The 72,089-nt window shown below is 39.1% G+C and overlaps 2 protein-coding genes and 1 pseudogene across 2 annotated transcripts; 2 read left to right on the top strand and 1 right to left on the bottom strand.

Annotated features, from left to right (window-relative positions):
- The first annotated feature begins 26,409 nt into the window (after positions 1 to 26,409).
- LOC132351062 (large ribosomal subunit protein eL28-like) lies at positions 26,410 to 30,028 on the top strand (annotated as a pseudogene).
- A 4,523-nt stretch (positions 30,029 to 34,551) lies between these two features.
- On the top strand, positions 34,552 to 68,711 carry SMC3 (structural maintenance of chromosomes 3). The gene is made up of 29 exons (XM_059900649.1): positions 34,552 to 34,693; positions 35,682 to 35,757; positions 40,918 to 40,956; positions 42,474 to 42,541; positions 44,415 to 44,486; positions 44,864 to 44,943; positions 45,218 to 45,296; positions 46,706 to 46,823; positions 47,801 to 47,976; positions 48,530 to 48,610; positions 48,845 to 49,009; positions 49,336 to 49,457; positions 51,239 to 51,452; positions 53,759 to 53,862; positions 54,040 to 54,139; positions 54,752 to 54,912; positions 55,243 to 55,384; positions 57,159 to 57,309; positions 58,781 to 58,933; positions 62,138 to 62,289; positions 63,052 to 63,210; positions 63,826 to 63,933; positions 64,437 to 64,545; positions 65,203 to 65,450; positions 65,537 to 65,749; positions 66,072 to 66,263; positions 66,397 to 66,574; positions 67,631 to 67,737; positions 68,345 to 68,711. Exons 1-29 carry the CDS (start codon positions 34,679 to 34,681, stop codon positions 68,414 to 68,416), a joined length of 3,654 nt encoding a protein of 1,217 aa, XP_059756632.1. The 5' UTR covers positions 34,552 to 34,678; the 3' UTR covers positions 68,417 to 68,711.
- LOC132350983 (THAP domain-containing protein 11-like) lies at positions 60,271 to 61,171 on the bottom strand. Its single transcript, XM_059900654.1, has one exon. The coding sequence runs from the start codon at positions 61,147 to 61,149 to the stop codon at positions 60,271 to 60,273; it is 879 nt and encodes a 292-aa protein (XP_059756637.1). The 5' UTR covers positions 61,150 to 61,171.
- Positions 68,712 to 72,089: the final 3,378 nt, after the last annotated feature.

Raw genomic sequence — 72,089 nt, 5'->3', positions numbered from 1 at the left:
TTCATGCCAGAGCATTAATAATCATGATGGCTCACTTTTTTTTTTTTTTTGCTTTTTTTTTAGTTTTAATTTTTTATTTATTTATTTATTTTTAATCAGTCATCAATTTTATACACATCACTTTATACATGTCAATCCCAATCACCCAATTCATGATGGCTCACATTTATTGAGCTCTTTCTATGTGCCGAACACCTTGCTAAGCCTTTTGTGTCCATTGTCTCTTAATTCTTACTGCAATCTGATGAGGTATATACTACTACCAGTTTTACAGATGAAGAAATGGAAGCAAGAAGGTTTAAGTAAATTGCCCAAAGTCATACAGCAAGCTCAATAAGGGAAACACGATTTGGTTCTCAGTGGCCTGATATCAGAGCCAAACACTCTCAGTTACTGTGCTCTACATCTCCCCAGTGACCTGCCTGGGGACACTTTGCTGCCCTCTTAACACACACACACACACACACACACACACACACACCCCTCCATTGGTGTTATACACCTGGAGAACCACTGGGTTTGGGACCTCATCTCCCCTGTCCCATTCTGCACGTCAGTGTCTGTGATTAAGAGCATGCACACTGTTGACCTGTGTGGTTTAATGGCCAGAGCACTGGACTGGGGGTCAGGGCACTCTGTCCTCACTCCTGCTCTGTCGCTCACCAGTCACATCTCTTTAGGCACATTAGTTAATGTCCCAGGGCTTGGAGTTTCTCAATACCTAAGGGAAGGGGGTTGAATTAGATCAACTCAAAGGCTCCTTCAAGTACCAACATCCTATGAGTCTATGACTTAGTGGCCTTGCTGATAGAGAGCTAATAATTTACTTAACCTGGCAAGACATCTAAGATTTATTTACTTTAATAATATTTATCAAAACCCAGAGCTTAACTGCTCACTTCATGCACTTATATCTTCTCTGGCTTCCTGTTTATCCCAAAGGTTATCTTTTCAAACTGCCCTTTGGGCTTATAAAATCTCTTTTGTGTTCACTACATATTATTAAGTGAACAAAAATCAGGTTACACAACTGTATGTATCCTATTTTCTTTTTTTAAAAGTGTGTGTATACTTGTATGTATAAAATATATATACAATATATATAATAAAATATATAAGTATATATAATAGATTTATATAAATGTAATATATATACTTATATTGATATTGGTATTTACATTTATATAGTCTGAACAGATGTGTGTCAAAATTTAGGATGACTTTTTTCTGGATGGTGAAATAACTGGTGATTTTCAGTTTATTTTTTCTTTATATATTTTTGTCCTTTGCAATTTTTGTCCAATGGAATTGCTTATATTTTTAATACTTATTACTTACAAACACAGTAGCTCACAAACCAATAAGTTATATCTCCTTTGGACTCAGAATCCCCTGCTCCTTTAACTTCTTCTCTGGTGTCTTCTCCCAGGTTGGCTACATGTCTTTCCGTTTTAAAAAACAAGACAATGGAGGAGGGGGTTCTTGACACATGGGACCAAGTCATCTAACCTCTGGGGAGTCAGCTCTTTCCAGCTCCAGCTTTTGGCTATCCCCCTTATCCCCAACCCCCAGTCACTCTTTCTCCTTTCATGTCAGTATGTTGGGGACCAACATTTTCCTCAACAAGTCTTCCCAATTTTAGTTTCTCCCTCTACAACTGATCTTGAGCACTTCCAACTTTCATTCACTCATTTGTTCATTCATTCATTCACTCATCATAAATTATGCATAAATCAGAATAACTGAATAAGTGTGTGGTTTAGAGTTGAGGGCTGAGGTTTGAGTCTGAACCTGCCCGAGGTATACCAGGATCATGTGAAAAGCCCTTGGAAAACTGTAAAGACTGGACCAGTGGGAACTGTCATTGCCCAGGCCCTGTGCTTACCCCCATGAAGGAAATGAGGGGGAGGAGCCTCTGTCCTCAAGAAGCTTAGGGTTGTCTGAGAGGGTCCAGGCGTAAATGCAAAGGAGGAGGGGGAGGGCAGGGAGGGATGCAGAGATAATATTCACAGACATGGGAATGGATGACTGGATTCTGCAGAGGATGAAGAAGGGTGAGTCAAGAATCACCATGGGGTGTGGGGATGGGGTGACTGAGAAAATAGTGTGCCATTAATGCATTTATCAATCCATCTACTCATTCATTCCACAAATACACATTGAGCAACTGACACCAGCCTGGTACTGTCATAGTTGATAGAAATGAAGCAGCAAACAAAACAGATAACAATCCCCCATCTACCCCATTTTGTACATTCCATGAACAACAGAGAAAAAGGAAGTAAACAAGTATATAAACAAGATCATTTCCAAAGGTGATAAGTGCTATGAAGAAAATAACACTGGGTAGTGTGTCAGAGAGCAACCAGGGGAGGTGACATTTGTGCTTGTGTGTCATTAGCTGGAATAGAATTCAGGAGCTGGACTGAGGAGAGAGAGATGGTGAATTTCATGGTAGGGCTGCTGACTCAGAGATGCTAAGACTCCCCTCCTGGTGAAAATGTTTAACCTTTTATTAAACTCTGCCTTGTATCATTCTCTGGCTCAGAAACATTCAGTGGGTTCCCACTGCCCTCTGAACAGAATCCTAATTCTTTAGCTTGACATTCAAGGGCCTTCACAATCTCCCCCAGCCTGCCCATCTGCCTGCCCACATCCTCACATGAACCTTCCATTCTGGCCTCAATGGGCTCTTCATTGTCTCCACTTAGGCTGTGTCCCTTTGCACCTCCATACTTGGGTCCTGGGAAAGTCTCCTGAGTTCTCTTGTCCACAACTATCCTGCTCTTCTCAGGGCTCAGGCCTTTTCTCTACCTGCCTGCTCTCTTAGATTGTTTAAATGTCTCATAAGCAAAGGACTGACTCTCCTATAAGAATGTTGTCTCCTTGAGGGAGGGGCTGGCCCCTTCATGATCCTCTCTCCATTGGATTTGCTCTGTACACCTGCCCAGAAACACATTAAGTAGCTTTACAGATCAATTATCTTCTTGTATAAAATAAAGAAGGAAAGACAGAATGAGAAGAGTCCAGAAAACCAAAGAGTTTCCCACCCAAATTCACGGAGCCAGAAGATGACAGGATTAAGCTGTGGTCAAGGGTTCAGAAGCAATCAACAAAGAAGTGAATCACTTTACTAGAGGAATTAGAAGTTGGAATAAACTCCATCTACTTTGTGCATCTAGGGATGAACCTGCTTGGCGTGGCATGCTCTGAGCCAGAGAATTCTGGGATTCCTCCCATTCCTCAATCCACAAGAGGGGCAGAATCCTGGCCTCTGGTCCAGAGGAATCCATAGCCCCTCTCTCCAAGGCTTCCTTCCTCAGTTTCATAGGCTTCATCATAATTTCTTCCTTTTAACCTGTGGGGAAATGGAGCACCTCAGTTTACCCATCTGAAATGCAGGATCATGGGGGATCAGCTGCCCCTGCCCTTCCCTCCTCCCCTTCAGCATCATTTGATACTGATGCTCGACTTCTGTGCTTTGAGGCTATGATGTCAGGGCAGTGGGAGGTTAGGAGAGAGACACATGACTGTCATGATGGATGTTTGGGATGAAAGTCAATACCGTAAATACATATTCATCGTGACACTCCTTCTGCTGCGTCTTTCATCTGGGGAATCTAAAAGCCCTGGACAAATAGTAATTAATATTCACAGGAGCTTCCACAGGAGGATGCAGTCCGCCTGCCAAAGGCCAGAGGACCATAGTCCGAGCACCCCTCCCTCAACCCTCCCTGCTCGCTCCCAGCTGCTGCCTACCCCAAGGTGGCAATTGTGAGGTGGATAGGATGCCTAGGTCGTAGACGTCTTTGGGGGATTTCTCTGCCTAGAAGGCTCCCAGAGCAGATGGAGACTCCCAACTAACCTCCTGCTCCCACCCCTACCCTGCTTTCCCAGAGGATGACTAAGTGTAAACCAGGGCGGGAGTGGGAGGATTTCCTGCCTCCACCGGCAAGCTGGGGCCAAACAACTAGTTAGCCGACTCAGCAGGAACCACGTGGCTCCAAAAATGCAACTACCTCTGCCCAGATACACCTCACGCTCCCTTGGCCCTTTGGACACAGTCACCTGCTCGTCCTCCCTCTTCCCCCTACCCCAGGGGAGCTACTCCAATTGATGTTTGCCTTAACTCTGATTATAGAGGAACTATATGCTCATCAAAGAACACTTGGAAAATATAGAAAAATATAAAAGGGAGAATTATTTTAGTAATCCCATAATTCCACAACTCCCCAAATAACCACTGTTGAAATCTTGTTACACTTCCTTTCTATTCTTCCTAGGTTTTTTGGATTTTATCTAAAAATTAATATATAATCATGGCAAATATATATACATAAAATTATATATTGTATATATATTATTTTATATATATAAAATAGGATAGAAGGTTATAAAGTGAAAAGTTGAAGTCTATCCTAACTTTCTATTCCTACCCAAGAGGAAACTACTGTTAAGAGTTTCTTGTGTATCCTTCCAGAAATTGCCTATTGCACGTCCCAGCGTGTATATGCACACTCATTTTACATGGCTGAGGTCATACGGTATTGAATAATTTAGCCTTATCTTCACTTCACATGAATACATGAGCATTTTTTATTCCGTTAAAAATTATTGGTTAAACAACTTTTTTATCGACTGCCTAACATTTTATATTTTTGGTACGCCATGGTTTATTTAACCTTTTTCCTATCGTTGGGCATTTACTCAAGTGAGGGGCAGGGAGAAGGAAGCAAGTCAGAATGAAGTGTTGGGAGGAGGAAGCGAGCTAGCTGAGACTGAGGACCTAATGTGTGCCAACCACTTTTCCTATCTGCCCAATCATTCAATGTGAGAATTTAGGCACTGTTCCCATCCTGCAGATGAGGCAACTGAGGTCCAGAAAGGCTAAGGAAGAATCTACTTATAGGCAAGAGAGTCAGGTTTTAAAACAAGATTTGTCAACTCCAAAGCCCATGGCTGTTCTATTTCATCAAGATGACTTGGAAAAGTCCCAGGGTTTAAGATTTCCCATTGCTTAGCATAGGGGTGGGGAGAGCCCTTCATTCACTTATTCTCTCATTCATTCCAATAACATTGATGTGCCAGGCAAGAGGAATTCAGGGTGGGAAAGACCCTGTCCTTGTTCTCTAGAAGGTCACAGTTGCATGGGGGTAGACATGTAAACAAGTCATCAACCTGGTGTGGGAGAGGAAGATGCAAGGTGCCATAAGGGTCAAACTAGGGGTTCCTCTCCCATTCTCCAAAGGTCAAAGAAGGCCTCCAGGATGAGGACACTGTACGCTGAGTCAGTCCTCTGGCACCAGCCAGGAAGTGCCAGTGAGGCCTGAGACGCCTCTGCTTCCTCTCCTCCCCAATCCCATGCGCCCCAGTCACTGGAGGCAGGAGTTGGCTCCACCCTGACCTGGCTTTTGTTTCTGGCTTCCTGCCCTTCACAGATTGGCTTGCCAGGCTCCCACGGCAGTCGAGTGGGTGGTGGGCCGCCAATTTCTGAGAAAAATTTCAAGCTGATGTTTCCGGTTTGTTTTCTAGGAGTTCAGGAAATGTTTATCATACTCTGGGGAAGAGCGGGCAACACAAAAGGATTAGTTAAATGCTTGGGCTCTGGATGGACAGATCTGGATTACGGTCCTGTTTCCACCATTTGCTCTGAGACTGCTGGAAAATCACCAGTATCAGTCAGAACTCTTAGTAACAAGCCACAGAGATGGACCTGGACGATCTTAAAAAAAAAAGGGAATCCAATGCAGTAGAACCGGCAGGGATTCAACAGGGGTAGTCTTGGGAAAGGAATAGAAATTCAGGCAGTGCTCAAGGCCCAGAGCAGCAGAAGGCACAAAACCACCCTTTGGCCGGGAAGCATCTACTGAAGACGCTGATGCCACTGCAGCCAGATATCACAGCAAACAGAGTTCTAACTCTCCAGCACTCCGGGGTTCAGGGCCCAAGCCTCAGGTCATGTGCCCACACACATTGCCAAGAAGCTGGAAGGGGGAGGATTTGCCCTTGGACCTCAGTGGTAGGAGGCAGGGTGCTTCCTTCCTCCAAGCCGACACACAAGGGCAAGTCCTGCATATGTCAGGGGGCTTTGGAGCCTAGATAGCCAAAAACTCAATGTCCCGGACATGCCTAACATCTCAGAGCTTTTGTAAAATACAGACATTAAGGGAATTCCCTAGTGGTCCAGTGGTTGGGACTCGACGTTTCCATTGTGGATGAGGCACGGATTCAATCACTGGTCGGGGAGCTAGGGTCCCACAAGTCACGTGGCCAAAAAAATAAAAATAAAAAATAAGATAGAGACATTTATAATGTCCACCTCACAGGATTGCCATGAGGATTTTTTTTCTTTTAAAGAAGCAAAGTGCTTAGCACAGTGCCAGATACCCAGTAAATGCTCAGTAGATGTTAGTTTACTATTATTGTTGTTGTTGTTGCAATTATTAGTATTATTATTATTACTATTATAATCCACTTTCTCTCTTTTAAAGTAAAACATGGATAGTTTTCACTATAAAGTAATATATGCCATAGATAGAAAAGTTAAAAAATACTGAAAAGTTGAAAGAAGAAAATGAAATCTCCTACCACCCACAGAAAACCACTGTCAACATTTTGGTGTTTCCTGCCAACCTGTTTTCTATATATTGGTTTGGGTTCTTTCGTTCTTTTTTTCTTTCAAACAGCTGTGATCATCCTGTGTGTACAGTTGTGTATCCTACCTTACAGCCTCTGCATTTCCTCATGTTATTAAAGACTCTTTGTAATCATCATTCTTAGGAGCTGCAAAATATCCTGTGGAGTGGATAGACTCATTCCCCGAGTATTGTTTCCACTGTTTGGAGGAATGGCGGCAAAGAGGGGTGGTATGCATTTACAAATTATGAGTGTTTCTGATTCTGGAATGCTTCTTTGGAATACCAGCTGATGCTTAATTGACATCAATTAAGCAGTTTGTTCCAAGAAACTTTCAAGAGACTGTTTCCTAAAATTCCCACAAATCTGATGCAGGTCAAGGGACAGGACCCTACTGGATGCGTACCACATCACTGAATTTTTTTTTTTTTTCTTTTTGGCTGTGTTGGGTCTTCATTGCTGTGCACGGGCTTTCTCTAGTTGCGGTGAGGGGGCGCTACTCTTCGTTGTGGTGCGTGGGCTTCTCATTGCGGTGGCTTCTCTTGTTGCGGAGCACGGGCTCTAGGCGCACGGGCTTCACTAGTTGTGGCACGTGGGCTCAGTAGTTGTGGCTCACAGGCTCCATAGTTGTGGCTCACAAGCTTAATTGCTCCATGGCATGTGGGATCTTCCTGGACCAGGGCTCGAACCCTTGTCCCCTGCATTGGTAGGCGGACTCCCAACCACTGTGCCACCAGGGAAGTCCCCTTCATTGAATTTTGACAGGGCATTTTCACTGCCACCAAGAGTATGAGTCCCACAGCCCCACAGTCACCTGGACAGGGCAGGCCTGCCCACTGCTTTCTCACGTTCCCAATATGCTCAACCACTGATTAGACTGGGGTGGTTTATCCTGCCTGTGAAATTACCTGCCTTTAGTGTAGTAGGAAGTGCCCTGGCTCTCCCTTTTGGCAGCTTGAGACTTGGGGCGATTTTCTTAACATCTCTCAACCTCTTCTGGAAAATGAAGAGAATCGTGTATAAATTCACTTAGTGTTTCTTCCTTCTTCCTGGAGAGTTTCATATTCTTCCCTTCTTCACCTTACATTCCCCACGAACACACACCCCGACTCGGCCCCAGCCCCTTCCATCCTCCCGGCACCTGCCGGTCCCAGGCTGAGCTCCAGGAAGTGGCTCCCGCCTACGGAGCACCCAGGGATCACGTGACCCGGCTCCCCACCAGGGGTGACTAAAATGCCATAGGTGCTGATTATTTGGACTTCCTGGGCAGGGCCTGGCAACGGCCAGCCGTGGGGCTCTGGAAGCAACAATAATTAATATTTTGCAGAGTGTGATTCTGATTGCCCGGCCGAGGACAGGGTCCCACCCTGAGCTGGGAGCTCCGTGGGAACTGCCCCGGCCACATTCTCCGGCAGTGCTTGCGCAATGGGCACCCGCGCCCAGCCGGCAGGGAATCCAAGGGTGCCGCGGGCGGGCAGAGGATGCGCCCCAGCCTACCTGGGCGCAAATACGCCCTGGCAATGTCCTGGTCACCGGTGTGGGAATGAAGTGACCGGAAAGGGTAACTGAGGAGGGCAAAGGGAAATGAAATCGTCCTTCCCCCTCCCAACCACACCTCCCGGCCTTCCGAAACACCATTAAAACCTAAAAGAAGCAGGGGGCTCAGAGGTGTCCTTGCCCAACTCTCTCCTTTCATGCAGTTGGAAACTGAGGCCCAAGCAGAAGTGAATTGGTCTACTTGAAGTTTCGATAAGAAATGACCAAATGAGAGTGACAGGAGCTTTCGGAAGCGCTGTCCACGACATTGTTTATTGCATGTGATTTCAGTGACTCAGAAAGGCTTTCCGACCCCCCAAACTCTCCTCCTACTCCCCAACACCTGAAATTCCACTTCACTTCTGTAAGGCTTTGATGCCCAATAAAAGTTAAGCTTCCCCTGGCGGGGATCACTTCCCATGTCAGTAAGCAGTAGTTTCTGTTCCTTTTCTGAGAGCGGGTGTGATGGGGGAGGGACGGACATAAAACTTCATTGTGCCAGGAGGAGTCCTCTGATGACTTCCCAAATATGGTGTTTTCAGTTTTCAATACACTTGCAATGGCAATTTCCAGTCACCTTCGCAACAATGCTGTGAGGTGGGAGAACACTTAACTGTCATTCCCATTCATTAGATGAGCAAATGGAGGCCCTGAGGAGTTCAGTAACTTGCCCAAGGACACACAGTAAGTACCCAGACAAAGTTGAAATCCTGGCACTCAGCTGCTCCCCATAGCCAGTACAAGGGTGTGATGTTAGTATTTTTGTTGATTGGTTTATAGAAAAGCATGAAACAAGTCCTGGGGCTCAAGATTTGAGAGGGCTCGGAGTAATACAGTGCAGAATGCCTGCCTTCTCTCATCTGAGCCTCACCAACAGCCCTAGGCAAACATCATCCCATTTTCCAGAGGAAAAACCTAAGGCTCAGAGATTTACTAAATTCATTCAACTGTGAGGACCTCCAGGGCAACGAACTGGGTCATGTCCCTCTTTTTATGTCTGAGCCATAACTTTATCTATGAATGTTTGTTGAGTGTTTGCAGAAAGAATCCTAACACAGTCTGTGCATTTTACAGATGAGAAAACTGAGGTCTGCAGCATTAACAAATATGCCTGGGTCACATAATTAGTGGCAGAGCCTGGACCTCAGAGTTCTCAATCCCCACTCTGGTGTCCTTTCCTCTTCATTCATCCATTCATCCATTCATTCATCCAACTGTGAGAACTGAGCTGACACACCTCCAGATACTGTGCTGGGCTGAGGATACAAACAGGCCGGGGAATAGTGTGAGAAGAGTTGAGTACTTGCTTTGAGTACAAAAATCTAAGGGAGGGGTGGAGTGCCAAAAAATAATATTTTAATGCAATATTAAAAACGAAAATCACATGGCAAACTAAGGCCCATAGGTCTTCAGCCTATTTTTGTAAATAAAGTTTTGTTAAGATTAAATCCCAGTCCCTGTTTTGAGGAGCCCACCAGTTTCATCAGGGGAGAGAAGCCCAAACGGAGTATTTATTTACTTCTCCATGAATGTCCTCAGGAAGCAAGCAAGAGGTGAGGGGGAGTGCTGGGGCAGGGAAGGAAATGTGCAAAAGTCTAGCTGTATTACAGCTGGGGTTATTAGGGGAAATGACAGCAAAGTTCTTTGGTGTAGGAGAGACAAGGTCAGGAGGCAGGGGAAGGAGTGGTAGGCGAGCAGGTCTCAGAGATTAAGGAGAGGACAGAGCAACGCAGGGCCCACCAGGCTGAGAACGTCCTCTAAGGATTTTGGACTTTATATCACAGGCTGGCAAACAACGCTCAGGCTGACACTGAAACAGGAGAACAAGACACAAACCAGAGGGGGCAGATCTTCCCTCAGAAATACGTTCACACCACAGTGAATATGTTTGGCTGGCTGTCCCTAGATGTACCTGGGGTATTTGCCCCCCCTCTAGTCCTTGTCTGCCATCCTGGGGCTCTGTGGCCTCATCTGTGCCTGGACCTCTCCTAAGGGCAGAAGATGCCCACAAGCTGCTACTGCCTCGAGTGAGCTGCTAGAATCCAGGGAACACCTTGGAAGAATGGGAGCTGCCATGGAATTCTCCTCACTTGCTGAGAATATTAGAAATGCATATTTAAAGATATTCCATGTGAATCGGAAGAGAGCCTGGCATAAAATAAATACTCAAAAAATGATGGTTGTTACTTTATGTTTATTATAAAAGTATTTTAAACAATTTTTAAAGTTATGATTTGAAAGACCCATGTTTGAAAGATGTTGTCCTTCATATGTTTGTCCTTCCTCATGTTTATGTTGATTGTTAATGGTTGCAAGATGTATCTGCTAGATCAGGCTGTCGGCTAATAGCTGAGAGGGCAGGGTGTTTGGGAGGGACTAGAATCCTGGGGAAGGTTTAACCAAGAGGACTTCCTGGAGGGGGTCGCTGGGCAGAGAGTTTTAAAGGAATTGATGAGAAGATGGCTGGAAGCATGCTGAATGACATGGCATCTGAAAGATGGAACAATTTTGCCTACCTTCTCTGAGAATTAACTGATATCATATACATTAAATGGTTGGCATGTAACAAGAACCCAGTTAGTGGTGGATGATGAACGGGGGTGGGGAGAGAATGAGGGAAAGGGGCTGAGAAGCAGGAGACCTCGGTTCTAGGCACACCTGTGCCTCTGGTTAGCAGTGTGAGACTTTGGGTACATCACTGGCCCTCTTGACACCTCAGATTTCTTTTCTTTAAAATGGATTATTCAGGTTAAGATTTCTACCTCTGAGAGTCCCTGATTATAATAAATACAAAATAATAACAGCTATTGTTTATTACCACCTACCATATACCAATCACTTTTCTAAGTAATAAACATAACACCTCATTTGATTTTCACAAAAAAGCTGTTAGTGGACTCCATTATTATTCCCATTATATTGATAAGGAAATAGAGGCTGAGAGAAGTAAAGTAACCTGTACAAATGGTAGCTTTAGTAAATAGGGTCTCTGACTCCAGGAAAGCAGAGAGATGCTGCCTCCTGGGAGCTGTCCCCTCTACGGAGAAGCATTTTTCCCACATGGCTGGGACTGGTGCTGGCTGTGACTCCCTGGAGACACCGATGCTACAGGAAGGAGTCTGCCCTCCTTCCCGGTCTCACTGCCCAGTTTCTGCGGCAGCACCGGACCATAACTTGAACATCCCACCATCCACCCACACCCCCACCTCAGCACTGACTTTCCCCAAAAGCTGTGCCACTCCCAACAGATGACATTCAGGAAAAGGCTCTGTGGTTGAATCACAGTGACCACTTCCTGTTTCATTCAGGGTCCCCTGTGCTCCAGAGCCCTCACTCTGCCATGCCCTGTTTAGTAATAAGAGCCATGATACGTATGACCCCCAGCTGCCAGGGAGGCTTAGTCACCCCTTCCTGTGCCCTTATCCTACCAGGTTGAGAGGCACCAGCTCTCGACTTCAGCCCTATTCCACAACCCTGCTATGGAAAGCCTGGCGGGAGACCCTGGGTGTCCTGGGGCTGGGTAAGGAGGGAAAAGAACGAGGACCCCATCCCTCCAGACCTGTGATGTAAGGCTGATGGGGACAGGTAGGCGGATGTTCAAGCCTCAGCCATGAAGTAAGGAGTAGTCACTGACCCTGTGGGCGCCTCCTGGGCACCCACTCAGGGGATATTGTTGTCTCCAAGCACAGGGGTCAGGACTCTGAGTGGAAAGACAAACACAAACAGGGTTGTGTGCCCTGGGGGAAACCCCAATCCTCTCCCAGTTGCTCAGAAAGGGCTTCCTCGAGGTTGACAAACTGCAAGGAACGTTGAGTGTGAGAGCGGAAGAAGTCATCAGATATTTGAAAGGCTGTCTGGTGGGGGACACTTCCTCTGGGTAAATGCAGAGAGCAGAATCCAGGAATATTGTTTAAGATCTTTCGAAGTCTTAAGCCTCTAAAGATCATATTTCTTGCCCATCCTCCTCCCAGAGGTAATATAAAATTAAGCAATCTAATTCCTAAAGACAAGTATAAGGAAGTCCAATAAGGTTCTGATTTTTCTCATAATAACCACTTTAGTGCTTTCGTTTCTTTTGTTTTCTTTTTTAAAATAGTATCAAATATCAATGTCCCTTGAAAATATGTTTGTGCTTTCGGATGCCTCCACTTTGCTGATCCTGTCAGCCCGGTTTGGTCTGCCTGTTGGATGGGTGTCACTGGGCCACATGTGTTGTCTAATATAGGGAAGATCTTTCTCACCATTTGTGTTGTGTGACCACTGAGTGGGCTGCCCCGGGAAGGAGTGCAAGATCCTTGGTGTGTTCCCACCCCCACGAGGTCAGAAGTCCCCAGGATGGGGATGTGTTGTGTGGGAACGGGAGTCAGGAAAGGGGGTGGCTCATCCTCTCAAGTCCCTTCCAGTCCGGTGATGCAGGGGTGGGAATTCCAAGCACTTTGGAAGGAAAGCGTTCCTCAGGCCCGCTCCAGGCTAGGGGTCACCAGCTGTGGGGACGGCCTCTGGGGTCCTGTTGGGGATTTTGGGGAGAAGAATTTCCCTTCCCCCAGGGAAGGCAAGCTTAGCCCCACCTTGGAGGCTTTGGGACCAGCCCTGCAGGTACATCTGGAAAACCAGCCACTGCCACAAGATGGTGCCAGTGGTGGATGGGTCAGGATCAAATGGGCGGGACTAAGGGGCATCTGGGCCACTAACCCAAGCAGTGTGTGTTTAGTCCTGTTTACACAAATGCTGCCCCCAGCTCCTCTGCTTGATAAGAGCTCCTTGAAAGTCACAACTGCCTTATTGGTCCTTGTATATCTGGTACCAGCTCCCAGTTAAATTAATTGAACAAATAGAGTCAGGAGAAGTGGGGTGGCATATTTCTTTGAGGCAGTACATAAATGCACATTCTATAGACAATAAATAGAATGCTTTCTGATTGTTTAGTGACTTTCCAAAAGGATACACAGAAAACTGGCCATGGCATTTGCCCCTGGAAGGGGAGAGAGACCAAGGGACGAGGTCTGGAGGTAGGAGGGAGACTCTCGGTCACTTAGTGTCATTTTTATCATGTGCATTTATTACTTACACAAACTAACATAAAAACACTGGCTTAAAAATTTTCCAAAGTGCTTTCAGCAACGACAGCAGGTGATTTAAGAGGTGGAACGGAAGTACTGGATTTTGCAAGTGCGTGACACTCCCTAGAAGGGGCTCTCGACTTTTACTCAACTTTATTGACTTTCAGTTTACAGTTTTCACCACACTGAAGTGTTTATTGTCCAGGATAGAGCTCATTAAACACATCGGGTTAAAGGCGGGCTTGTGGTGAGGGCAGCAAGCACACTTTCCCCAAGAGAGGAGTCAGAATAAGGTACCTCAAATGACAGTCACCAAGATGACCAAGAGTTACTGGCAAAAGATTACCTTGCAGTCATGTTGTTTTTAAAGAAAGTGAGTCAAAATACTTCTTTGTTAATTCAGTTATTCCAGACAAGCTACAGAGTAGATTTCATTGACACCAAGAAGTTTGCAACCATCCATGAAAAAGAGGGGATTTCCGCTTCAAGGACCAATGCTGGGCCACAGAGCCCTTCCTTGACCTCCTGCTGACTCCAAGGTGAAACCCGCATTTCCTTCCGTCATCTGTGTAAACACTGGACACCTTGACCTTGGAGAATTGCTCAAACTCTCTGGGACTCAATTCCACAACAGCCAATTGGAAATTAAAATTCCTTTACTCTGTTCTGTGTTCTGATTGTGATGCTAACAGCATGAATCTATACATGTTTAAAATGCATAGAACTGGACTTCCCTGGTGGCGCAGTGGTTAAGAATCCGCCTGCCAATGCAGAGGACCCGGGTTCGAGCCCTGGTTCAGGAAGATCCCACGTGCTGTGGAGCAACTAAGCCCGTGCGCCACAACTACTGAGCCTGTGCTCTAGAGCCGTCAAGCCACAACTACTGAGCCCACGTGCCACAACTACTGAAGCCTGTGCGCCTAGAGCCTGTGCTCCGCAACAAGAGAAGCCACCGCAATGAGAAGCCTGCACACCGCAACAAAGAGGAGCCCCAGCTCACTGCAACTAGAGAAAGCCCGCACGCAGCAACGAAGACCCAACACAGCCATAAATCAATCAATAAATAAATTTATAAAAAATAAAAGAAATAAAATGCATAGAACTGTATATCAGCAGAATCAACTTTACTGAACAATAATTTTAAAACAAAAAAAATTTTTTAATCCTATGCTTTAAGTTAGACGCTCCTTACATGGCATCCTTTTTACCTGTTTATTCTCTCTGGCATCCAGTGCAAGGTCTAGCTCACGGTACACATTCAACAAGTTGTATATTTGTCGAATGAATGAATATTGGAAAGAGCAGAATGCTGATGGCAGGCAGGCGCTCAATTGTTGTTTGTTCCTGTCACCTTCCCTTTAGTCATTTCAGATAATAGGACACAGTGCAGGTTTCCAGAAAATACTAACTGCTTGACCAGTTCTCGGCCACTTGGGCAATGTTTGACCCAAGGGGAGAGGAAAGGCAGCTGCTGGCATGGAGAGTGACCTCGGTTGTTTCCTGTGGCCATGGATACATTCTATATCGACCAAGTGACTTCTTCCTGCCAAGCACGTGGTGAGGCACAATCAATTTAGGCACAACCCTCTCCTTGGTCAACTCGCATGATGGAAACTGAGCATTTATCTCAATGCCCTTGGGTTAACGTATGCTGGGGGATCACCCAGCTTCTAGTCTCTACAGAAGTCACAGCTTATTTCAAATGACCCCCTGGGAATTAGACTGAAGGCGGCTGGGCAGGAAACCAGCCAGAGTAGCCAGAGCCTACCAGCGTGGACCCTGGGACTTGACCCACATGTTCCCCCAGCCCTAATCAGCTCTGGAGGGACCAATTTATTCTAAGTAATAACAAGAGTGGGAATAATGAAACAGGAAACTAATGTATTAGTTTATCAGGCCATTCCTGAGTCCAGCAGCAGTATTGTTCTTTGCTATGGGATAAGGCAAGCCGAGGCTACTATATAAGCAGAAGCTTTCTCAGAACATAGAAAGAGCACAGAGGGATCTGGTAACTCTTTACAAGGAAGCAAGTGATGTCGTTGAAAGAGGGTGGCCTTAGAGTCTGAAGCAATTGGTTTGAAATCATAGGTCCAACACTTATGAACTGTATGATCTTGAGCAAGTTACTTAAAGTCTCTGTGTCAGTTTCTCTGTAAGTAAAATGGGCACAATAACACCTAACTCATACTGCTTTAAAGTGTAAATGAGATAACATACAGGAAGATCCAGGTACAAACTAGATATCACCCAGTGGTCACTTTCTTTTAATTATTTTTTAGAGATAACTTTCATTTGCAAAGGTAACACATGCTAATTATTGAATATGGAAAATATTCAACAAGCCAAAAGGAAAAAATCAAAACCTCTCCATCATCGAGAGGGAACTGTTGGTAGTATTTTAGTATTTGTCCTTCCAGGCTTTTTGTGTATTATAATTTGTTTAAAACAAAGATGAGATCCTATGCCCATGCCATCTTCCAACCTGCTCTTTTCACTTATGAGTGTGTATTAACATCATCTCATGTCTTTAACTGGTCTTCTACAGCATCATTTAAAAAAAAATGTCTGGCATAGTGTCCTACCAGATAGCCATATCGTCATTTATTCAACCAATCCCATATTGTTGAGTATTTTCACAATTATAAACAATGCTGAAATGAACATCTTAGCAGTTGAACATCTTTATTACTCCCCTATGATGAATTTCCTAAAGGAGAATTGTTGGTCCATACTGACAAACAGCCTTCCAAAAACTTCATGTCAGTTTATGTTCCCACCTACCAAGTCCAGCAGTGTCCCCTATCTTGATTGTCAACAACCCTTCTTTTCTCTCCAGCAGCGGTAGCCTGATCACTTTCTCTTCTCCGTTCTAAGGATTTTTCTGTCCAAATACATAAATTTGGTCTCCCAGCCTCACAAGGCTTCTTCTACCCTGTCTAGTTCTGGAGACACAAGCTCTGACTATTCTCTCCTGCCAGTTTTCCATCCCAGCCACCAAGTCTTGCTTCACAAAGGACCCCTGATAATTAGTTAGATGACTGCTTACCTGCTATTGACTACATTTCCCAAATCTCATCAGCCTTGTTCACAAATCTCATCTAGGGTGAGTTCTTTCCTTAAGTTTTCCACAGATAGCTAATATCACTCATTTTCTGTGGACACTTCTGAGAGTGAGGCTCTGGCTTTCTCTCTAAAGCCAAGAGTTGGGGAGGCAGGCATTTTATCAAAGCTGAAAGTAGCAAATTTGGTTCCTGGGACAAATAACAGGAAGTGAAGGCTCAGATCAATGGAAGGGCCTCCGTGCGGGAGGGGTGTGGGGGAAGCAGAGGTCCCGGTTCACACACTGTCCTTGGCTTGTTGGCCCACATCAATCCAACCGCTTCTTCTGATGCCACGTCTGCCCCTCTGACTCTGCCTCCTTCTTTCCCTTAGGGACTCTTGTGATTACCCTGGACCTACCCACCGGGATAATCTCCCAACTCAAAATCCTTAATTTAATCACGTCAGCAAAGTTCCTTTTGCCATGTAAGGCTATATAATCATAGGTTCTGGGATCAGGACTTGGATGTATTTGGGGGTCATTATTCTGTCTACCTCACCTGGGCAAGCCATTTTCTCTCTCTGGCCTGAGTTTTCTCATCTGCAAACTGTGAGTCTTTGACGAAAAGCTCTCCAGATTCCTTCCAGGTTTGGCTGCTGGGAATATTTTGAAATGTGAAATGTAGGGTGGCTGAGGTATAGAAACTGCACTGAATTTCTCCTGGGTTTCCCTATTTCTTCCTCTAGGACTCCACCCTCTCCCCTAAATGCTACTGATGTCATTTTTGCTTATGCTCCTATTGATTGAAAAAGCCCACATAGTGTGTTTACTATGTTCCAGCCTCTGTTCTAAGCACTTTGCAGCTATGAAACCATTTAACCTTCATAACAACACCATGAACGAAGTGGAGTGGTAATCCCTATTTTATAGAGGCACAGAGAAGTTAAGTAACTTGCACAAGATCACAGAGTGGCAGGCTGAGGTCAAACCTCGGCTGTCTGACTGTAGATTCTGTACTCTTAACCGCTGATGACCCAGCCTCTCAAAGCCCTTTGACCCACAGTCATGTAGCCATTGTTTAAGTCTTCTACACTGTGAGCAACTCGAGAGGAGGAGCCTTGTCTAATTCTGTGACTCCCAGCTCTGATAACAACTGGCACACAAATGAACAACAACAACAACAAAAACAATTGATTGAATGAATGAATACGGCTGTGACTACTTATCTACCTGAGAGTCTCCTACAGATCAGAGCCATGTTTGAAGGACATGAAAATAAACATTTATGGGACACTTCAAAAGAGAGCATGATCCTCACACCAGCTTTGGGTGGTAGGTAGTGTTATTAACGTCATTTTACAGACAAGTTAAATGCAACAGAAAGAGGATAAGTCACTTGCCCAAGGTCAGCAACTGGATTTGACTTGAGACCAGCTTGACTTCCACATTTGCATCATGAAGGTCAGCATGAACTCCCTGAGGCCTACATTTTTAAAGTTAGGACCTAGTATGACTCTGGACAACGGAAGAGAAGGAAGGAAGCAAAGGAACATTTTATTGGGCAACTATTATGTGCCAGGCCCTTGTGCCAGGTGCTTTACATAATATATACCATTTAGTCCTCAGAGCAACCTTATTGTCCCATTTCACAGATAAGGAAACTGAAGCTTAGAGAAATTAAGTGACCTTCCTCAAGTCCACTGGTAGAGCCAGAATTCAAAACCAGGTCTGTCTAACTCCAAAATTCATGATCTTTCCACTGTCACTGGGTTGCTGGGCCTCAGTTCTCTCATCTGTAGAATGGAGTTGGATAAGATGATCTCTGAGCTCCAGCTCAGCTTATTTTTTAAAGCCAGCATTCACTGTGTACTTATCCTATGCCAGGCAGTGTGCTACAAACTTCACTTATGTGATTTCATCCTCACAACACCTTCTGAGGTGCTACTATTATTATTATTTCCACTTTCAAGTGGGGAAGCCAGGGCTCAGACATAATGCCTGAAGTTACACAGCTACCACGAGGTCCAGCCTGAGTTCTAACTGAAGCTTGTCTGATTCATAAGTCAAACTCTTACCCATCCACTATACTGCCTCCAGCAGCCCCAGACAGTCTTTAAAGTGAGAGCATCGTGTGTTCCTACAGAATCGGAACGAGGCTGGAGTAGGCATGGGATGAGTTCCTCAATGCGTGGGCCCCTCTTCCTTTGGATTTCAAAGACTCACTTCAGTGAAGTTCTGTTAAAGTCAAAAGGTGACATGCTTCCATGGACAGTTGGCCAAGGCTGAATCCAGCCCTGGCACCTCAAAGGCTTGGCTGTTTAATCTTGTTATCCAGGCAACTCTGGATCACTCTATGGTCCTATAGTTATTCTCTCTTTTTCTTTCTTGTCTTCCCACCTTTGCAAGAGAACACTTGAGAGACAGCAGCTCCAAGTGGCCCACTTGTCACTGATTGAAAGAGTTGCTGACTTGAAATAAAAACAGTTCCCAGGACCTTCAAGGCCCCAAACAGAAAAAGCTATATTCTCTAAACACCTTGAGAGTAGAAGCTCATTCACAGCTGTACCCGGAGCCTTACAAGGTGCTGGGAACAAGGTGGTACTCAGCAAATGTTGAATGAACTAATTACTGAAAGCAGTTCCCTAAAGAAGACAGCTAGAAAACTGGAATAGAGAGATGGGCTAAGATTTGTAGTGACAGTCAGAATAAAAGTAAGTGTATGTATGTGTGTATGCCCCAGAGCAACAGCTCAGTAACGCCTGTGATGTGCAGCCTGTGTCCCTCTACTTCTCTTCCACATCTTATGAACTGGAGCTGTCAATATAGATGGTTTCAGCCCACCCAGGCTTCAGGCCTGAGGAATGAATCAACCTCTCTCTCTCTCTCTTGCACGTGCATGCAGTCTAAAATACACATAATATAAAACAACATCTTGCAAAACTCTCTCTTTAGCCTTGTGTTGTCTCATTTTTACCTGCTATCTTGGATTTTAGCTATAAATACATAGACACTGGGTTTCGAGCTCTTCATCGAGTCTTAGTGTATTACAGTACAGTATTGGTACCAATAAACGTTCGCTGGGTAATTGATCTTGCTCTGTTTTATTTTTTCTCCGTACTTCAATCTCTTAGTTAAAGAGCAATTTTGGCTTTATGATACGCCCAACAATTATAAGTACTTCCTGACTGCCCTCTAGCGGGAAAGATGAAAAAGTGAAACTCAGAACAATGTTCATCTTTCCTACTGGAATAAAACTGGCCCTTTTTTCCTAACTTACTGGACTTCACATCAGTCAAAATTGTAATCAATCCTACACACCACCATATATAAAAAATAGACAAACAACAAGGATTTACTGTATGGCACAGGGCACTATATTCAATATCTTGTAATAATCTATAATGGAAAAGAATCTGAAATATGTTTATTTATTTATTTATAACTGAATCACTTTGCTGTACACCTGAAACTAACACAATACTGTAAATCAACAATACTTTAATAAAAAAATAATAATGGGATAAATGATTCAGACCTGGCCAAAGTCCAGCATCCTGATGGCACCAGTAATCAAATCAAAGATGAACTCAGGGGCTTCCCTGGTGGCACAGTGGTTGAGAATCTGCCTGCCAATGCAGGGGACACGGGTTCGAGCCCTGGTCTGGGAAGATCCCACATGCCGCGGAGCAGCTGGGCCCGTTAGCCACAATTACTGAGCTTGCGCATCTGGAGCCTGTGCTCCGCAACAAGAGAGGCCGCGATAGTGAGAGGCCCGCGCACCGCGATGAAGAGTGGCCCCTGCTTGCCACAACTAGAAAAAGCCCTCGCACAGAAACGAAGACCCAACACAGCCATAATTAATTAATTAATTAATTAATTAATTAATTAAAATTAAAAAAAAAAAGATGAACTCATGGACTGACCTAGTCCAATCAGAATGAACCTCAGAACGTTTCCTGGAAATACTAGGATAAAGACACTCACTATTTTTCACTGAATTTCAACATGGAAGCTTGCAGCTCTCATGCTCTGTCCGAAGGGAGCCACGAAGAATGGAGACAACACCAAGGCAACACAGCTGAGAAATGTATAGAGAAAAACTGAATTTTGGAGACATGATTTCAGCCCTGGGTTAAGTCATATCTGAAGCTGGTATGTCTTTGAATTGCTTGACTTACAAGAGCCAATAAATTCTTCTCCATGCTTAAGCCAAAAGGAAAAGCAAAGTGTGATCTATCCAAAGTTAGTAGTTTAGGGACTTCCCTGGTGGTCCAGTGGGTAAGACTCCACCTCCCAGTGCAGGGAGTCTGGATTTGATCCCTGGTCGGGGAACTAGATCCTGCATGCATGCCTCAACTAAAGATCCCGCATGCCACAACGAAGATCCCGCATGCTGCAACTAAGACCCGGCACAGCCAAACATAAATAAATAAAATAATAATTAAAAAAAAAAACAAAGTTAGCAGTTTATCCTCATGTTACAGATGAAGCTGACGCGTAGAATGGGGCTCCTCAAACTAAATGTGGTGAAGGACCAGTTTTTATATTTTTTTTTAATCTGTTGCAAATTATTCCATTTGTAAAATTCAATAAAAAATAAAAAACTAGATAAATTACATTTAAAAACAAAGACATACAAAATAAAAACCTAATTGTTATTATCAGATTCAACAGACAATATTACATTTCAATAAACATAATCAGAACAAACATAACAAAGGAAAAAGTAAAACAATTGCAAAATCTGTATGTGTTGTTCATTGACTGTGCATGTTATAACCGATCAATATAGACAATTGCTATTATGCTAATAACTTTTTTGTCATACTTCAGTCATAACTAAACAAAAATTATAAGTAAAATATATTTCCCTACTTCGAATGAACACTATTTATATCAATATTGTGTTTTTAATGGACAAATACACATGCTTATGGCTTGTTAGTCTATCTAATGCAGGCAGAATGGAATATAATGCTACTCACAAGGTACAATGTCTGTTGAAACTGTTTCTAAATTTTGTTTTAATAAGAGCTCTAGTGGAGAAACCAGTATTACAGAGGTTTGTTAATGGGAATGGAAGAAGAAATTTTAAAGCCATTCCAGGAAGCTCAAGATTTTCATCTTTCACTTTTACCCAAAGTGAAGCAAATGATTCTGATTTTCAAAATCCATCTTCAATTCTCAATCCATTGCCATTTCCACCAATTTATCCTGCAAGGTTATAAAGTTGAATCAAATTATCTTTCAATTAAAGCAAAGGTTTCTGGATCTGTAAATTTCCCATCATGGATCTTCTTTTGATGGAAATAAAATTTAAACAATTCTGTCAAATTTGTAAGGCATTTGGCCATAACACTTCCCAGATGTGCAATATCAAGATCATCACCTACTTTACTGATAATTGTTGTTAAATTATGGAGCATGTTATAACAGTCTATGGAAACTCTGTTCTTCCAAGCTTCTCAATTTTATTTTTGCTCTTCAATCCTATCTGCCATTGAAAATCATATTGCAGTCTTTCGTTGCTTAGAAGTAGTAAGATCATCACAAATGCCAAAAATATTACACAAATAAACTAGTCTGTCGTCCAAACCACATATTTAAAAGGTGGGGACCTTATGTAGGTGTGTTTTTCACTTGCTAGGAACACTGAAAGTTTGTTTCATATTCAGACATTGTTAATAGAACTTTCCTCTTCAGTAAGCATGGAATCTCCTGCCTCACATCGTATGCAATAATAGGTGTTTCCATGTTATCAGCTTCCTTGTTATCACATAATCAAGAGAAAAAAATCTCAAACTTAATACATCAGCTTTTGCATAATTCACTTTTTTTACTACGTAACTAGACACTGTTTAGATAAGCTAAATTTTTTTCATTGCAAAGCTTTCTTGATGAGGGAAGCTGTGTGTTGATTTACATACTCATGCAAGCTCTTTAACTTGGGTAATAACTTCAGAATGTTTTTCTGTCAATGCAGCTGCACCATTAGAGCATATTCCTACACAAATTTAAACTCAAACCACATTCCTTAACAGTGTAATCCTTCACAGTTTTATGTAGTTCAGAACTAGTTGTGTTGTCATCAATGAGGCTGAAAAAAAATTCTTCCTCAGATCTCTACCATGTTCAAATTGCATATACATATTTCAAATTAATTGTCCTGTTAGCAGTATGTGTGCATTCAACAATTTGCAATGAAAAGAAGGAAAAATACTTTGCTACCTGTATTTGTTTTGTGAGTTAATCTGCCATGTCATTAGCTAGTTGCTGAGTTTGTCCACCTATGAAGAATGATATTTGACCTACTTTCTTTGCCACAAATTCACCCATAATTTGCAAGATTTTTGATACAGTTTTGCACTATTTTTTTAAATTTTAGCATCCCAAAGTCCTACTTTATTAAACACAATTAACAATGTTTATATGGGAAATTTTGAACCTCTGCTTCTATCAATTTTTAAAAATTCAATAGTCTTGCAAAGTGTTCTTTAAGTTTTAAACTTATTCTTTTGTTTTCTTTGTAAATGCTACCTAAATGTGATGACTTTTTACTTATTTATTTATACAACTTTTAAAGGTTACACTCTATTTATATTATTACAAAATATTGGCTATAGTCCCCCTGTTGTACGATACACCCTTGTAGCCTATCTTACACCCAATACCTCCCACCACCCCACCCCTATATTGCCCCTTCCCCATTTCCCCAATGGTAATCACTAGTTTGTTCTCTATATCTATGTCTTCTTCTTTTTTGTTATATTCACTAGTTTGTTGTATTTTTTAGATTCCACACATAAGTTATATCATGCATTATTTGTCTTTGTCTGTCTGACATTTCACTTAGCATAATGTCCTCCAAGTCCATGCACATGGCTGCAAATGGTAAAATTTCATTCTTTTTTATGGCTGAGTAGTACTCCATTTTACATACATTCATATATGTATAAAATACATCTTTAGCCATTCATCTGTTTATGCACACTTAGGTTGCTTCTCTGTCTTGGCTATTGTAAATAATGCTGCTATGAATGTTGGGGTGCATGAATCTTTTTGAATTAGTGTTTTAGGTGGGTTTTTTTGTTTGTTTGTTTTGGCTATATAGCCAGGAGTGGAATTGCTGGGTCATATGGTAGTTCTATTTTTAGTTTTCTGAGAAACCTCCATACTGTTTTCCACAGTGGCTGCAGCAATTTACATTCCCACCAACACTGTTGGAGGGTACCCTTTTCTCTGCATCCTTGCCAACATTGGTTATTTGTGTCCTTTTTGATGATAGCCATTCTGACAGGTGTGATGTGATATCTTTTTGTGGTTTTGATTTGCATTTCCCTGATTAGTGATGTTGAGCATCTTTTCATGTGCCTGTTGGCCATCTGCATTTCTTCTTTGGAAAAATGTCTATTCAGTTCTTCTGCTCAGTTTTTAATCAGGTTGTTTGTATTTTGATATTGTGTTGTATGAGCTGTTTATATATGTTGGATATTAATCCCTTATTGGTCATACAATTTGCAAATATTTTCTCCCATTCAGTAGGTTGTCTTTTCATTTTGTCGATGGTTTCCTTTGCTGTGCAAAAGCTTTTAAGTTAAATTAGGTCCTACTTATTTCTGCTTTTTTTCCCCTTACTTTAGGAGATGGATCAAAAAAAGAATATTGCTGTGATTTATGTCAAAGAGTGTCCTGCCTATGTTTTCCTCTAGGAGTTTTATAGTACCTGGTCTTACATTTAGGTCTTTAATCCATTTTGAGTTTATTATTGTATACAGTGTTGGAGAATTTCTAATTTCATTTTTTTACATGTAGCTGTCCAGTTTTCCTGGCACTACTTATTGAAGAGACTGTCTTTTCTCCATCGTAAATTCTTGCTTCCTTTGTTGTAGATTAATTGACCATAAGTGCGTGAGTTTACTTCTGGGCTCTCTATCCTGTTCCACTGATCTATATGGATGACTTTCTTTATTAGCTTCATTTGCTAGTACATCTCTGCAGCTAACATACCACAGTTTTAGTGGTTTAGTATCAGTTATGTCCACAAAAGTGAGCTTAATACATGAAGACTTATACTTTCAAGTAAAACTAATACAAATTCTTTTGGTTTTAATTTCTTCAGAATCACTTTCACAGTTATCATTTGTTTTATTACTGCTGCTGTTGCATGCTAGGAAAAGTATGTTTTTTCTTGATTAAAAGAAGTCAAGTGAAGAGTGTTTTGACAACTGTAAGTTATAGTTAAATATTATTTTGAAAATTTGCCTTCCTAATTTAGCTAATATCTACAAATTTTAGACACACTTTTACAAAAACTTTTACAAAAAAGTTATATTTAATAAGTAAAAAATAACAAATTATAAAAAGACCTAAATGCTTTTATTTTCTCAGATTTTTATATACATTTGGTTTACAGTTGACCAACTAACCCTTAAAATATCACACATGGTGACATTGTCCTACTATACATACAGCTCTCAATACACATAACTCATGGACAGCACCTTTTCTATCCCTTGTTCAATGAAACAAGTTCCCTGATCGTGCACTGGATGTCAAATTGCATGAAAGTTTCTAAACACCTACTCTTCATCCTGTACTGCTCTCCTCGTGCGCTGCAACAAGCAGTTCGTGGGCTGCAGGGAACTGAGTATTGACCAGAAGACTTAAGTGAGTTGCCCGAAGTCCACTGGTGACTAAGTAGTGAACCACCTTTCTCCTAGTCTAATGCCCTCTTCATTTCCTTCTCTAAGGAAATGAACAATTTCTTCATCCATTAAATGGTTTTTGAGAGGATTGGATGAGATTTATCCATGAAGTGTCTGCACAGAGTCTGCAGGAGAGTAGATGCTATGACTATGATTATCAACTCACTGTGTGAGAGAGACTGGTATCTCACCAACCAGATTCCTAACCCTAACTTTCTTCCTCAGGATAAAATCATGCGGGGAGGGGTCAGTTCATTGGCACCATTCAATCAGCACAGATACCCACCAATGCTCTCTTTCCCAGTCCTTTCCTGTTTGAGAAGGAGCTTCCATTTGAGATCTTTATCTTCAGTTCTCCATATGACACAAGCCTAGGAATGGTGTCCCCAGGAGCTGTGCAGTGCGGTATACATGGTCGTACTTGGTGGCATTGTCTAGAACAGCCAGGACCAAGCCTTGGCACTGGGACACAGTCTTCTTCCAGGTAATAGATTCACCAGCTTTCCTCCCAGGGAAGTCATTGTGGTGACTATAAAACCAGCTTAGATAATAAAATCAGGATCCCAATGACCGTCCTTTACTCCTTTCACAAATCAACAGAAGGTAACTGTGACTTCAGACATGATCTGCAAAGAGCAGAGATTTTATTTTGTGACTTCCGATTCTTTAGCCCAATACATACCTGTAGTTGATGTTTACTTGGATATCTGGTCCAGGACTGGTAGCACTTGATTAGTTTCCTTCTCTGGGATGCATAAAAATACGGGATGAAGGCAAACCCAGTGCCCTGGGCAACAAGAGGCAAGGTCAGCTAGGTATAAACTTCAAAGTGCTTAAGCATATCTTCCTTACTTTTTTGCAGAACCATGATTGTCACATTTTGTAGTTAATGAATGAATGAGTGAAAAACAATAAACACCTGAATGTATAAGTCACAATGTAATTCCAAGTGACTGCATGATACACCTTGAAGCAGCCAATAGTCTGACCTTTAAGGAGTGTGAAATGCAGGTGGGCCAAAAGCATGGGGAAACATTCAAAGGCAACAGAAGAGTGGTGATCGTTTTGAAATGCATAGAAATATCGGATCACTATGTTGTACAGCTGGAACTAACATAGTGTTGTAGGTCAATTATACTTCAACTGAAAAAAAAAGAAGGCCAGTTGCAGAGAAACACACACACACACAATGGAGAAGAAAATTCTGCAACATGCTCCAACATGGATGAACCTTGGAGTCTTTATTCTAAGTGAAATAAGCCAGTGACAAAAAGACAAACACTGTATGATTCCACTTGTATGAGATGTCTAGAGTGGTGAAATTCATAGAGAAAGAAAGTAGAGTTGTTGCCAGGGGCTGGGGGAGAGGGAAATGGAGAGTTATTGTTTAATGGGTAAAGTTTCAGTTTTGCAAGAGCAAAGAGTTCCGGAGATGGATGGTGGTGATGGTTGCACAACAAGGTGAGTGTACTTAATATCACTGAACTGTACACTTAAATATGGTCAAGATATGTAAAATTTATGTTATGTGTATTTTGCCACAGCTAAATGTGTCTTCTCCATATTTTAGCCTACAGGATACCCTTCAATTATGAGGACCCCTTTTAAACATCAAAAAGTTTCATGGGGCCTGTCTTCACCTTCTAGCTGTTCATTCTTCATGCATTCAACAAAAGGCATTATTTCAAATTAGATAGAGAATAGAATGACCAAAAACTACTATAACATTTATAATCCTTTTGAAGGGATGTGTATATTTCATTTATTACAATAGCATCTATTGAAAACAATGATGCTAACAGAGAAAGAAATATTTTTTTTAATGTATGAGAAGGTGCTAAACCTTACTCACAGAAATGAAAATGCAAATAAAAAGACATTAAAATATCATTTTACATATTTCAGATTGGCAAAGATGAAAAAGTTCGATAACAGTTGGATTGGGGGAATCATTAACTTATCAAATTATTATTGATCACCTATTATGAGTCTATGTTGGACACTGAGTAATCAGCAGTTAACAAAGTAAACAAAAATTCCTTCTTTCCAGGAGCATACATTCCAATATGGGCACAGGGGTATACATACAGTAAATGAAAATGGAAAAGAGAAGAAAAGAGAAACAGAGAGGGACAGAGAAAGAGTGTGTGTCATATAAGGAGTCCTCTAAAGAAAAATAAAGCAGTGTAAAGTATGGTAAGTGACCAAAGGGTACTGTAACTTTAGATAACGTGATCAAAGAAGACTTTCCTGATAAGGTGACAATTGTGTAAAGGCCTAAATGAAGTGGGGGGTAAGTCTTGGGGATGTCTGGTAGAAGTGTTTTCCAGGTAGTGTGAAGTGGTCAGGTGACTCCTTTCACAGATATCAATTATAAAAATTGGACTAGGGAATTCCCTGGCCATCCAGTGGTTAGGACTATGTGTTTTCACTGCTGAGGGCTCAAGTTTGATCCCTGGTTGGGGAATTAAGATCCCACAAGCCATGCAGCATGGCCAAAAACAAAAACAAACAAACTAACAAACCCCAAAAAACTGGACTAAAAGTTAGGCAATAGTTTCCTAGATATGGCAACAAAACCACAAGCAACCAAAGAAAAAATAGATATATCAGGTGACATTAAAGTTTAAAACTTCCGTACTTCAAAGGACATTATCAAGAAAGTAAAAAGACAATGCACAGGGGCTTCCCTGGTGGCGCAGTGGTTGAGAGTCTGCCTGCCAATGCAGGGGACACGGGTTCGAGCCCTGGTCTGGGAGGATCCCACATGCCGCGGAGCGACTAAGCCCGTGAGCCACAACTGCTGAGCCTGCGCGTCTGGAGCCTGTGCTCCACAACAAGAGAGGCCGCGATAGTGAGAGGCCCGCGCACCGCGATGAAGAGTGGCCCCCGCTTGCTGCAACTAGAGAAAGCCCTCGCACAGAAACGAAGACCCAACACAGCCAAAAATTATAAATAAATAAATAAATAAATAAAATATTTCCTTAAAAAAAAAAAAAAAAAGACAATGCACAGAAACGGGAGAAAGTACTTGTAAATCATGTATTTGATAAGGGTCTAGTATCCAGGATATATAAAGAACTCTTACAATGCAACTGGGTCCTCTCTTTGGGTCTCATCATGCTGAAATCAAGGTGTCAGCCAGGTTCCAATTTCATCTCAACCTCAGGGGCCTCTTCCAAGCTCACTGGTTTGGGGCATAATTCAGTTCCTTGCAGTTGCAGGACTGAGGCCCTCAGTTCCCAGAGGCTACTTGTTATTCTCTGCCATATGGCCTTCTCCACAGCTTAAAAGACCAGCAGGGGAGCATCTCTGGCTTGGAATCTCTCTGACTTGACTTCCTTTCTGATGCCCTCTTTTGAAGGGCTCACCTGATTAGGTCAGGCCCATCCAAGATCATCTTTTTTTAAAAATTAACTCAAAATTGCCTGATTAGGGATCTGAATTACATCTTCAAAATCCCCTTAAGTCCCTTTGGTAACTTAATCCCAGGAGCGATGTCCCATCATATCCACAAGTCCCATCTACACCCAAGGGGAGGAGATTATACAGGGCATGGACACCAGGGGACAGAAATCTTATAAATCTGCCTGAAGGTGAGGGAGAAAGTCAAATAGATATGTGAGGGAAGAGAATTGCAGGCATCAGGAAGGGCAAGTGCAAAAGTCCTGAGGCAGGGGATACCTGGCACGCTTAAATGCGGCTAGAACAGAGAGGGGAGGTAGCAGGAGATGAGATCAGAGAGGCAAAAATGGGCTAGTTTTTTTGGGAAACTTCTAGGACTTTTATCCCCCTAGAATGTTTTAATGAAACTTTTCAAATACAAAAAAGTTTACAAATTTTTACAATGAAACCCGTATACCTTCCACTCAACTTTCCCATTAATGTTTTAACTACACTTATTTCATCACATCTGTCCGTCTGTCTACACAGCTAATTTTGGGGGGATAAATTTCCAAGTAAGTTGCAGACAACAATACACCTCCCCCTAAATACTACAGCATTCATTATCATTACCTAGAATTCTATATTTAGTATGTTCTTTCTTCTGATGTAAAATGAAAATACAATTAAATGCAAAATTCTTAAGTGAATAGTCATGGAGTTTTGATACAGGCAGAAACCTTGGAACCAAAATTCCTATAAAGATATAATTACCATAACCTCCCCCCAAATTCCCTTATGTTCCTTCTCATTTCCCCTGGAACCTCCCCTAAGTAATCACTTTTTTGATTTTTTTTCCCACCATGGATTTTCTTCACCTGTTCTAGAACCTCCTATACATAGAGGTATACAGTATGTATTCATGTAGATAAGACTTCTTTCACTCAGTATAATATTGTTGGGATTCATCAAGGGTCATTGCACGTATCAGTAATTCATTTCTTTTTGCTGTCAATGTATATACCTCAATTTATTGATTGAGTCATCTGTTGATATATATTGGGGTCGTTTGCAATTTGGGGCCATTATGAATAAAGCTGCTATGAACATTTTTATACAAATCATGTTGGGACATTCGTTTTCATCTTAGGCAAATACCTATGGGATGGACTTGCTAGGTCCTAGGGTAGATGTATGTCTAGTTTCATAAGAAAGAAACTCCGTATCCGACCGCTGCCACGAGAGAAGGTGCCGTCGTGTCCGCGCATCTGCAACGGATGGTCGTGAGGAACTGCTCCAGCTTCTTGATCAAGAGGAACAGCAGACGTACAGCACCGAACCCAATAACCTGAAGGCCCGCAACTCCTTTTCGCTACAACGGGCTCATTCACCGCAAGACTGTGGGCGTGGAGCCGGCGGCGGACAGCAAAGGGGTCGTGGTGGTCATGAAGCGGGGATCCGGCCAGCGAACGGCAGCCACTTCCTTCGTGCGGACCACCATCAACAAGAACGCCCGTGCCACCCTCAGCAGAATCCCGCACATGATCCGAAAGGACATACGGATTTGCGTATGGCCGTCATCCGCAGAGCCAGCGCCATCCTGCGCAGCCAGAAGCCTGTGATGGTGAAGAGAAAGCGGACCCGCCCCACGAAGAGCTCCTGAGCGATCTATATCCCCTTCCCCAATGCAATAAAGCTGTCAACTGACTTGCCTCAAAAAAAAAAAAAAAAAAAAAGAAAGAGAAACTTTTTGCAAACTGGTTCTACCACTTACTTTACATTTCTATCATGAATGAATGAGTTTCAGTTCCTCTAAGACCTCGCTCTAAGACCTTTAGTGTTACCTGTATTTTTAATTTTAGTCATTCTGATGCGTGTATAATGGTATAAAAACAAATCTTAAGTGTGCTGAATTTTAAAATGATCAGAGATTTCAGGGTCTTGAGAATTGTCTCTTTGGAAAGGTGCCAAACAGCTGAAGTCTTTATGTTGAAAACTATAAAATATGAAGTTGCTTTTGAGAAAATTGATTGAATGAGGTTTTGTTTGTTCTTTAGCCAGAAAAACAGATGATACAATGTCTGCATTAAATGACTTTTAAATCAATAATTCTTTTTTTCCAGCTGACTTGCAACCTGGAAAAAGAAATTTAACTTTGGGCTACAGGCCAAAAAATTGGGGAAAAAATCTTTGTCCTGAGGTTAGGGTCTTTAAATCTTGCCTATAGCAAAAACTCTGGTTCTAGAAAAGGTGCAGGGAGGAGGTAAACCTCCCGCTTCTTAGTAAATAACTCATTTTTGCATTGTGTTGCTTCCTCCCCCCACCAAAAACCCTTATACTAAATTTGGCGATTTTGCATTAAATAACTTTCAAATTGTAGAACATTTAAAAATATCAATTAAATTGGAAGATTTATCATCTTACCTTATTTGTTAAAGAATGTAATTTTGTGCTTAACTCTGTAGTGATATTTATTACAGAATGCAAAATCGAGAATTTGGAATATGGCATATTTGATTCCAAGCCAGAATTTGAATTTCTGCACTAACCTAAATAGCTAAAGTTTTGAGTAAAGATGATATAAACATGAGATTTCAAGAGCATATTTGAAATTATAATGTATTTTAATTATATATACATATATAATTTTATATATATATATATATATATATATCTATATCTATCTATCTATCACTGGTGACTTTTACAGAATGGTTCTAGAATGACTCAGATAATCTGTACATTATATAAATCTGCACATGACCTAAATCTGGGTATGGTTGTTTGTTTTTTTTTTAAATTTATTTATTTTATTTATTTATTTTTGGCTGCGTTGGGTCTTTGTTGGGCATGGGCTTTCTCTAGTTGCAGAGACCGGGGGCTACTCTTCATTGAGGTGCACAGGCTTCTCATTGCGGTGGCTTCTCTTGTTGCGGAGCACTGGCTCTAGGTGTGAGGGCTTCAGTAGTTGTGGCACGTGGGTTCAGTAGTTGTGGCTTGCAGTCTCTAGAGCGCAGGCCCAATAGTTGTGGTGCACAGGCTTAGCTGCTCCGTGGCATGTGGGATCTTCCCAGACCAGGGCTCGAACCCGTGTCCCCTGCATTGGCAGGCGGATTCTTAACCACTGTGCCACGAGGGAAGACCTGGGTATGGTTTAAAGATCCATAATGGAAAATTTTTCTAGTTTTTTTTTTTACCTTTATTGGGATATATTTCACATATAATAAAATTCACCCGTTTAAAGTGTACAGTTTTTAAATTTTTTTTATTGAAGTATAGTTGAATTACAATGCTGTCAGTGGTTTTTACTATATTTAAAAAGTTGTACAACCATCATTACAATCTAATTTTAGAATATTTTGAAAACCCTTCCCGAAACCCTTCCCCAAAACCCGTTTCCCAAACTTCCCACCCAATCTGTAGCCCCAGGCAACTACTAATCTATTTTATGTGTCCATGAATTTGTCTATTTTGGACTTTTCATATAAATGGAATCCTACAATATGTGCTCTTTTGTGACTGGATTCTTCCACTTAGCTTAACATTTGCAAGATTCATCCATGTTTATTTGTGGGGTTTTTTTGGCTGTGCCACGTGAGTTCCCGGACCATAGCAGTGAGTGTATGTGGCAGTACAGTCTTCAGCATGATTTGGTATTATTTTTTTATTGCTGACTCATATTTCATTGTATGGATAGAGCACATTTTACTCATCCAACAGTTGATGGACATTTAGGTTATTTCTACTTTTTAGCTGCTATGAATAATGCTGCTATGGACATTCATACACAAATTTTTGTGTGGAAGTTTTCATTTCTCTTGGGCATATACCTAGGAATGACATTGCTGGGTCATATAGTAATTCTATGTCTAACTTTTTGAGGAATAGCTAAAGTGGCTGCACCATTTTACATTCCCAGCAGCAATAATATAAGACTGTTCCAATTTCTCCATATCCAAGCTGACACCTGTTATTGTCTGTCTTTTTTATTTTAGCTATCCTATTGGGTGTGAAATGATATCTGACTGGCTAATGATGGTGAGCATCTTTTCATAAGTTTACTGACCATTTGGGAAAATGTGTATTCAAATCCTTTGCCTATTTTTAAACAGAGTTATTTGTCTTATTATTGTTAAGTTATTAAGTTGTTAAGTTATTGTAAGAGTTCTTTATATATTTCGGATCCAAGTCCCTTGTCAAATATATAACTCACATTTTCTTGTTGTTTTACTTCCTTTGAGGCACAAAAGTTTTTATAAAGTATAATTTTTTTTCTTTCATCATTGTGCTTTTAGTATCATATTTAAGAAACCACTGCCTAATCCATAGTCACAAAGATTTACTCCTATGTTTTCATCTAAAAGTCAGACTCCCTAAAACTGCCTTAAGGGCCAGCCAAGATAATAAATTAGAAGCAGTACCACATCTTGGACAGAATGGTGGAAATGAGTGCCACTCTCAAAAGTTTAAAGGATGAGGGGTGGTGGTCCCCATTAAATCTCCATTTAATTCACCAGTTAGGTCCTTGCAAAAACCAGATTGATCCTGACAGACAGTGGACTAACAGAACTTAAGCAAGAGGTAACTCAGCTGCAGGCTGGAGGTAGAATCCTTACTAGAAGAGATCAACACAGACTGGCAGTTATTATCTGGCAAAATGTATTCTTTTTCATCTTCATCTGGAAGGAGTGGAGCATTCCCACGGTGCCTGCAGCAATTCACATTCAATGCCACATTACTTCTTTGCTCTCCATCGTAATATAGTCTAGAGTCCTTAATTCTTTCATCATTGAACAGATTATCATGCTGGTCCACTATACTGACACCATGTTCCTCAGACCTGGGAGGGAGGAAGTGGCAAGTATACTCTGAATACCCTCTTGAAGTGCTCCAGAATCCACTACTGTAGCATAAAAATTATTTTGAGCTGAAAGTAGCTGAGTTCCTGAAATCTCTTATCTGCCTCCCAAAAGAGCTCAAAGTAACTCAACTGTTATAAATCCTCTCTCTGGGAACTCACAGAGAAGTCTGACTCTTATCACTGAGTAACACCCAAACAGACAAAGTCACAAAAACTAGCAGGTCTCCCATCTGTTCTCCTAAGGGCCCATTTGACTTTCATAAAAGTCATTTGTTTTCCCTTATGTGCTCTTTCTCTCCCCCTTTTCACCTTCAAATAAGTCATTTGTTTTCCCTGAAGTGTCCTTCTCCCCTCATCTATTAAAATGGTATATAAAGAATTCTGCCAGCACTAAGAGGCGCTGACAGGGATGAAGTTAAGAGGCTACTAGTAATAGTTCAATCTAGAAAGAATAAGGGCTAGAACTGCCAGCCGCAGCGGGAGGGATGGCGAGGACCGACCAACCTGAGTAGCTGCTGAGTGGCAGGTAATTTTACAGCGACCCAGAGATCCAATTTCTAACAATATGTTTTTCCGCTACGATTGATAACAGATCAGATACACCCAGGGTTGCCACTAGCACCTCGTATCTCTTAGGCTGTTATAAAAAGGGAGGGGGGGTAGCTTTTAATCTTACCTAAATCTCTTTTTGTTGCAGTTGTCCAATCTGCCTAGATTTATAGCAGATGGCAGAGCAGTAAAAATCGCCCGGGGTATTAATAATTATGACATTATTAAAACTAATTTTCGAGCGTCAAGTCCATTTGGGGTGTCCTGCGAGTGGGCGGTCCAGACCCAGTGGGGGCAATTCTAAATTTATAAAAGTTCCCAGAGCGAGAGAATACTGGAGCAGCAGGGATTCTGCACACTGAATCCCACCCACGTCCAGTACGTTGCGTGTTCGGGGACCTGCGCTAGCACCGCATTTCCAAACAGCCCGAGACCACGTGGCCACCTGCACGCACCGCTACTGGCCCTTAGACTCCCAGTCTTAGCTTTGGCGCCGAAGCTTTCCTCCCTGTGGTCGAAACCATTGGCTCCACGCTCGGAGGGAATACGGGCCAACATCACGATCAAGGCTCTTGTCCGAGTGAAGCTTCCGACTAATTCTCAGGAAAAACTCATCTAAAAATTGAGGAATCAAATGAAATTCACCTAAAGACATCGAAGAAGGGCTCCTTTTGCCAAAAAGAAAGAGCAGATCTAACCCTGATTCCCCCTACTCTCCTTGGGGGCTGCGAGGGTGGTTCCGTCCGAGGCGGGGACTCCGCCTCCATGGGCGCCGCCATTTTGTTTGGCTAGAGGGAAGAGAGCGGCGCTTTGGGGGGAGGGGTCTCCTAGGCGCCTCACCTGAGCCCGCTGGCGAGTTATTGCTTTTTGCGTGGGAGGCCTTCTCCCCGGCTCGGGGCGAGGAACCATGTACATAAAGCAGGTGAGGCCTGTGCGTCCCTCGCACCCTTCACGGGCCCGTGAGGACCGCTTCTTGAGGCGGGGGTGTCGCTTCTCCCCGCAGGGTGGGCGCGGGGCTGGACTGGGACTGTGTGGGAGAGGTGCGGCCCCGGCCCGCAAGCGCGGGGGCCGCGGGGAATTGGGGCGCCCCTTTGCAGCCCGGGCCTCCCCGCAGGGCGCTCGCCTGAGGGAGGCGGGCTCTCGGGGAGAGGGGTGGAGGGGCCGGCGGGGCGGGCCCTTTGGAGGGAACCGGGCCTTCCCGGGAGGGCGAGAAGCGGCCCTGTCCTGCGGGACCGGCTAGCCCCCCGGGGGCCTTTGGCGTGGGGTGTGTGGAGAGAGGGTCTCCCCGGCCCCGGGGACGCCCCTGAGGTTCCCAAGCTGGGGTGTCTCCCGACTTAACCGGAGAAATAAAAGGGCTCCTCGTTCCTGCAGAATGTGTAGCGTCTCCTCATTCCGTTGTTACTTCTGTCAGAATGGTCTTCCCGCGCTGGAGTCCACCCCAAAGATGAGCCCCTTCCCACTCTTCACGAGAAGTGTCTCTGCTGCAGGTGTTGGGCTCCAGGCAGTCCTGTCCTGGAACGGCGGCTCTTTTTGGCCCGAGTGTGTGACTGACAGGGGCGCCCAGGAAAGCCGGGCCAGTCTGCATACTTGATAGACTTTTGTACGGCCCTCTAAGGCTTAGTGTGCCAACGAACCGTATACAGGGTGCTTGATTTTGAGAGTTCCCTAACAGGTTACTAATTATAACTCCTAAAAAAGCACCAGTGGCAATGGTTACTGATAAACGGGCTGTTTTAAGAAGTTTTTTTAAATCACTTTGCAAAATGAGTTTTTCTTCTAGGACATGGAAGCTTTTCTGACTTGTGTTAAATGAGAAACCAGAACGGGAAGGAGTGCAAAAGGAAAATGTTAGCTTAGAAGTTATTTCTTTTGGGGTGTGTTCTGAAAAAAATCTCTCTTTTATTTTTTAGGTTATTATCCAGGGTTTTCGAAGTTACAGAGATCAAACAATTGTAGATCCCTTCAGTTCAAAACATAATGTTATTGGTAAGTGTTCATGGTTTACTAGACCAGAGTTATGTCTCTACAGCCATTTAAATCCTGCCTGTGTTTAGGCTTAAGGAGACAGGAATTGTCTCTGAATATTACATAAATTTATGTGTATTTTTTTCTATATGAAATTACTTTTCGGTTTTTTTATCTGCACTGATGAAATTGCTTCCTTTATACGGTTAAAATACTTGAATAAGACAATCATAAATTACTCATTTTTATTTGGTAGCCTTGTATGTGTATGTTTTGACAGATTTAAGTTTATAGTGAATGACTAAATTTAGCGTTTCAGCTCTTCTTGGTATGTCATTTTCTAGTTAAAATGGACACTATTGCCTTATTTCAAAGGTGACCATTCTTTTTGCACAAATTAGATTGTTCTCAGATTTTTTTAAAATTTCCTATTATAATGTCTAAGGACAGACTACACAGGTTGGTGGGAAGAGCATAAACTGAATTGTAACAGAATGGGGTTCAAATCCCAATTCTGCCATGTATTCTTCAAACTTGACTTCCTGAGCTGCTTAGTTTTCTCATTTGCAAAGTGGAAATAATGATATACATCTCATGGGGCTGTTGGGAAGATTAAATGAGAAGGCAGTTGTGTGAGGACAAGGGGCTAATGGTTATTGCAGTATAATAGTTAATCTATAGATTCTTCAGATGATAAGGTTTCATTTTGCTGGTACAGACAGCAAAAGTGTTTTCTGACACTCTGCTGAGTTTTTAAAGGGTAGGTGAAATGAGTGCTTCTAGACACCAGAAAAGCAAAGAATTGCTATTGACATAGATTTCTGCTACAGTGTCCTTACAGAGTTTATTGGCATGCTAGTCGGTTTGGTCTACCATAACAAAATATCGTAGACTAGGTGGCTCAAACAACAGGGATTTATTTTTTCACTGCTCTGGAGGCCTCCCTCTCCATCATGCTCACAGGACCTTCTTTGTTTGAGCCTCTCCCTCACCCTCTTACAAGAGCACTGATCCCACCATAAAGGCCCCACACTCCTAACCTCACATTAATTACCTTCCAAAGACCCACATCTCCTAACCTCACATTAATTACCTTCCAAAGACCCGCATCTGCAAAAAGCTTCACATAGGGGGGTTAGGGCTTCAGCATATGAATTGGGTGGGGCGGGGACACAATTCAGTCCGTAGCATGGGTGAGGTGAGATTCATAGAGAAATCAGTAAAGGGTGAACAGTGAATACTGATGTTCCCAGAGAACTTGGAGAATCATACTTTATTTTGAAATAAATAAATAATAAAATTTTAAAATTGAGGGCAAGGAAAAAACCTGCCCTTGGTACATCAATTGCAACTTTGTAGTTGGGAATAAAGAAAACATACTTTTCCCTCTGCCTTGCCTACTAGAGAATCGTTAATTGAATTGGTGTGCCATAAGGGTAGCTTGATTGTACTAGAGTTTTACTTACATTTTGATTATAAGTGCCTTCTGATTTTCATCAATAAAAAAATCTTTAGAAACGGAGAAAAATGAATAATTACTAGATTTATATTATTTCCTTAACTTACAAATTAAAAGTCGATAAATATCTTAATATGTCAGTTGTATACAGTTGTCCCTTGGTATCCTGAATGCTTGTATAAAACTTGTTATAAAATCTTAGTGTTTTTGCATATAACCTAAGCATATCTCTAGATTACTTATAATACAATGTAAATGCTATGTAAATAGTTGTAAATATAATATACCTGCTGTGTTAATAGTTGCCAGCTTGTGGCAAATTCCAGTTTTGTTTTTTGGAACTTTCTGGAAAGTTCCCCTACCCCCCACCCCCCCCACCCGGAATATTTTCAGTCCGCAGTTGGTTAAATCCCCAAGTGTGAAACACAGGGATGTGGGATTCAGAGGACTGACTGTAATTTTATAAATGAACTGTAAAATGATGGCCGTTATTACCTAGAATGATTAAATTATATCTTTAGGGCCTATCAAGTATTTTTGTTTTAGCTATTATCAGACAGCTGTTTTACTACTTTGGTTGCAACATTAAGATTGTTAATAGTCACAGTTACAAAGGACATTATCTAAATGTTCTTTCCTTTTAACTGAAAAAACATAATATGATTTTGTTTAACATATTTTAAAAATAGGTCCCTTAATTGTATAAGAAAGACCAAAAATAGTATACAGTGAGATTGTTCCTAAAAATGTCTTTTGAAAGCTTACCACTTTGATTGTTTAATGATTTTGACCCTTAAAAAAAACACAAGATTTGAAGGCAGATACCTCATGTGCTGATACTTGAATGTTTGATGTTTAAGTGCAAGAACCATAAACCTTTTTAAGTTTACCTTTTTTCTGGCTTTCTACCAAAAGAAATATACGTGAAGTTATAGAACATAAAGAGCATAAAAGCTAAAAGGAAAAAATTTAAACTGTAATTCTTCTCCCCCGAGCTAGCTTGTGGTTTCCTGGAGAACAGAGCCCGGGGCCTGCTTAGCTGCTAAGGCGTTAATGGGAGGGTGCAGTCTGAGGGCAAGGGGTGGGGGGGGTAGTGGTCATAGCTTTATAAAGAAGATACACCTGGTTTGCAGTCACATTGGATAACTTACTGACAGACTTTGTAAACCCACCACACCTTGGAAAGCTCAGGTGGGAGAGGTATGGAGAAGGTTTTATGTGCTAGCTTCTGTCTCTCTTTGGTCAAAGTTTACCACATAGGGCATTGATTCCCCACCTCCCCCCCCCCCCCAACTGTGCTTTTGGATTGTGTTACTCTGGGGACTAACCCCCCTGGAGTGGTTGGGGAACTGTAACCTCCTTTGGGTTTTCACAGATCTGAATGCACCCCCAGGGTAGGCTGAAACAACCTGAGGTGTTGGGAGACTAGCCTCTCTATTGACAGGCAGCCAAGGCCTGGGTTAGGGCAGGTGAATCTGGGGACACACATAAACTGGGTCTATCTCAATACCCCTTCAGTTTTCGTGTACATATATATAAGTACGCCTTTTTAAATAAAAATTGGTTTGTAGTAATCTGTTGGTAATCTGTTTTTTTCTCCTTCAGAATAAACTGAAATATCTTTCCCTATCATTAAGTATTCAACATCCTTAAAATTGCTATGTAGCATTCCACTGTGTGGGTAGGAGTAATTCTTAGGGAAATTATAAATTTTTCAGTTATTTATGAATGGATTATGGTTTGAACCATAATTTTCTGTAATTTTTTAATGATAAATTACCTTTTAAAACTTTTATTTAGTGATAATTTCAAATTGACAGAAAAGTTGCATAAATAAGAACAGTACAGAGACACTACTTGTGTATCCTTTACCCAAATCTACTCTTTTGGTTTTTTTTTTTAATTAATTAATTAATTTTTGCCTGCATTGGGTCTTCGGGCTCTAGGCGCGCGGGCTTAGTTGCTCCGCGGCATGTGGGATCTTCCCAGACCAGGGCTCAAACCCATGTCCCCTGCATTGGCAGGCGGATTCTTAACCACTGTGCCACCAGGGAAGTCCCCCAAATCTACTGTTAACATTTCCCCACTTGCTCTGTCATTTGCACTCACTCTCACACTTATTTTTTCTTAGAGTAAGTTATGTACATCATGGTTCTTTACCTGTGACTTCAATGTGTACTTTCTAAGAATAGGGATATTATCTCATATAATCACAGTGTAGTTATCAATGTCAGTAAATTTAACATCAATACAATAATATTTTATTTTCTAGCTATGTTGACTGACCCAGAGATTTTCTTTGTAGCATTTTTCCCCCCTAGTATAAGATTTAATTTAGGATCAGGCGTTGCATTTAGTTGTCATGCCTCTTTAGTCTCATTTAATCTGGATCATTTCCACAGCCTTCCTTTGTCTTTTACAGTGTTATTTTTGAAAAATATTACATAAATGATGTGTCCTTTTCAGGGTATTCCACCTGGAGGCACATGATATCCATCTACTTATTGATGATGATAGTTTTGATCACTGAGTAGAGATTCTGTCCAATTTTTCCACTGTATAGTTAGTGTTTTCTCCCTTGCAACTAATGAATAATATGGAGATGGGGAGAGACTTATGGACCATGCACATATTGTGCTCCTTATCAAAATTCCCTCTCAGATTTAGCATTCATTGATAATTCTTGCCTTTATTGTGATGGTTACAGGATGATGATGTTCCATTTCCAGCACTCCTTTCACATTTACCACTTGGTATTCTACTGTAATCAAACGTCTTCACTCCTTAGCTATTTATTTATCTTTTTATTATCAGTATGGACTCATGGATTATTCCCGCCTACCCCTCCCCAGCAATAATTTATAATTCATCTAATTATTTTGGTACTCAAATTGTCCTAGATTTAGCTAATAGAAGCCCCCATCAGGCTGGCCTCTGTGTCTGTTGTATGCCTTTTTTTGTTTTTTTTTAAAGCACTTCATTACTTTCTGATTTCTTTAGAATTTATCTTGGATTAAAGGTGATGACTTTGGGGCTAATTTGTTCAGGATATTGGTCAAGATTGAGAGAGAGTGGCATAGTTATTCATGACTCTTAACAATTAAAATTTTGTTAAACAAAAGTTCAAATGAATTCATTAAATCTAAAACATTTGATATCCTTTTATGTATAGAATTGCTTATTTCTGAATTCAGGTATTTAAAAAAAGTGCCTTATAGTTGTCTGTATTTTTGTGATTCTAATAACTATACATGATGTATAGGGCTGATCAGAAACTGTTTAACATGGAAATGGTTTGAAAATTTTAAATGATTAAGTATTTTAAATTTTTAGCATTATGTGAATCTTTAAATTGTTAAATATATTTTATTATATACAATTAAAATAGAATTACATGTCCATTGTAATGATTATAAATCATGAAAACCAGGTAGTATATTTAGTTATTCCTGTTAATTTTAAACTATTGGGAAAGAGCAAAAAAATAAACAATGAAATAAATTTCTTTAAGAAAAAAATTATCTGAAGACTATACAAAAATTGCACTCATCTGGTAATTAAAGCTGTTTTGTTTATTGATTTGTTGTTCACTGTTCTGTTGTACTTAATTTCAGTTTTTAAGATGTTATGTTAGAAAATTGGATTTTATATTTTTTGAATGCTTTCTGTAAAGTTTTAATGTTTTTTATACAAAATAACATGGACTTTTTGAAATTTTGTAGTGGGCAGAAATGGATCTGGAAAAAGTAACTTTTTTTATGGTAGGTATTGTTTTTTGAATTCTAAACATAGTAAGACCTAGGTATCTTACGGTAGTTTATCTGAGGTTATGTCTGCATGAAACACAAGAAATACTTCTTCAAACGAGGTTGCAATTTAATGTAGAGGGTTTAGAGTATAAGAATCTGAGCTCTACTCTAGTGATTAGCCATGTGAGACTGGGCAAAACACTTAACTTCTCAAAGTACTCTTTCACTTTAGAAACAGAGATATTTGCCCTGCCTACCTTAGATGGGTTGTGAGAATCAAATGAGATAATATGTATGGAAGTGCTTTCTAAACTTGAGTGCTGTATATAAATGTTGTAAATGCAGAGAGAGAGATTCAAAGAATGTTAAGTGCAGTAGAATAGTTAATATTGTTATGGAAAATGGCTTATCTGTTTCATCCAAATCAATTATTTTAATAAAAGATGGAGGGGTGTAAAAAACTAGACTCAACAAAGACAGTTGTTGGTTGTCAGAAGATAGTAAGTAGAGCTTTGAAAACTATCTCTAAAGATAAAATGCGTTTAAGAATAGTAATGCCTCTGTTAAATTCTTTGGGGAGAAAAAATATTTTAACAGATTTGGACTGTACAAGGAGTAGATTGAAAAAATTTTGAACCTCTTAGTTGAGTAGTGCTTGAGGAAAAGGATGGTGTAGTAATAGCAAAGGTTCTATCCCTTTGCTTATAAATCTAAGGGGTACTCTGTACCCCATCAGTGGTTGTAATTTGGGGATGGTGAGAAGAGTAGGATTGGAGTGGAAGTATTAATATTTCATGATCTCCAGGGGGGATGAGGGCAGTTTGAATCTGTCCCCTCCAAGGTGATTATAAAAGAAAACCAATCCCCACCTCCACCCCCAGCATACACATTCGTATATACATACTCCCTCTTTCAGAGTGTCAGAGCTCTCTTGGGTGGACTGGGAATAGAACAGTTGAGTAAAGAGTTCCATTTCTAGGAGAGGGTGGTCCAGTTAGGCATTCTGTGGAAGCAGGAATGGCTTCTTCTTACAGAAGACAAAGGGTAAGTAAGTACTGCAGTAGAAAGTGGAAATCTGAAACATTTCCTACTTAGTGCTATTTATTTTGACAAAGTATGCAATTAAGGATATTATAGGAGTATATCCTATTTTGTTAAATATTTTAATTTATATTACTTATATCTAGTGGATAAAAGCAACTATAGCGTGAAACCTAACCATGTATACTTTGATCAAGAGGTACACCTTAGTTCTACTTGCCTGTTCGTGTATTTCAGTGTTTTTATTTTCTTACCTTAAATGTTTCAGTGAAAACTTAATGTTTTTCTAATATCATCATTTCCTAGCTGATTAATCTGAAGTACAGGCATATTTTCTGCATTCCTTTTGTCTATATGAAACAGGTAATCTACTTTATCTGCATTGTTCATTACCTGATATACTGTATTCTGTGCGAAGGTATGGGAAATTATGACTAAGGCATAAATCCTTTTTTAGATCCTACTAATAGTTGTTTTTGTATTTCTAGCAATTCAGTTTGTTCTCAGTGATGAGTTTAGTCATCTTCGTCCGGAACAGAGATTGGCTTTGTTACATGTGAGTGAGACTGCTTTATGGATATTAAATACTTCTAAAAATACATTGTCAATTCTGGTAAACAAAATTATTTTTTCAAGTTTCAGATCCTTTGTGAACATGACACAGTGTATCTCTTATGTATGTTGTTCTGCTGTGAAATTTAGCTTACTATATTAATGCAGGATAAAGGCTTAAATTTTATATAATGGTAAGAAAATTGTGCGAGTTCCCTATGGATGGATATGCCTTCCATATAAATTCTTTATTAGGAGTATGGCCTGGTAACGGTCTGGAAGCCCGTTTGCTGAGAAAGTTAGGTTGGGGATTAGAAACTTTGAGACTCAGAATCAGAAGTTAATTGTGGGGACTTCCCTGGTGGTCCAGTGGTTAAGACTCCGTACTCCCAATGAAGGAGGCCCAGGTTTGATCCCTGGTCAGGGAACTAAGATCCCACAAACCGCAGCTAGGCCCGTGTGCCACAGCAACTGAGCCCACGCACTCTAGAGCCCATGTGCCGCAACCAAGACCCAGTGCAGCCTACATAAATAGTAAATAAATAAATAAGTTAATTGGGAGCATAGAAAAGCAACCATTACAAACTAAACAACATAAAGTTATTTTTAGCCATATTTATACTTAAATGGTAACATCATTTGGTAACAATGGTTAACATCCAATATGAAAGACAGTATATTTATAGTAATGAAAATTGTTAGAACTTTTCTTTAGATAATTATGAATAAAAACTAATTTTAGGATAAAATATAAAAGGCTATGATAAAATGATGTAACTTTATTTATTTACTTACGTACTTACTTACACTGGGTCTTTGTTGCGGCATGCAGGATCTTCATTGCAGCACGCGGGATCTAGTTCCCTGACCATGTGTCGAACCTGGGCCCCCGCAGAGCCTTAGCTACTGGACCACCAGGGAAGTCCCTGTCTCGTTTAAATATGGCTTATAATTAATTTTAAGACCAGAAAGCGAGATTCCTCAATATATCTCCACAGTATCTCTCAGACTTAAAGTTCTTTTTCTAACCATTATCTTTTTCTCCCCCTCACTATTTTTTTTTTTTTTTTTTTTTTTTTTGGCTGCGCCGTGTGACTTGCAGGATCTTAGTTCCCCAACCAGAGATTGAACCAGGGCCACATAGTGAAAGAGCCAAGTGCTAACCACTGGACTGCCAGGGAATTCCCTCCCCCAACTCTTACATTTGAATTTTTAGTCCAGTAATCAGGATTGATTCCCTATAGAAAAATTTCTCTCTAGGTTTCTCAGATTAGCATTAAAAGAATAATTTCTTTAGGTATCATTCTTCATTGTATTGAACTACTACATAATAGCAGTTTTCACAATCTAGAAATTATCTGGGCTGGGTATGTAAGTAGTTGGGTCACAAATCGGTCTAAATGTGACCCATATGTTAAATGCATATGTTTTCATAGCAGATTTTAAACTATATAGAATATCTCAAATGTTTAAAAAGACAGTTTTTATCATGTGACTTGTTAGGGTTCCTTTCTAGCATTAAGATGAATCTATAAGAGAGAAGCCTCAAAGTGTTTTATATTTTAGCAAATAGGTAAAATTGGGTGGCTGTGGGGTCTTATACTCTAATGAAGTGATATGCAGAACAAGACCTATGTAAATCTAACTTTGACATCTCTTGTATAGTTCGCATTTTTAAAATTCAGAATCAAAAGCTGTTTGGTTGAGTTTTGTTATCCTAATCCAGTGTTTGCTGCTTTGGCAAGAGGGATATATATTAGTCTGATAGAAATTTTTCTCCATTGGATCAGGCTTGTTACCATGCACTAAACTTTAAAAGTATTTAAAGAATATGAAAACACCACTTACGCAACACATTAATTTTTCTCATGTTTTAGGAGGGTACAGGACCTCGTGTTATTTCTGCTTTTGTGGAGATTATTTTTGACAATTCAGACAACAGGTTGCCAGTGAGTAACTGCTTTTTCTTTTCAGTAGTAACATTGAGAATTTTATTGATGCAACTGACTTTTTTCATGCTTTGAAACACTTATTTATAGTTGTACTTCGGCTTTTATAATTTAGTTCATACTAAAATAACTACAGCTTACATACTAATTTTGTCTTAAAGTTGTAATGAATATTCTGGTAAACAAATGGGAATGTGTAAGCTGTTGTGAAAAAATGTCTTTGTCATAGAATTGAGTATTCGTGGCATATCTTTAGTGAGATGATTGAAGTTTCAAAATAATTGCTGTGATGAGGGACTCTGAAATGACCTTATTAACTATAAAGTTTCCACTTTTACTATTAGATTTACCTTTGGGCTTTTCCTTTTTTTTCTTAGATCGACAAAGAGGAAGTTTCACTTCGAAGAGTTATTGGTGCCAAAAAGGATCAGTATTTCTTAGACAAGAAAATGGTCACGTACGCATTTTTCTTTATGTTTGTAATTTCTACACAAAAGAGTAAAAGTATTTTACTTGCCTCATATATGAGGTACTTTTGCCTCATGTTCAACAAATCACAATTTAGAGCATAAATATAAGAATCAGAAGATTCTCTGAGGCTGATAGAACAGAAGGGTTAAATGACTGTTCTGTAGTCCTTCATGCACCTTAACTTAGGAGTTAGTGTACTCTTTTTGCTTATAGTTGGATTGTTATGTATTTGAAAATTTTTTTTAATTGTTTATCAACAGGAAAAATGATGTGATGAATCTCCTTGAAAGTGCTGGTTTTTCTCGAAGCAATCCTTATTATATTGTTAAACAAGGAAAGGTAAGAAATATGTATCTTTTTAAGTGGAATTTGTTTTCTGAGTATATTCATTGAATGATGAGTTTGATTTCATTCTAGTGGTTAAGTTGGAGTGAAAATAGACCTTATTGTCTTCTGTTTTCATTGATTTATTTTGCACTGAAGTTTGTATTACCTTTTTTGTGGCCATAAATTTATGTACAAAATAGATCCATTGCATAGTGGGGTAAAAGTATTTCAGTAGAATTATTTAAGTGGATCTTGTTTTCTTGGTGATCTGTATCATTTACCAAGGTGCACTGTACTGGAAGACATTTTTGGTTTGTAGAAGTTACAATCATATTAAAGAATGTTGTAGAAACTTTATAAAAATCACATTTGAAAAAAGTTACTTTCTGAAATTAATACTCTCTGTTAGTATGTCACAGAGTTAAAATGCTAGAAAGCTTACATTACCAGAAATCTACCATAGTGCTACATATTGTTTTCCCTTAATACAATTTATATTCTTTATAGTTTTTAGGAGTTATATACTTTATCTGATTGTTCTACTGTTTCCTCGTATGTTTTAACTATATATATCTAAAAGAATTTCTTTTTCTTAGAACATACCTGCAGTGTCCTGATAGTTTTCTGTTGTGCTATATTGAACTAGGGGAAAATCCTTTTAAAATGTCCACTTCTTATTTCATGTTGGAGACTTTTTTAGGTATGTGTTGCAAAGTTAGCATTCAGAAGAAGTGATTAGAAAGAATATGGAGTTTCACTTTAAGAGCAAGATTTTGAAAAGACTGTCTTTATAAGAGAAATTTCTTTAAAAGGAGGCTGGGGACTTCCCTGGCGGTCCAGTGGTTAAGACTTCACCTTCCAACTCAGGAGGTGCAGGTTCGATCCCTGGTCGGGGAACTAAGATCCCACATGCCTTGGGGCCAAAAAGCAAAACAGAAAACAGAAGCAATATTGTAACAAATTCAATAAAGACTTTAAAAATGGTCCACATCAAAAAAAAAAAACTTTAAAAAATAAAATAAAATAAAAGGAGGCTGATTTTAAAGCAGTTATCTGAGTCTTCCTGCACACATGCAACATAGGTCCCTTTACATCATTTCAATTTTTGCTCATATGTCATTTCATATAAGCCATCTGTGTCTGCCTCTTTTACAAGAACATTACTGTCACTCCAACTCTTTATGCTATATTTTCTTATTTTGTTTTGTTTTTCCTCATAGCAATTATAATGTAATGGTATGCATACTTCCTGTTTTTTTCCACTGGAAAGTAGGTTCCTTGAGGGCAAGACCTTTTCTGTTCATTGCTGTTTTCCCAGTGCAAACTCATACTTAAAACTTAACATGTGAATAACTTTCAGGGTAGAGCTCTTAAAGAGCAGTCTGTAGCTCTGTAAATAATTATTTTTCTAAAACTTTTAGATCAACCAGATGGCAACAGCACCAGATTCTCAGAGACTAAAACTATTAAGAGAAGTAGCTGGTACTAGAGTGTATGATGAACGAAAAGAAGAAAGCATCTCTTTAATGAAGGAAACAGGTAAAATAAATGTGATTCTACCTTATTCTTTTTGTTGTGAATTACTTTTTCGTTGTGTTATGATACTTGAGAGGAGTTGTCTATTCTCAGAAGTATATTGTATGATAATTTGCCTATATACTGAATGGAGAAAAAATTAGTTTCAGGAGGTTTAAGGTTTGAGAGTTCCAATAATTTGTCTCTTTGAATAAAGAGTTGTTACTGTGAGATAATAGTGCTTTTCTAGGTCACCTATTTTGTGCCTCTAATGTCCTTTTTATTATTAGTGAGGATAATAATGTATGTATTCCTCAAAAAAAAAAATTGCTGGAATATCAGTTGGCATTAGGCTTTAAGTTGTTCAGGAGCAAGTAAATGTGAAATTTTGAACTTCCAGTCTTCCTTAGTACATTTATTGTGGAAACCCTACTTTGCTTTTCAAGTGCTGTGCCCTCTCATGGCTTAGAGTCAGACAGTTTTGGGTTCAAAATCTGACTAATAATTACCTGATATTGTGACTTTAGACTTGACCTCTCTGGTCCATAACTTTCCCATCTGTGAAATCCTTTTTTATAGTTTGTAGTGGTGAGTAGAGGAGCAAAGTAGCACCATGATTGGAATATAGTTGGTATTCAATATATGGCAGCTATAGATAATGCTGTTGTAAGAATTGAGAATCAGTGACACCAGTGATGTTAAGTACGGTTTTTTTTTTTTTAATGTCATGGGAAGGCACACTGGCTTTTAAAGGAAGTTTAAACAGAGGCCTTTACCACATGTAATAAAAGAATCAGTGTCACCATGTGTTTATTCTCTGATGCTTTTCATAATAAAGCATTTTAATTGCCATTTTAGCATCTTGGATTTGGTTACCACATAATATCAAAGAAATAATGCTAACATTCTTAAGATTAAGTTTAACTCATGGTATATTTGAGAATTGATGTTACATAAAAGTTTTATTCAACTCCTTCACCCCTCTCCCATTTATTTTTAAGAGGGCAAACGGGAAAAAATCAATGAGTTGTTAAAATACATTGAAGAGAGATTACATACCTTAGAAGAAGAAAAGGAAGAACTAGCTCAGTATCAGAAGTGGGATAAGATGAGACGAGCCCTGGAATACACCATTTACAATCAGGAACTTAACGAGACTCGTGCAAAACTTGATGAGGTAAAATACTTTGCCACTTCAGTTTAATTTTATTTTTACGAATATATTAAACTCATTCTATACTTATACTTTTCAATGATTTTTAAACACAAACTTCAAAATTTTAAAACCTCTTAGTGAATTCATTACCCAGCAAATTTACACTATCAGTTTACTCCAAGGAAAATGCCTAGACCCACATAGTCCTTGCTGTAGTTGTATCTGAAATATAATTAGGTGGTGGTGTCAGGCAGACCAGGATGAGAGGAAGCCACCTTTAAAGTTTCATGGATTTTTTCCTGGCTTTTTAAGGTGTAATTTGTAATTAGTATTGCTGACATTTTGTACAAAAATTTGTCTTAGGTAATGCCGAAAACTACAGGCGTTTTCTATTTAAAACCACTACAATTACTTTTGGGAAAAATTTTTTAAGTGAATGCTTATTTTAGCAGATATTTAAAAATTTTGCTAAAAATATTTAGCAGATATTTTAAAATTTAGCAGATATTTAAAAATTTTAAATACTGAACAAATTCGAAATGAGTTAGAAATCATAGCTTGGTTTTTTTTCCAGCTTTCTGCTAAGCGAGAGACTAGCGGAGAAAAATCCAGACAATTAAGAGACGCCCAGCAGGATGCAAGAGATAAAATGGAGGTAAGGTTATAAACCAGGTTTAGGTTAAGTCATATTTTTGACCACAGTAAACTTTTTGTACCAGAATTATAGAATGGTAACTTCAAGTGGGGTGTCACTGAGATTGAGTATTGGAAAGACAGTAGTACTGAAAGTTTAAATGAAAGAAAAAGAAGAGACAAATCAATGGTGTCCTGATTTTGCTGTTGTATATCTAGTTGTCTAACTTGTTTCTATTTGATACTTTTTGAGTAGGATATTGAGCGCCAAGTTAGAGAATTGAAAACAAAAATTTCAGCTATGAAAGAAGAAAAGGAGCAGCTCAGTGCTGAAAGACAAGAACAGATTAAGCAGAGGACTAAGTTGGAGCTTAAAGCCAAGGATTTACAAGATGAATTGGCAGGCAATAGTGAACAGAGGGTGAGTTAAAGTGCTAAAAATGAAAGATATAAATGTTCAGGTGAGTGGGAACTGCAGAGGACAGTCCTTTTTGTGGCACGGGTGCTTGAATTTTTGTAAAAGATTTGGCACATTAAAATAATTTGCATTCAAGTTGCAACTGAGTACTGTCTTTGTTACTTACATTTAAAAATTAGTTTTGTGTTGCAGGATCAGTTTAAAAATTAGTTTTGTGTTGCACAATCAGTCTCATGAATTTTTTTTTATGAGAAAATATTTTATGCTAGACTTATAAATTAAGCAAAAGTTTTTAAACAGATTGCATTTTTACTTATCTTCATTTACAGAAACGCTTATTAAAAGAAAGGCAGAAGCTGCTTGAAAAAATAGAAGAAAAGCAGAAAGAACTGGCAGAAACAGAACCTAAATTCAACAGTGTAAAAGAAAAAGAAGAGCGAGGAATTGCTAGGTCTGGGATTTTTTTTACCAACAATTCTAATTTTCTACATTGTTCCTCTATAGAACCTTATTAAATAGTTACGGGTTAAGAAGGTACAGTAAATAAGGGCAAAAGTTAAATGCCCATTTCAAAGTAATAGGCAGTGTCGGCCAGGCATTATTGTATGCTTATTGCCTATTGAAAAGCCCTAGGAGATCCACAGTATCACCACTGTAAATTTGACAAACTTGAGGCTCTGGGGGGGTTCAATAACTTGCCCAAGATAACATAGCTAAATGTTGGGCATTTAAAAACATGCATGATGATTGTTCTTTTTTTACCCAAATTGTATCCTGCTGTGTGTTCATTCTCCCACTTTATGTCATTTTAACATCTAGACATTTTAGTATCCATAGATTGGACTTGCCAACGTTTGCTGATTTCACAATTTAGTACATTGTCATGTTTTTATGCCACTTATGTTCATTTTAATGAATTGCCTGTTGATATCTTTTGTCCATTTTTTTCTGATTTTTTTTTCCGCTTTTTAAAAAAATTTATTTATTTTATCCTACTTATTTTTGGCTGTGTTGCGTCTTTGTTGCTCTGCGCGGGCTTTCTCTAGTTGTGGTGAGCGGGGGCTACTCTTCATTGCGGTGTGCAGGCTTCTCATTGTGGTAGCTTCTCTTGTTGTGGAGCACGGGTTCTAGGTGCGCGGGCTCAGTAGTTGTGGTTCATGGGCTCTAGAGCACAGGCTCAGTAGTTGTGCATGGGCTTAGTTGCTCCGTGGCATGTGGAATCTTCCCAGACCAGAGCTTGAACCCGTGTCCCCTGCATTGGCAGGCGGATTCTTAACCACTGCGCCACTGGGGAAGCCCATTTTTTCTGATTTTTTTTTTTTTTAATTTATTTTTATATTTATTTTTGGCTGTGTTGGGTCTTCGTTTCTGTGTGAGGGCTTTCTCTAGTTGGGCAAGCGGGGGCCGCTCTTCATCGCAGTGCGCAGGCCTCTCACTATTGTGGCCTCTCTTGTTGCAGAGCACAGGCTCCAGGCGCGCAGGCTCAGTAGTTGTGGCTCACGGGCCTAGTTGCTCCGCGGCATGTGGGATCTTCCCAGACCAGGGCTCGAACCCGTGTCCCCTGCATTGGCAGGTGGATTCTTAACCACTGCACCACCAGGGAAGCCCCTTGATTTTTTTTCTTACGTTCTATAGGGTTGTTTCATGTTACCTGGGCATTAGTATTTGTTCTGTATGTTGTAAGTGTTTTCTCTTGCCTTTTAACCTTTATAGTGTCTTTTATTGTAAGGAGTTGAAAATGTTCAAATAGTTAAATATAGTTGGAGCATTTTTGAAAATTGCTGAGATATGGGATACTAGATTTGTGTAGGTTTACTGATTAACCCAGACCTGGAATGACCTTAAATCCTTAGGGGATGGGCTGTTTTACCTGACTGTAACTGTGATTTTGCAGTTAAATTAATGTTATATAGAACTAGTTCCAGGAACTCTGTTAGATAACAGTTGCTTTATTTATACTTAATTCCTTCTTTTTTTTTTTTTTCTTTTCTTTTTTACCACACCGTGCGGCTTGTGGGATCTTAATTCCCTGACCAGGTATCAAACCCAGGCCCTCAGCAGTGAGAGAGCAAAGTCCTAACCATTGGACTGCCAGGGAATTCCCTTTAATTCCTTTTTTTATGGAATTATAGAAATGGTTATTGTCTCTGTTTACTCTTGAGGTATCGATTGCAATTAAACTTGGTTATTTCCTGTTGTCCTTTTCAAACCATTCTCTTCTATCTTGTGTAGATTGGCCCAAGCTACGCAGGAAAGAACGGATCTTTATGCAAAGCAGGGTCGAGGAAGCCAGTTTACATCAAAAGAAGAAAGGGATAAGTGGATTAAAAAGGAACTCAAGTCTTTAGATCAGGCTATTAATGACAAGAAAAGACAGATTGCTGCTATACATAAGGATTTGGAGGACACTGAGGCAAATAAAGAGAAAAATCTGGAGCAGTATAATGTAAGAACTTTCATAGCTGCTTTGTGAAATCTTTCAGAAGAGTGTGAACATGTGCAGTTTTATCTATTTCTTTAAGTTTTATTTGTAAATGGTTTATCTTAAAATATACAAGACCAGATACTTAATTAGGCAAGACCAGCACAATTTAATATGATACATATGGTAGTTCTCTTTTTCAAAGAAGAGTTCTTGCATGTCAGTGAGTGTCCATATAGATTGAATATATTTTAAAATATATTTTTATGACTTGGTAATATGTACCTGAACTCTGCCCTTAACTAAAACGTGACTTTATAATAACTTAAAATTTTTCCATTTTTATATTCTAATGTAATTTTCTGTCAAAGTAATAACTTACTGCAGAATGTATATATATTTTGTTAAAGCATTGGTGATTTTATAACATTTTCTAAATGAATTAAACATTTACTATGCATGTTTAGTTAGCATTTTCTTAAAAAGTGAAGTAGAAGATAAAATCATTACTTTTAGAGCAAGAAAGATCTTACATTATTTAAAATTAGGGAGAAAAATTCTTTAAGTGATATGTGTGGATATATATAGGTGATTGGAAGTGATGAGAAGGGAGTGTGTAGGACAGGTGTAGGGTGAGGAGAATATATATATACATGCCTAGAAGGAACCTTCTTACCCCATGAGATCTGTACCAGTTGGTATGGTTGGTTTATCAAAAAAAGCCACTAAAAGCATAAAATCTTAAATGTGTATACTTATGTATATTTTATGTATATTTATATGTATTTTTTACACATATATAAACATAAGTATTTAATCTTAAATAGATAAATATATGCTTATGTACCAGTCTTTATTTTTTAGACTTTTTTTTTAAGAGTAGCTTTGGGTTGACAGCAAAATTGAGAGGAAAGTATAGAGATTTCTCATATGCCCCCTGCCCCCACACATGCACAGCCTCTTTATCAACATCCTCCAGCAGAGTGTGTACCAATCTTTTGATGTAGAGCCCAAGATATTTCTTATGAATATGAGTAGTGATTGGAGTTCCTAGGGGACTTTCATGTTATGAACCACACATGTAAATACAGTTCTCCTTAAAGTTGGATGAGAACAGAATTCAGGTTTCAATATAAGATCATATATTGCATTTAGTTGTCATGTTTCTGTCATCTCCTTTATTCTGGATCAGGTCCTCAGTCTTTCCTTGACTTTGCGACTTGACATTTTGAATTACTGTTATAAAGTGCACAGTATCTATTAACTTACGTATTATATATTAAATAATTATTTTCCCTAGTCTTTTAGAGTTGATTTGCCCATTTAATCCAGTTTTTAGTGAGTCACCTTTGAGTTTGTCCAAAACTAAATCAATTTTTTTAAATAAACAACTCTTCCTTGTACTCATATCATCAGTTTATCTAATATTTAATGTAATCAGTTACCCAAAAACAAAAACATACTAGGGAGCAAACAGAACTGACTCTGTAACCATAAACAACTCAACTGATGGGAAAAGTGACCAGGAGTAATAGACAGCCTACTGGCCTTGAGAGTCCAGCGTACTTTGGGCTTTGGTCAGGATATTTTATGGAAGGAATGGAAAACACAGGTTGATCGAGGTAGTCAGTTATTTGGGAATTTGTTAGTATAGTTTCAGCTGCGATAGCTACAGTCCTGTCTTGAAATAAAGAAAAGGCATTTTGTCTTGAGTTCATGGAAATATCAACCTCAACAGATGCCCTTTTTGAAAAAGTTTAGTGATAAACCAAGATTTTCCAGTGAGAGGTTTTATTCATTTTTTCTCAAGCTTGAAGTTATTTTTCAATATTTTAGTCACACTTAAGTGTATCAAAATGACCACTTGTGAGGGTGAACTCTGTGCTTTATAATGGATAGAGATAATTTTACAGTGCTAATTAATTGTACAAAACAGCCTTTTTGCTTCTTAGTATATTCCTATATCTCTTATGTTCTAGTGTATGTGCTTAGAGGGGGAAGTACGAAAAGTATGCACTGCAGTGTTTTGAGAATTTATTAATGTATTTTTCTTCTAAAATTCTAGGGTGTGTATTATAGAAGTAGTAAGGACATTAATGAACAAATTAATTGTTTTGATATATGTATATGCCTGTTAAACCATCACCACAATTAAGATAACAAGCCTGTTCATCACCCCAAAATGTTTCCCATACCCCTTGGTAATTCCTTCCTCCCTCCTTTCCTGTCCTCCTCCTCCATCCCCTGGTAACAACTGATCTGCTTTCTGTCACTATGGATTAGTTTGTATGAAATTGGATTTTAAATTTGAATTATTTTTATTTCCATAGAAACTGGATCAGGATCTTAATGAAGTCAAAGCTCGAGTTGAAGAACTGGACAGAAAATACTATGAAGTAAAAAATAAGAAAGATGAATTACAAAGTGAAAGAAAGTTAGTATAGCCTAAAATATGTCTTAATATTTTTGAGTAATGTAATTACTGTCTGTTAAACAGTCTTTAAGTTATAAATTAAGTATTGAAGTTTAATTTCAGTATTTATTCAAAATTGTATACTATTAGAGTATTAATATTTTTAGAATTAAAGACAGTCTAATTTTTATTGATTAGTTACTTATGGAGAGAGGAGAATGCAGAACAGCAAGCACTTGCTGCTAAAAGAGAAGATCTTGAAAAGAAACAGCAACTTCTTAGAGCTGCAACAGGAAAGGTGGGCAGGTTCTTTCATTACCTCAGTTTGCATTGTCAGTTATTATTGCACAAGAATTTATTAACTTTCAAGAGTAGAGTGCAAATTACTTGTCTTATAAATACGAAACAGTGGGTATCATTTAAGCACCCATACTATTAAAGATAGCACTTTTGATTTTTAGATGGCGAGTCCATTTTTAATGCTGATGTCATAGAACAGAATCCATGATATAAAGTATTGCACGTAGTTGGCATATTTCAAGGGAGTGACCTGTTTTTGGAGAGTGTTTAATCTCTGGTATATTTTTAATTTTTTTATCTTTTTAAAATTTTATTGGAGTATAGTTGATTTACAGTGTTGTGTTAGTTTCAGGTGTACAGCACAGTGAGTCAGTTATATATATACATATGTCCACTCTTTTTTTAGATTCTTCTCCCATATAGGCCATTGCAGAGTATTGAGTAGAGTTCCCTGTGCTATACAGTATGTCCTTATTAGTTATCTATTTTGTGTATATGTCAATCCCATTCTCCCAATTTGGTATATTTTTTAATGTTTAGAGTAATGGGTTCATTTCTTACCAGCAGGAGTGCCATTGGCACTATTTTAATATTTTTCACTTCTAAACAGGCCATTTTAAATGGAATAGATAGTATAAACAAAGTGCTAGACCACTTTCGTCGAAAGGGAATAAACCAGCATGTTCAAAATGGCTATCATGGTATCGTGATGAATAACTTTGAATGTGAGCCTGCTTTCTACACATGCGTGGAAGTCACTGCTGGAAATAGGTGAGATTTTTTTGCTTGATATTTTGAGTTTTTAAAGGAACGAGGGAATAAGAGTAACCTAAGAAACAACTTTTTGTAGTTTTAATACAATATGTCTCCCATGATCATCCTGTATCCTCAGTTACTTAATTTTCTAATTAAAGATGTAGATGTTAAGTGTTTGTTCCTAATTGTAGAAGCTAGAAATTTCCCTTTTTTGTACTTCCTCTCCCTCCATTGAAATTTTCTAAGTAGCCCTCTCCATACGAATTGGATTGCATAGAAAAAAAGTGAATTGTTTGCTTAAGTGTTTATAGCACTTCAGGTGTGTCTTGTTCTCTTTACATGTAGGTTGTTTTATCACATTGTTGATTCAGATGAAGTCAGCACGAAGATTTTGATGGAGTTTAATAAAATGAACCTACCTGGAGAGGTTACTTTTCTGCCTCTTAACAAATTAGATGTAAGGGATACTGCCTATCCTGAAACCAATGTGAGTTGATGTATGTTAAGGTCTGTCTTTCTTTCAATAAGTTTTTTCTTGTGTTTAGCACATCCTAGTGCACAGGCACTGTACATTGGGATTCACGTGGTCTGTGAGATAAACATTCCTGTCTTAACCGAAGAGCGTAGTGCTGAATGAGGAAAGGAAGGGAGACAGAGGTCACAGCCAGGACATAAACCATTGCAAAATGTGCAAAGTGTTAAAATATTGGGTTGGCCAAAAAGTTCATTAGGGTTTTTCCTTAAGATGTTATGGAAGAACCCCAACTTTTTGGCCAAACCATACATAAGCACAGGGTACTTTGAGAGTGTATCTCAAGGAGACAAAATTAAGATTAAATAGCTGGAGAAGAATTCCCTGAGGAACTATCATTTAAAGTAAATATTTTAAAGTTTTCTGAATGTACTTTTTTTAAATGGCTTATAAATTAGATTAAAAATACCTAGCAAAATGACAGGCTCAGAAAGCATACTGTTGCTTTTGTTATTAGCTGGTATATTTTTAAACAGATTAAAAATATTCCCTAGACATCATTCTTGAAAAAAATGTAATTGCTTTGAGGTGTTTGGCTTCAGAATATTGATGGTAGTAGCAACTATTTCACTGTTTTTTAAGGTTAAAGCTAAAACCCTATGAGAATGATCTACAATTTAAGAGGAACAGTGAGAATCTTATAAGCTATTTAAGTGGTTAGCTTTTTCTTCTTTTAAATCTACAAATTATCTTTGAAGTTTTGGGGAGGAGAAATTGAGTCATAAATGTGATGTGTGAATGAAGCAAGACACAAAAGAATGCATGTAAGTATGGTTCCCTTTACACTACCTGAATAAAATAAGCTTAGATGATAGAACTAGAAGTGCAAGGAAGTAGTGACCACAAAAGTTATATTGGGTTGGCCAAGAAGTTCGTTCGGGTTCTTCCATAACAGGTTATGGAAAAACCCGAATGAACTTTTAATAGTGGTCATCCCCAGCAGGTAACCATTGAAGGTAACCACTATGATTAGGAAAGGGTTACACTCATGGCTTCTGGGTGTCAGTAGTGTTTTGTTTCATGTCCTGCCATGGTGGTTATATTGGTGTTTGCTTTGTAATTATTAATTTAAGCTTAACATATTATTGCGCTTTTCTGTATGTAGGATGTATTTCTTAATTTAAAAATTCTAAAAATTCTGTTCTGCCAGTTGAGGAGAGAGAAAAAAGGGAAAATAAATTTTATCTGAAAAATTTTTTTTCTGAATATCTAACTTAGGTTATATATCTGTAGATAGAGATAAAATAAAATGAAAATATTTTGAGGAAATACTACTAGTTTACATTCGGCCCTTCTATGTGACAGAGGCTATCCTAAGTGTTTCACATATATAACTTGCCTAGACTTAACAACTTTGTCAGGAAGATACTGTTGTTATTTCAGTTTTATAGATGAAGTAACTGTCATATAGAGAAGTTAGGCAACTTGTCCAGAGCACACATCTGAATAGCAGAACTGGGATTTGAACTTGAGCAGTCTGGCTCCAGAGCCACTAAGCTCTTTATCACTGTGCTCTAGTATTGAAAACCTGGATGATTTACATGAGTACAATTTCCAGTATATTTCAGTAGAATGATTTTTCTAACTTTTTCAGTATAAAAACCAACAGTTTTGAAATATAAAGGTATTTTGTTGATTTGTATTTCAGGAAGATGTAATTCATGATTCTGCTAACACATTTTAATTAACTGTGTTTTGATCTCTTTGCTTGCAAAATATTCATTTTTAGGATGCTATTCCTATGATAAGTAAATTGAGGTACAATCCCAGATTTGACAAAGCTTTCAAACATGTGTTTGGAAAAACACTTATTTGTCGTAGTATGGAAGTTTCAACCCAGTTGGCCCGTGCTTTCACTATGGACTGCATTACCCTGGAAGGTTTGTAATAATAATTCTTAGCCTTGAACAAATAAATTCCATTTTAGTTTTAAGAGTGTTTGAAAATTCATGTCCATTTATTTCTCATTTTTAAAATAGTTGGTTTATTCAAGTCAGAATGTAAAAAGGGTCACCTCTTTATATTTAGTTGATGTCTCTCAAGTATAATCATTTGATGTATAGTAGAGTTTCTTAACCTTTTTTGCACCATGGACTTCCTTTGGTTCTTTGGTGAAGCCTCTGGACCCGTTCTCAAAATGTTATATTTTATTTATTTATTTTTGGCCTCATTGGGTCTTCGTTGCTGCGCACGGGCTTTCTGTAGTTGCTGTGAGCGGGGGCTACTCTGCGTTGCAGTGCACGTGCTTCTCATTGCGGTGGCTTCTCGTGTTGTGGAGCACGGGCTCTAGGCCCACAGGCTTCAGTAGTTGTGGCACGTGGGCTTAGTTGCTCCGTGGCATGTGGGATCTTCCCAGACCAGGGCTCAAAGCCGTGTCCCCTGCATTGGCAGGAGGATTCTTAACAACTGCGCCTCAAGGGAAGTCCTCAAGTTTTCTTAGTTGTCCAAAAATATTTTTCTATCCAGGATCCAATCAAGGATGCATTCAATGCCTTTTCTTTAGATTCTTTCAGTTTCAGTATAGGACAGGTCTCCTGTTTTCCTCCCACCCCAAGAAATTCACTTTCTCAGAGAAAGTCTTGTGTTTTGGATTATTTTACTGCTTTCTCTTCATTAGGTTTAGGTTAAGCATTCTTGGCATGAGTGATGTGTACTTCTTATTGCACCACACAATGTGTCCCACTGTTACTGATGCCAGGTTTGACCACTAGCAAATCTTGGTTGTAAAGATGCCTTATCCCCTTTGTAATTAATAAGTGATATGTGGGATTATCCTTCAAGAATACATGAAAATCAGGTTCCCCCAAAACTTCTTCACCAGTGGTTTAGCATCCTTTGGTGACCCTTGCCTGACTCAAGTTAATACATTGGGGGTTTCTAAATGGTGGTTCTAAAATTCTGTGATTGCTTCTGTATTTATTAGCTGTCACTCTTCTGTAAAGAGCCCCCTCCTTTTTTCTTTTTTATGTATTGCTGTGATTCATGGACTTCTTCTTTTAATTCAATGTGTTATTACATTGCCATCATTATTTTTGATTTTCAGATTTTCCCAGTTGTGGCTAGTGGGAATTTCAAGCTAGGTTCTGTGTCCTGTTGATATGTTCCTATTAGTCTTTAACACTTCTTTCCTTTCTGGCAGATGTTCAGGCTCACCTAGAAGGTATACTTTTTTGAATGCAAATGTTAATATTGTAAAGCAAAATTTTTTCCAGAGTGACGTAAACTCTTAACTTTTACATTCTTATTAAATAGGTAGAGGCTTTAGATTAGTCATTTGATTATTAATCAATTTATTGTTGAATAAAGAAGTTGTTATACAGAATTACTAATTTTCTTATGTTTTGTTTATAGGTGACCAAGTTAGTCATCGGGGTGCTTTAACTGGAGGCTATTATGATACAAGGAAGTCTAGACTTGAATTACAAAAAGATGTTAGAAAAGCAGAAGAAGAACTAGGTGAGCTTGAAGCAAAGCTCAATGAAAATCTGCGCAGAAATATTGAAAATATCTTTTTGTCTTGTGTTGCTGTAGAGAAATAACTGTTTTGGTTGGGAATATAGAATCTTTTGCATGTTAGATGTATTTTCTCATATGCAGTGGGGGAAAATATCCCATGTGTTTTACTTTGACTTTTATTTAAGCACAGGAGCTTATGTAGTATGTCTTTAACTTCTGAAGACAGGGAGAAAACTAAAAACTATTTTAACATCCTTTGCTTAGCTGTTAAATAGCTAATAGCAATAAATCTACTTCTGAGAGAAAAGAACCTGAGGAACACAAAAATTTAAGGTTATAGAGGGAACTGAGGAGTATTTGTCAGACAGTTTTATAGGAGGAAAAGCAGGATAGTATTTCAATGGAAGAAGGGTGGACAGTATCAGGAATGCCACATACTACATAGAAGTTAAATATATAAGGGTTGAAAAATGTCCATTAGAGGTTATTATCTTGATTTAGTATTAGTGGAGGAAATGTCCATCAAAATGCAAGTCTTAGTAACCATAGTTCTCTTAGTTCTTTCAAATAAAAATGGTGTTCTGTGAAGAGTGACTAGTTCGATTCACAAGTGTGAGACACTTGTGCACATGCATCTTCTTCTTCTTCTTTCTTTTTTTTTTAAACCTTACTTTCTGTTTAATCTGTTTTGCCAAACAAATACAGTGAAAACTTTAGTCTGACTAATTGTACAGAAAATAGAATTTGTAACCAGTAGCAAACATAACAGGATAGACCTAAGTCCCTGGCAAGCTGGATCTCCATCAACAGGTCACCTAGATCCCCTTGTCGATGACCTCCTGGGAGGGAGGTCCTAGAAGGCAGAGGCACAGATCTGCCAGTCCCCAACAGAATCAGAGGCTGCACCTGGGAAGGAAAAGCACAAAAAGTAGAACTGATGTTACTTGGATCTCTTAACACTACACACAGAAGAGTTGTCTCTGATTGCCGGCCAAGCTCAAGGTTTAGTTGTTTTCCCAAAGCCATAGTCCTTGGGCATCTCGCCTGCATCCCTAGGGGATGTTTCAAGTTCAGTGGTTCTGAAGCCTCTGCTTAACCAGAACCTGCAACATAAACTTGGGGTTGGGGAGTGAAGGTGGGGAGGGGTAGACAAAGTCATAATTGCTGGTGTCACCAGTGCAGAATCTGAGATCCCAGACTTCAGGGCCTTGCTTCAGGAGGAAACAAGAGAGGGTGCTTGGTCACCAGCAAAAGAGTCCAGCTGCCCTAAGGCTCAGTACTGCCAACCAGTGCCCCAGGAGTATGAGGGAGTTCAACAGCAGCGGCCTCAGGTCCCTCTAAGCTGGCAGGAGTCTGGGAGTCCCGAAGGCCGAAAGGGGACTCGTTCATATTCCGTGCTTCTTGCGGATGACAGCCATGGCCAGCAGCCGATCCTTCTCACATAGTTCTTCATGGAGTTTGGCCTCGGTGAGACGCTGGTGACAGATGCTGCCCTTCATCTCCTTCATCTTCACCTCCATCAGCGCCAGGATGTCCCGCTGCTCGTTCAGCTTGCGCAAGAGCTCCTCCTCTGTGGTGCCTGACAACAACGAGTACGAGTGGTCGGAGCCAGTATCAGGGAAGCCCTCTTCCCCGACCACCACCAACTGGGGGCCCGTGGGGCACTCGGCGGCCTCCAGCCCTGCTGTAGCAGCCTCAAGCTCCGACGCAGCGGCTGCGGCGGCTGCGCCCTCTGCGGCCACGAACTCCACTTGCACCGTCAGGTCAATGGGCTTCACATCTTCTCCCGTGGGAGTGGTGGGCGCCGGAGGCACGGATCCCGGAGTCTGGCTGCTGTCCACAGCAGCCTGAAGGGTGAGGAGCACAGCCGCAGAAGCAGATACCAGGTTCAGCTGCAGCTGGGCGGTCTGGGCAGTGGAGGCGGACGGCGACGGCTGCTGCTGCTGATGCTGCTGCCTGCAGCAGGCGGCTGCGGCCCCCGTGGGTCTGCGCGGTACTTTGCGCTCATTGACGCCACACAGCGGGAAGATGGTGGGGACCCACACCGTGTAGGTTTTGCGGCCGCCCTGGAAGTGAACGCTGCAGAGACGGTGGCCCGTGGTGGGCTGGAAGGTGGAGAAGCACCCACTGACGCCAGCACGGGACACATTCTTGAGCCAAAGGCGCCGCAGCTCAGCGTCCTTGGGAAACATATAGAAGTGCAATGCCTTGTCCTGGTGCGAGTTGTTGTAGCAGCCTGGCACGCAGCACGTAAAGCCAGGCATGGCTGCGCCACGCGGCCCGGCCCGGCCCGGCCCACCGGCCTTCTGAGCCTTTCGACGTCCCGGTCTGTATGCCGCCGCCCGCCCCTCGACGGGCGGCACCGCGCGAGGCCTTGGGCGGCCTCCCACTACTGCCGCCAGGCATGGCCGGACTGGCCCGGTGCCCCGTGCCCAGAATACCTCTCGTCGGCCCGCGCCGAGCCAGCCGCCCAGCCGCCCGCCTCCACATGCATCTTCTTAAAACAGCCATGGTATAAGGCAGAAGTGCTTTATGTGTACTTTGCATTATGTCACACAATATTAAATACAGGTACTCAAGCAGCGAAAATAATTACTTTTACTGCTTCATTAGGATATTCTTTATTGGAACTGGCATTTTTTAAAATGTGAGTTTATAGCTTTTCTGTCATCAGTTGCAAGCAAAAGCACAGAGAAAAAGGTAAATAAACATCTTAGTTTTAACTTTGCAGGGGTCTGCATAGCATGCTTTGAGAACTGCCCAAATTTGGCAAGATGTGAGCATGAAGCATGGGGAAATACTAATAAAAAAGAGGTTGACAGCAGGCACCAACTACTTTCCTGTATTTGATAATCCAGCTAGATGGAGTTATTCTTCTACATTGGGCAAGGCCTCCTCTTCATATCTGACTCCCTTATATAGTGCTTTAAGCATAATAGATTATATAGTAAATATTTGTTGAATGAAAAAATATATATATTTCATTTAGCTTCCTTTAGGACTTCCCAGGATTGTATTATTTATTTTTTTGTATAGCAATTAGTAAAACAGTATGTGTGTTATTTTGAGAGAGAAGTGGGGTGAAATGTTTTAAGGTTCTTTTATGACTGAACACAGTGTAGTATTTAATTCAGCATTGTTATGGTCCGTAAATTTGTGGAAATAGCTTTATTTACAGATAAAGAAAAGGAAGGGGGATACACAATGTTTTGTTAACAGGCACCAAAGAGAATTTTCCTTAGCCTTGTATATGGATTAATAACGAAATTGATCAGCTCATGAACCAAATGCAGCAGATAGAGACTCAGCAAAGGAAATTTAAAGCATCTCGAGATAGCATATTATCAGAAATGAAGATGTTAAAAGAGAAGAGGCAGCAGTCAGAGAAAACCTTTATGCCCAAGGTTCGTTAAGTATGCTTTTTTTTTTATAGATTTGCTTTAATTATAAAGATTTGGGGTGGACCATATATTATATAGGTTATATAACATATACATTCTGTTCCATTTTCATTTAGGCCCATACTTTTGGGAATCTACATGTATCTTTATCACACTTTTACCCATGAGTACCCAGAGTCTCCTTTTGTAGGCCTCATTCAGACTTTCCAACTTTATTAAACAAACAGGCATTTTGAGCTACGGCATAATAGTATTGTCTGAGAGTAGTCAGCCAATATCCATTTTTGTCTATAAAGTACTATTTATGGATTTATTTGATTGCATTCTGTCCAGATTGTGCTAAAATGAGTAGAAAGTAAACTATTACTGCTATTACAAATGATAATACACATTGGTGTCATAAACATGAAGCAGTTTTGACAAAAAACTATTAATTTTGTACATCAATAGTACTAAAACAACAAAGTTTAAAATATATATATATATATACCCACAATTATACCACCCTAACATTCTAGCAACTTCTTTTTATAGTTTGACCATGGAATATGATGTGTTACACACATCCTGCAAATACTGCATCATAAATATTTTTCTTGTTGCTACATAGTTCTAATTATCAAATATAATGGATATCTAATATTTAATTGAGTTAGTATGATTACTTAGCTCACTTTAGTATCAAATATAGTTTCCAATTTTTCACTATTATAAGTGATACACTGACTAGTATGTTTATTAACAAATGGATAATCTGTCATGTAGCAACGTAGCTTACAAAGTTTGGAGGCAAGTTTGCACGCTATGGAGTCCACCAGAGAATCACTGAAAGCAGAACTTGGAACTGATTTGCTTTCTCAACTTAGTCTGGAAGATCAGAAGAGAGTAGATGCACTGAATGATGAAATTCGTCAACTTCAGCAGGCAAGTACAGTTGACAGGAAAAAAATTTTTTGTTGACAATTGGCTGTTGTGAAAGTGTCTTTCTGGCTAATAAAGGAATGTGAAAGAGATTATTGAGAAAATATAAGATTTATTAGACTTCTAATATCCATAAAAGTAAATGAGGTTTTAATAAGTTTTTCCAAACCATATGTTAGGATTGTGTAAGAAATCTTTATTTTCTTTCATCTTACTTAATGCCCATTTGTCATTAGTAAGATGGAGCTTGTTAGCTTTGCTGTATTTATTGACCTGACCACCTTTACATATTTAATAATATTGTTTTGATTAAGCATTTTAACAACATTTGATTTTTAAATACAGAGATGTAAGCAATTAATACTAAGTTCAAAACATGAAAAGCAGGAAAAGAAAAATATTTTTGGTAGCATGCCTTATAAAAAGAACCAGGCACAGAAACAGCATTCTGAATAGGTAAGAGGGAAAATGAAGAAAATACAGGGCTTTTTGGAAAGGTGTAAAACTCTATTTCAGCTCATTTGAACAAAAATAATGGAGAAAACAACAGATTGATAGCATTCCTGTATGTGAAATGTGCATGGCTGTGTAGACAAAGAATTTTGTTTTTTCTTCTAGGAAAATAGACAGTTGCTAAATGAAAGAATTAAGTTAGAAGGTATTATTACTCGAGTAGAGACTTACCTCAATGAGAATTTAAGAAAGCGCTTGGACCAAGTAGAACAGGTATGTTCTTTTTCGAGGGTTCCTTGACAAGCATAACCTTTTGATAATGCTTATATGAGAGACTCTGATTTAGAGTATGGGCTCTGGGGACAGAAAGCCTAGCAGTCTGACCACCTGCCCTGGCTTGGACTTCTAGCACTGCCACCTAGTGTACAGTACTGGGCAAGTCATTTAATATTTCTCAGCTCCAGTTTCCTCTTGTGTAAAATAAGCATAGCAGTAGTACCCGTTTTGTATGATTATCTGGCACATTCTAGGTAGTAAATATTAGTTATGAATATTTTCTCATCAGTAGTCAGATGCTGAGAAATTTTCTAGTAAGTTTTTCCCCTTTAATGGATACATTAAGTATTTACAATTATTTGAAGTATGTGTTTTGGTTTTCTTAAGTGTTTATTCAGACATATCAACAGCTATATAAACGTTGGCAGTTATAACATTTTGAAACTAACAAAATTCATATTTTTGTGGTTCAATGCTCTTAAGTTCCTTTTGTGTTATAGGAACTCAATGAACTGAGAGAGACAGAAGGGGGTACTGTTCTCACTGCTACAACCTCAGAACTTGAAGCCATCAATAAAAGAGTAAAAGATACTATGGCACGATCAGAAGGTGAATTTTTATTTAGTAAAAATATTTTTGGTATTTAGTTAAATTTAGCTTATTGGTTTTGTAGGATTGTTGACTACAAAATTAAATATCCAAATAGGCAAAAGCATGTACCAATAGTTTTATGTGTTTTCCATCATCATAAACAGTTTATAGTGAACAGAGTTTAGGGTGTTGATTATAAATAGTAACCTTTGTTTTGTTGAAATGTTTGTGACAATTTTATGAGAGACCATACATTATTAGTTTCATTGACAAAAGTATGAAATAGCTGAATCAAGTTTCTTATCACTAGTTGCTGAGAAGAAAATTATTTTAGGCTTTTATAAACATAAACATTAAATATAAACTGTATACTTTGACTCATGTACACTCCCAATTTTGTTCTGAAGTTTTTCATAAGTTTTCACAGTAAAATTTAAACCTATTTATTTTGATAGATTTGACCTTTAAAATCTTTGGTCAGCTAACACTCTGGCTTTAAAACAGGTGTTATGGGGAAATCCCTGGCGGTCCAGTGGTTAGGACTCTGTGCTTTCACTGCTGAGGACCGGGGTTCAATCCCTGGTCGTGGAACTAAGATTCCACAGGCCACGCGGCTCGGTCAAAAAAATAATAAAATAGGTGTTATGGCCTAATTTGGTTTTCCCCCCATTTTAGATTTGGACAATTCCATTGATAAAACAGAAGCTGGAATTAAGGAGTTGCAGAAAAGTATGGAGCGCTGGAAAAATATGGAAAAAGAACACATGGATGCTATAAATCATGACACTAAAGAACTAGAAAAGATGACAAATCGACAAGGCATGCTACTGAAGAAAAAAGAAGAGTGTATGAAGAAAATTCGAGAACTTGGATCACTTCCCCAGGAAGCATTTGAAAAATACCAAACACTGAGCCTCAAACAGGTAAATCGAATTGGTTTTAAATTTGAAATCTCGTTGCAAATTTCCCTGTATGTGGATTTATTTATACATTTTTTTCCTCTTTATAGTTGTTTCGAAAACTTGAACAGTGCAACACAGAATTGAAGAAGTACAGCCATGTTAACAAAAAAGCTTTAGATCAGTTTGTAAATTTCTCTGAGCAGAAAGAAAAGTTAATAAAGCGACAAGAAGAGTTGGATAGGGGGTACAAATCAATCATGGAACTGATGAATGTACTTGAACTTCGAAAATATGAAGCTATTCAGTTAACTTTCAAACAGGTATGTTTCTATTTGTAGTAAATACACACACACGCTAAAATCTTCGGGTATTATTCAGTGTATTATTCAATTTGTAAAGATTTTAAAACTTTTTTTCCACTGATAATTGTATCTAAAACATGCAAACAAATCCAGTATATAGGTTGCAAATATAGTAACTGGAATGTTTTATACAGCTCTTAAAGGAGATCCAATCTGTTATTCTTGTTCTTAAGATTAAAAAAATAAAACTATTTTTGATTGCTTTTAAATAATTTTTATCTTTTTTTAAAAAAATACATATTCCAGTTGACACCCTATCTATCTATCTGTTTATTTTAAGGTATCCAAAAACTTCAGTGAAGTATTCCAGAAGTTGGTACCTGGTGGCAAAGCTACTTTGGTGATGAAGAAAGGAGATGTGGAAGGCAGTCAGTCTCAGGATGAAGGAGAAGGGAGTGGTGAAAGTGAGAGGGGCTCTGGGTCACAGAGCAGTGTTCCATCAGTTGACCAGTTCACTGGAGTTGGAATTAGGGTAAAATACCTTTACATTCAATTTTCCCCAGAGCATTATCATAGTAGAATTTGTAGACTATTTTGCAAATCTGAATTGGTGCATTGTATGTATTTTACCCCTTTGAGATATTAACTCATTAAATATTTCTTAGGTGTCATTTACAGGAAAACAAGGTGAAATGAGAGAAATGCAACAGCTTTCAGGTGGACAGAAATCCTTGGTAGCTCTTGCTCTGATTTTTGCCATTCAGAAATGTGACCCAGCTCCTTTTTACTTGTTTGATGAGATTGACCAGGCTCTGGATGCTCAGCACAGAAAGGCTGTGTCAGGTACAGTTTTGGTTTCATAGTAACTTGGTAGAAATGATAGCTTACCTCTTTTTTTTTTTTTCCCTTCATCTCCACTCCACTAAATTCCCTCACTTTCCTTTCTTTTTTTTAAATTTATTTATTTATTTTTGGCTGCATTGGGTCTTTGTTGCTGCGCCAGACTTTCTTTACTTGTGGCGAGCGGGGGCTACTCTTTGTTGCGGTACGTGGGCTTCTCATTGAGGTGGCTTTGTTGCAGAGCATGGGCTCTAGGCCCGCGGGCTTCAGTAGTTGTGGCACATGGGCAGCAGTAGTTGTGGCTCGCGGGCTCTAGAGCGCAGGCTCAGTAGTTGTGGCTCACGGGCTTAGTTGCTCCGTGGCATGTGGGATCTTCCCAGACCAGGGCTCGAACCCATGTTCCCTGCATTGGCAGGCGTATTCTTAATCACTGCGCCACCAGGGAAGCCCCAATAGCGTACCTCTTTTATAGTATATTTCTTGTTGCCTGAGATATCCAGGGAGACTGGACAGGGTATTAGTCAATAAATAAAATAATTTCTCTTTGAACAGGTTTTCAAAAATCTAATATTAGACTACAAAGTTTAGTTCTGTGAGAAATAGATGTAATAATTGAAAATCCTACTCCAGTTAAACTTTTATACAAACGTCTCTTAACACTTTTTCTCAATGCTTGAATAGTCCCTGTCATAAACAATGTTGATTCTGTGTTTAAATAATCTATATGTGATCTTTAGTAAGTTTATGCAAACAAATCCAGTATACAGGTTGGGGGTGTGGGTAGCAGGAAAAGGTTGCTTTTGGTTTTTTGTGTGAGAAAATTTACTTTGCTCTGATATTATTTCTAATGCTGTGTTAGAAGGTGTTGCTTCTTTATATTCTGTAACTAAGTTATTTGTGTTAAAGATTTATCCCTAGTTTAAGAAACAAGTTGATATTTTTTGTAGATGTATGCATGCAGGCAGTTTTAAGTTTTAGGTAAGAGTAAAGATAGTTGCTTTTCAAATTTTCACTTCAACTGAAAAAAGGGTTTTATTAGATTACTATTTCTTTTTACAGATATGATTATGGAACTTGCTGTACATGCTCAATTTATTACAACTACTTTTAGGCCTGAACTGCTTGAGTCAGCTGACAAATTCTATGGTGTAAAGTTCAGAAATAAGGTAATTTTTTTATATGAAGTTTAAGTTCATGTAGTATATAATCCATTATATCTGTTGAATTCTTGTTTTATGTTACTTAAGTCATGAAAGAAAATTTAGAAAGTTATTGAAAAAAACTTAAAATGCCTATGAAGGTTATCAGTTTTTTTTGTGGCATTCATTGCACTGGTTTTATTTTTATTGGCATTAAGAGACACTATCTTCCTGTCTATCTGTTTAGTGCTTACTTAATGCACAGTCTTAAACAGTTACATAAATTCATTTATATTTGGTTAGACCACACAACTCTTTCTGGTGCTTTCAGCCTTAAGATTCTTTAAAATAGCGAAGTAATAAAAACTGAACAAAAATGTGGTTCAAATATTTAGATGTTAGTACTTACCTATATCTTCAGAGCATTAAAATGCAGAATATTTTTTAAACTCATGCATTGAACAAACAGCATTGTAAATAAAGGTTTTATCAGTCAGTGTTTTAGAGTCATTTGACTTGGTATGTAAAATTTATGGGTGATCGGGTATATTTTTAAAATATTACCCTATACAGGGGAACACTGATATATTTCTTTAAGATTTAACAGATTTTGTTTTTAACATTTATTCTTCAGGTTAGTCATATTGATGTGATCACAGCAGAGATGGCCAAAGACTTTGTAGAAGATGATACCACTCATGGTTAATTGGAAAATACTTCCCATTGGTTTGGAAGATGTGTATAGTAATATGATCTTCATACCCAGGAACTGTAAATTTAAACCTATATATCTGGTCATTATTAATAGTTTTCAGACTTAGAGCATACATAGCCCTTTTATATTTCTGTCATTGTATTTTATAACATGCTCTGTAATGTTACATTTCTACTTATAGTTTAAGAATTTTATTTCCCACACAACTTTTTGTAAAGTGTCCTCCTATTTTAAATCTTTTAAAATGAGCTAAATAGTCTTTCCTAATTATTTTATCAATTATATTGCCTCTTTTTTATAGCTTCAATTAAATAATTGGTTTTATGACTAACTTTGTGTTTTATGTGGCTTTTTATTTATGGTTCTATGATTAGGAACAAATTTTTCTTAAATATCTACCTTTTGTTTTGCTTAAGAAAAGGTCTGCCTTCACCTAAAAGAAGATTTTTAAAACACAGTTTAATATTCTGTTGAATTACAGCAGTGATTCCCAATCCTGGCTGCATTTTTAAATCCATAAGGGAGCTTTTAAAAATATAACATTGCTGAAATCTTTCCCTAGACCACTTGAATCGAAATCTTTAAGGGATAGGGTCTTGTTCATTGTTAATTCTAAAGTTCTGCAAGGTGATTCTGACCCTCAGAGAGGGTTAGAACCCCTGCTTCAACTCAATGTAACAGTCCTTTAAAAAGTATTTTTAATTTAAAATGGCAGTGTGTTTAATAGAAGTTGGGAAGAGTATCCAAGAAATTGAGCTATAAAATTTCCTTGTTTTTCTGGATAAGTCATTTGGAAAACCTTGTTATTGAAACATTGGTCTTTTCCCAGATTAGAGCTTTGCTGCTTATTGTGTTTTAAAATTGCTTTATTGAGGTAATTCATACCGTAACATTCACCCATCAAAATGGTGCAATTCAGTGCTTTTTAGTTTATTCACAGCACTGTGCAACTATCTCTACCATCTAATTTTAGAACATTTCAGTTACCCCAAAAGTAACACTGTACCCATTAGCAGTCACTCTACATCTCCCTCTCCCCTTATCATTCCTCTGGCAACCACAAATCTAATTTGTGTCTCATACTATGGATTTGCCTATTCTGGACATTTCATATAAATGGAATCATACAGTATGGGACCTTTTGTGACTGACTTCCTTTATTTAGCATGTTTTCAAGGTTCATTTATGTTGTAGCACATACCGGGACTTGATTCCTTTTTATTGCTGAATAATATCCCATTGTATGAATATACAATTTGACCCTTGAACAACGTGGGTTTGAACTGCTCAAGTCCACTTATACTTGGGTTTTTTCAGTATAGCACCTGTACTGTCATTTTATTGATCTTTAAGTATGAGGATAAAGATTGTGTTCATAATATGTGGAATCAAAAGATCTAGGGTTTGAGGCTTTATTCTATCCAAACTGTTTTAGCTTCCTGCCCTTGGGTGAGTAATTTATCAATTCCTTTGTTTTTGAGGCAGAGATAACAGTACATGAATTTTCACCTCCAAAGGGGAGTCAGCACCCCTAACCTATATGTTGTTCAAGGGTCAACTGTATACCATGGTTTGTTTATCCATTCATTAGTTGGACATTTGGGTTGTTTCTACCTTTTGACTATTATAAATAATGCTGCTATTTATGAACAAGTTTTTGTGTGAATATGTTTTCATTTTTCTTGGGTATTTACCCTGGATTGGAATTGTTGGGTCATATGGTATGTTTAACATTTTGAGAAACTGCCAGACTTTTCCAAAGGAGCTGCACCATTTTACATTTCCACTAGTAATGTATGAGGGTTATGATTTTTCCACATCCTCACGAACACTTATTTTTCTGTCTTTTTAGTATAGCCATTCTTGTGTGAAGTAGTACCTCATTGTGGTTTAAATTTGCATTTTCCTGATGACTAATGATGTTAAGCATCTTTTTATGTGCTTACTGGTCATTTATATATCTTCTTCGGTGAGATGTCTATTCATATCTTTTGCCCATATTTAAATTCTGTTACTCGTCTTTTTATTATAGAATCATAGTTTGCATTATTATAGAATACTAATAACAGAAGTGAGAGTTTTTTTATGTATTCTGGATGCGAAAGACCCTTGTCAGGTGTGTGACTTGTAAATACCCCAGCCCTTGGATTGTCTTTTTACTTTCTTAATGGTATCTTTTGAAGCATAACATTTAAAAGAAATAAGCTTGTTTGTCCAAATTTCCTCCTAAGGACACCAGTCAGATTGGATTAGGGCCCACTCTCTCCAGCCTTATTGTAACTTGATCACCTCTTTAAAAGGTCCTATCTCCAAAACAGTAGTGATATTTGGAGGTAGTGGGTTTGGAACTTAAACATGTGCATTTGGAGGGCGGGTACAATTCAGCCCATAACAGTTACCATGGTACATTTTTCCCCCAACGTGGGTACATTTAGTTTTTCAACTAAACTTCAGATTTTGCCAGTTTTTCCACTAATGCCTTTTTTTCTCAGATCCCACAGAGGATACTACATTACTTGTTATGTCTCCTCTGGTCTGTGACAGTTTCTTAGTCTGTTTTTCATCCTTGACAGTTTTGAGGACTGCTTTTAGATGTTTTGTAGAATGTCCCTCAATTTGGGCTTGTCTGCTATTTTTCTCATGGTTAAACTGGAGTTAAATATATAATACCATAGAGGTGAAATGTCCTCATCACCTCACATCAGCAGTGCCTGTGATTAACATGCTTTATCACTGGTGATGTTTACCTCGATCACCTGCCCAAGATTGTCAGGTTTCTTCACTATAGTTACTTTTTTCCCTCTTTGACACTCCTTTGGAAGCAAGTCACCAGTACAGCCTATACTGGGTTGAATACTCTTGTGTCCTTGGAAATCTCCCTTATTCTGCTAGGTCTTTTTTGTAGATTCTTTGAGATTTTCTACATAATCATGTCATATGCAAATAGAGACAGTTTTATTTCTTCCTTTTTAATATATATACCATTTATTTCTTTTTCTGCTGACTTTTTTTTTCCCTCAGAGTTTATAGTTGTTATCTACAAGAGGGTTGGTTTGTTAGGAGTCTCCATTGGTGGGAGCCAGAAATCCCTAAAGAGGCACTTCTAAAGTGAGGAAGAAGTATTGTGACTTTACATTTAAAATGTACATTCACTTTGAGTTTTCATTTTGACCAGCTGAATCTCTGTAGAGTTTAAATGTTCAGTATATTGTTTATGGTTTTGCCATAATATAACTGATCTTCCCTAACAGAGAATTTGGTATAAGAAATATTCTAAGATCCCATTCAAAGGGTTATGTAAGCACAATATCTTTGTGATATTCCGAAAATGTTTCTTAAGCCTCTCCCCAAGAATATTCATTATGAGTCACTACCTGTGGAGATTGAAATGGTATATAGTTTATGATCTATAACTTTGCCCTGATATGACCCACCCTCTATAATAAAGAATTTGGCAAGGGATGTTACCTGCATGCCATCATTCTAGAACTTCCTAATAATCTTAAGCATCTCCCCAAGAATATCAGTATAAATGAGACTCCAGTGAATTTGTAACAATAAGCACCTAGATAATGAAACACAGAATATAAATATAAAACCATATTCCTTGTTATATCTCAGTCATAAATTTATTGTTTTATTTTTATTTTTGCGCCACGCTGCA

This window comes from Balaenoptera ricei, chromosome 16 (genome assembly GCF_028023285.1).
Source record: "Balaenoptera ricei isolate mBalRic1 chromosome 16, mBalRic1.hap2, whole genome shotgun sequence".
Lineage (NCBI taxonomy): Eukaryota > Metazoa > Chordata > Mammalia > Artiodactyla > Balaenopteridae > Balaenoptera > Balaenoptera ricei.
Note: the sequence above shows the minus strand (reverse complement) of the source record. Positions and strands in the feature narration are given on the sequence as shown.

Coding starts and splice junctions, on each gene's coding strand:
- SMC3 (XM_059900649.1), top strand. Junction 35,758..40,917: donor TTCAAAACATAATGTTATTG/GTAAGTGTTCAT, acceptor GAAATTTTGTAG/TGGGCAGAAATGGATCTGGA. Junction 55,385..57,158: donor CTGCCTATCCTGAAACCAAT/GTGAGTTGATGT, acceptor ATTCATTTTTAG/GATGCTATTCCTATGATAAG.
- LOC132350983 (XM_059900654.1), bottom strand. CDS start 61,149: ATGCCTGGCTTTACGTGCTGCGTGCCAGGCTGCTACAACAACTCGCAC.